The sequence below is a fragment of the Tenebrio molitor genome, chromosome 4, assembly GCF_963966145.1.
Source record: "Tenebrio molitor chromosome 4, icTenMoli1.1, whole genome shotgun sequence".
Taxonomy (NCBI): domain Eukaryota; kingdom Metazoa; phylum Arthropoda; class Insecta; order Coleoptera; family Tenebrionidae; genus Tenebrio; species Tenebrio molitor.
The window spans coordinates 10669911-10730476 of NC_091049.1; the positions used below are offsets into that span (position 1 = coordinate 10669911).

Below are 60566 nucleotides of genomic sequence, written 5' to 3' on the forward strand. Positions count from 1 at the left end.
TTGAATACATTCAAATCTTTAAATATTTTGTATTCACTAATAAAGTTAAAAAGTTAACAGAAGACATAACCACTAGAAATTAATATACAGTGAGCGGCAAAAGTATGGAATACATTTTTTAAAAAGTAAACTTTTTTTTTTCAAAAAAATCTTTGGACAAGTCAATTTTAGTTTATAAAAATACATTTTTTAGTACAAAATAAAATTCCAAGCAGTTATTTGTTTTCGAGTATGACGTCATCGATACTTTTTTTAAGTGGAAACACCTTATTTTTTTTCTTGATTCTGATAGCCCTTTTAATTGTCTAAATGACAGTATAAAAATGTTGTTATCTTACATAAGGAAATTTTTGAGAAAAAAAAAAGTTGGAAAAATAGTTATTTTTATATTAAGTGCGTGAAGAGAGTGTTTTTTGTGCATGAAAAGGTCTTTTACGCCGAGACGAAGGTCGAGGCAGTATAAGCCTTTGAATGCACAAAAACATCTTCACGCACGAAATATAAACAATATTTTTTCTATAATTGATTCAAAAAATTGAAATTAAAAATTCAAATTTTTGAAGGAACTCTGAAGTTTCAATGCAGTGACCATGTTGCTAGGTAACTAATAAAATACAGTGCGTGAAGTGAAACACAGAAATAGTCGTGTGCGTGAAATCGCATTTCACACACTGTTTTGTATGGTTTCTATGGTTTCGATCTTACTAACAATGCAAAAAGAAATACACGTTAGAAAATGACCCACTTCAGGCACCGATAACTATGCGTGAATTCCAATTTTTTGAATCAATAATAGAAAAATAAATTTTATAACGAACAAAAACAAGTCAAAAAATCAATCATTGAATAATATTATTGATTCAATAACATCCATGGAAGAAGTGGAAGTACTGAAAAAAATGATTGCACCAATAGCCCCAACTCTTACGGCTGTACGACAAAAAAATAGCCAAATCAAAATTAAAGCTCGTAAAATTCTGATTCCGCATAATAAAAAGATTGAACCACAAAGACGATTGTTTTCCACCAAAAAGAAGAAACGTTGCACTTCTAGATTAAGGAAACCAAATGCCGAGGAAACAGAAAAGATTGCGATCAGTGCAATCGTCAATAGTCAAAGGAAAATTAGTCAAAAACAAATGTACATGTACATATGTATAAAAAATAGTTTAAATATATTAATTTCTAGTGGTTATGTCTACTGTTAACTTTTTAACTTTCTTATTAGTGAATAAAAAAATATTTAAAGATTTGAATGTGTGTATTCAAATACAGATGTCCCAAAAATAGGGCACTAACGGTGCACTACGGTGTAGAAGAGATTACCGTAAACCTGAGATAAATGTCAAAAAAATTATATTAGAAAATGCGTTGTGGGTTGCATTTTTAACTCCATCGGGCACATTATCACTCGTGAACCACTTGTATTTTCATTTCTGTCAGGTTACTGTAGTGCTAAAATGTAGGTAAATTTTATTATTTAAACTACCTACGTGCAACGATGCCAAATTTATTTACATTTAACCCTCCCCGATTTGAAAATGTTAAGTCTGAAGAATTTTTTCCATATTTTTCTCTTGTACATTTAAACATTCTCGATAAGATTAAGTAGTTAGTGCGTCAATTTTGAGACACGCTGTATCTCTAGTAAATCTTATTGAAACAACACTCGCTGGTAGTATGAGGCTGAACTATCTACTCGTAGTTTGTATTTTAAATAAAACAGTTTTATTTTAAACTTTAATTACATTCGCTTGTACTATGACGGTTTTAAAGTTTACCTACATATTGCTTTTATGAAATGAATTCACTATTAGTCCTATTAGTTATACGCATGTGCCAAACTGGGAATGAAAGTCGCTAGCAGTCTCTATCCGCTTGTATCTTTTCGCATTTCTTTGTTCTTGGCGCAACAGATGTCGCCTCGGATTGTGGTCGGTGAAGATTTCTGTCAGCGGATGATCTTCTATAAACGAGTCTTTTTTACGGATCGACCGCGCTTAACGAACCAAAAAGTGACGTTTTCGTCATTGGATAACAAAAGAACGGGATGATGGGGAAGGACAAGTTAAAAAAAAAAGTTGCAAGCGTCATGTCCGTCCGCCTTCGATTTGTTGAAGCACTGGCGTAACTAAAATTTGTTAATTTTCGTTTATCTAAACTAGCATACACTCCAGACGTTGCAACCCTTTTTTTGTCGAATGTGTATGCTTCCATTTAAGACAGTGTCAAAGGGATTGATAACAACGAACGAAGACAGATCGTTAGTGTATTATTTTAAACGAAAGGAATCGATTGTTGTCAAAAAAAAATTGTATTTAAATTAATGCAGCACAGACCACAAGTCCATTCAAACGTTTCCATAAAGTTTATATTCGGAAGTAATTGCCTTTCGTTTTTTGAAACAATCGATGTTAACACGTGTCATGTTACAAATTAGATTTTCTCGTTCCAAATTTGATGTAATAAAACTCCCAGAAAAAGTTAACACCAAAGGAAATTAAAAAATGTCGTTTAGTTTAATTGACACTCGGTACTTATTGCTTCATTAACCTGTTGGTTTAAATCTGAGCTACAACGACCAGATCGATAGCACAATTGGCTTTGTTTTGCTTGGAAAAAAATCAGTTTGGCCGCATCTGAGGGGCTGATAACAATATTTCGATGTGGAAACTAAGGGGAACCATGATAATGGGGAAGAATGTCGCTGTAAGTCGACCCGAGGGAAAGTCTGGAAATTGTTTCACCGGTCCAAATGTACGATTATTTATTTATAATAACGGACGGAAGATTATTCAGAACGCTGACGCTGTTATCAAATGAAAAAATCTGAGAATACGTAAGTATAGAAAAAAAAAGAGACATTTTACTTTGAACTGTTGTTTTGGGGTTGTTTTCAAACAGGACTCGGTTTATTTTCGGATAAGGAGTTGTTGATTTAAATTACTTCCGAAGCCACAATTTTTGAATTAAATTTATTATACCTAAAAGTCAACGTAATGAAATCGTGTTCAGCAAAATTCACAAACATGGAAGTAAATTTAATTTATTACCATATCATGATATCTTTGCAAAAGGTTATTTAAATTTGAAGCCGTGTATATTTTATTTTTTAAATTTCTAAATTTCTTGAATGAGTTTATTGATCTGTTGGTGGTATTTCATTATTCAGCCAGCCGCTGAGATTTTGTGTTAATAATAATGTGATGATTTACCTTAATGAAACAGGTAATCGATTTCTAATGTTTTGTTTATACCGCTATTATTCTCTTTCGTTGTGAGATTTGACAGTTTGAGAAATAACTCTCGACAATTTGCTTTACATATTCCTTTCTTACGTTTGAGGTACAATGTCCTGCGAGGAAATAAAAGGAATTTAATTAATTCCAAGATAAAGCATTTTATTTGCGACTTATGTGTATCTTATTTTGTTCCGAGAATAGAATGATTTTTCCGGTGAAAAAACAAATTAATTTTGGAGCCTAACAGAAGTACCACTTAAGTTGAAACGGATTGTAAGGATCAGTAGGTATACAGTTATATGCAAAGTAAAAAACAATTTCTGTTACTAAATGAAAATCAAGCTCAAATGTAATAAAACGAGATTAAAAACATCGATTACGTGAGATACTTGTCTGTCAATTATCATAATTTAATCCATTCGCCGGGGGAGTGGTAGCAAAGATAATCAATGAGTGATAAAGAGGAAAATATTCAGACAAAATATTCTAATTTCTATTCAGTCGTAACAAGAGGATCAAGAACATAAAATTAATGGAAGAGATTTTTTTATGAAAACGAAAACAGATTTTGCTTTTGTAATTGTACATACACTAAAATAGGGAACAAGCGTTCAAAAAAAAAACGTATGATTAAGCAGGGCATAGCTTTCTCTTTTTTTAATAACCGCAGGCAAATTACGTGGTACATTTAAAATTAAAACCATCGTATAGCTCTAAGAATTTTTTTGAAAAGAAATATTTCACATCACTGTTTCTTCGCTGTATAAGTGGTGTTTGACAGCTGATGAGGCTGCGACATACGTTAACGGAAACAAAAATAAACATCAAGCCACTAGACCGAATTTTTTTTTTTGAACACTTTACAATGAGTACGCTGGAATCCAGGTGTGTTGTGACATTCGTAAAATTTGTTAAATTTTATTTTCAAATGTGTTTTACGAACTGTCTGGAGCAGTGTTTGCCAAAGTGTGGGTGGCGACCTCCAGAGAGTCTAAAGTATGGAAAATGGCCTAATCAACGTTAAAAGAAATTTCTCCATTTGATAAGAATCTACGAAAAAGAGAGAATCCTTCAGTCCATACTGCGATAACCAACTTTTCAAATCTAGCTTCTATATTTGACACGCACAACGGTAGATCGTTTCCATGATGGACTAGTCTATTTCTATATTTTGTTTTGACTACAAAAATAGTATTGAACTTTAATACCCCAAATGTAAACTCGGGGTGTTTTCTTTTCAACCAAAATCAGTCTAACCTTCCTTCAGCAGAAATTTGATTGGTTTTTTATACTCCCTAGAATGCTTGCTAGTTTCATAGGCTTTTTCGAAAAAGACTTTTAAAGGAATTGCTTGTCGCAAGATGACAATCGTAATAATTTTCCTGTCACCATAATTTATGTAAATAAGTAATCGTATTGCAAATGTGTAGTAAATATCACGTTTTGTTGCCAAGCTGATAAAAATACTATAAAAACTGTTAATTTGTATTAATAAATGTACCTATTTGAAGAAAGTAGATACAAAATAAATTTGTATTTTTTCCAATGATGTGTTTTGCTTTGTAGTTCATGCGGTCGCCTAAAAAATTTAATATGCACCCCAAAAAGTGCCTTTTGTCCTCGCCTGTTTTCAAGTCTCGGCTGCGCCTCGACTAGAAAACCCAGACTCGGACGAAAAAGATGTACTTTTTGCTCTTGATACACAAATAACTATGCATTTCGTGTTCGTTTCCCGAGATACATAACGTGAAAAGTGGTATATGTATAACTAAATATGTAAATTTTTCAGTTTATACACCTAACTTGTCATCTGTCAAAAATAACCTCAAATTTTACAATCAATTCATGTTTTTCAAATGTTTTGCTTAAACGAACACGAAAAACGTTGTGTGCACCTCGGCCAAAAAGTACTCGGCTGCGCCTCTACTAAAAAACCCAGACTCGGACGAAAAAGATGCACTTTTTGGGCCTTGATACATAAATAACTATTAACGTCGGCCGTTAAAGTATTCTCTCAAAATACAGAAATCTGCTATAATTTACATCAATCGATTTTGAAAACGAAAAAGAATTTTGTTAACAACATTGCACCAAAATTCTGATCCTTCTGCACAAGATTACGATGGACACAGAATGCATCTACATCACATGTTTGATTAAAGTGGAGTAAAAACATATATGCAGGGTTATTTACACAAAAGTACGAGCCTAACATGCAACACTGTAGGTATTTGTATTATGCATTTGCTGCATCTACTTCCTGCCTGGGCCATGAATTTCAGTCTCTTAAACTACCGCATGTTGGTCTTAGTACCTTAATATGCCACTCTAATTAAGATCATGTGCATCGTGAAAATGACACTACAGTTCAAGAGTTGAACTTTTTAATTTGCTAAGTTAGTGCAAGGTTGAAAATTAAATTAATCCAATCAACACTGTCTAGTTTTAATTGACACACAGCGATGTACCAATAGTAAACAGGTATGAGATTAACAACAAAAAAAAAGATAATTTTCTATTTAACATTTAATCAGCCGGAAAAATGAGATATTACTGATTTATTTTGTCAAAAACAATACCCAAATTATTTCCTATACACACTGAATAACAACAGTAATAAACTGTACGTTTATCTTTTAGTTATACAGGGTGATTCACGAGCCTAACGAAATGCGTAATGCAGCCAACATTACATTTGCACCGATTATATGGATTTAAAAGTATACAAGGTGTTTTTTAAATGCTAGTACAAAAAAAGACTGGTAATAGGTGAGGATGAGTAGAACTCATACACAAAAAAATAATCTAATAAGTCTTCGTTTTTGAGATAAGAATAAATTAAATTTTGGTTAAAATTGTCAGTACGCTGCTGAATTTAAGGTAATTAAAAACGTAATCAAGGTTGTCAAGCAACAATAATAATTCTGTTGTATTTTTGTGTATAGCATTGTCGGGTTGCTATGGTTTAACTTATGGTTTAACTATTGTTGTGTCTGTGGCGTAGAATGTGCATGGACAGAGTTAGTTTATCCGTACCGTTTTAGATTAGACTCCTTAGAATCTCCATATGACCCATTTTTTTTGTACTAGCATTTAAAAACACCCTGTATACATACTTTGACTTTATAAAACATAGTGGTCAACATGCCCGACATTACAATTGTCGAATTTTATGAAAATCATTATGTGGAATAGTGAATAAAAACACAAACTAAAAAACTATGGGGACATGTATTGTTGGTTGCATCATAAATTTTGTTAAACTCAAACTCAAAGTGTCTTTCTTATTTTTTTCTAGGTTTACTCGTATTAGTGTATTTCTTGAAAAAAACATTTCGTAAATTGACACTTTTTCAAGAATAAAGGAAAAATATGTTTTGTTTTGTATTGAAATGTACCAAATAGGAAGCGTCAAATTACTTACACCACGGTGATGCTCAGATCAAATGGATGTGAATGTTGAAAACGAAAACTGATAAATTAATCAACAACAAAATGTTTGTTTCATCTTCTTTCTTTTTTAAAGTGCAGTGTCGATTGTAACAATTCCGTTTTTGATTTTCTTTCATATAATATCTGAAAATTAAAAGTGTTAATCTCAAAATTTCCGCTGCATGTAATGTGAACAAGGAAAGTAGCAAATTGGGGGGTGTTGAAAATAAATAGGTGCATCTGGGGTTTAGAGTTGGAAATTTACATTTTATGTAGTAAACGTGAACAGGAGATGATTTTTTTTTTAAATAATAAATTGTCACCTGTACTCAGTTTCGGATGAGATTTTTTCATGGAATAATACTTCTGATTATTAATATACGGTGTACATTTATTTTATACTTAATACAGGGTTATTCATGAGAGGGGTATTTCTGAATTTCTTTTTGCCGCAACCCATTATACACATTGCAACAATATCTTGATTTCAAATTTTGAAAATAATTATAACTGAATCCACTACGGCTCTTAGTCCTGTCTCTTTGACGTTAAAGCAAAAAATCTTTTTGACAATTAGAAAAATTTGTTTTTACAATAACGACGAAAAAACTGCTATGATCCTCATTTATGGAGAGCGTGGAAGGAATTCTGTCGCCGCTGCGGATGTTTCCAAGCCGATGGTAGACACTTCTAACACCTTTTACATTAACTTAATTTGTTAATTTATTTGTTGAATTTCGATTAAATGCAGGTTATCTGCCAATCTGACATTTCTCACAAATCTATCCAACTTACTTTGATTTTTAATTTAAAAGAAATAACACATTTGATTTAGTAGTCACTGCCATTGTATTGTTGGTTCCGGCAAAATAAAAATTCAAAAGTACCCCTCTCGTGAATAACCCTGTATAATCCTGTGCCATAATAGCCTAATTTTAACTCTTTTGTTAACAAAATCTCTCTAATTAAATTTTAAAACAACCGTTGTGTTAAATACGAATGTTTACGAATATATCGTATGATCAAGAAATTAGTAATCAAGTCGGCCTTGGACATGAAACCGTACGTCTTCTCCGACTAATATACTTAATTGTGGTATTTAAGTTGTGTCATCTGAATACTTTAATTTGATTAATTTCGTTTGCTAAAAATTTACGTAGAAGCAGCAGCCTTTACAACTTGGTTTTCGACATTAATTGAAATTTTTCGTCAAACTCGTGCCAGGCATTTCGTTGTAACTTGACCCACGGCTGCACTCGTTTTAACAAACGACGTCCTAACCTTACTGTCTCGTATTCCTTTATGCAACAGATGTAGCTACAATTTAATAAAGTAAATTTCATAATTATTATCGGTGCAGTTAAACCACCGATACTACCAAGTATTCTTGACCACACGATAAAGTATGAAATCGGCAACTTGTAATTATTGCATTAAACTCTTTATGTTAAAAATGGAGCGTATATAAAGTACCATTAAGATTTTGATTGGAAAATGTTATTCTTATTAATTGGTAATTTAAGCATAAAAGTTTCACATTCCCAAGTTATTTTTAGGTTCATAATGAACGTTAGAATGCGTTATGATTTCTCGGTAAATAAGTGACTTAACAAGATTTTTTGTGAGCGGTTTAATAAACTTCCTTTATGAATCTTGTATCATTTTTTTCTTTTAATTCACATTTTAGCCACACGTCTTGTTGGTGCCGAATTTTGTTAAATTTAGAAACTGAAATAAAAAAATTATAGTCATTTCTAACATAATAGACATGTTCTTTCTTGATAAATATTCGGTTTTTTGGCCAACGAATCATTGTCGTTTAACAAAAATGTGTTTAATTTGAATTTATTTCAAATGAAAAGTATCGTTGAATCCATAAGTGTTGCAATATTTTCTTCTTTGCTCTTGTCAGGAGGTTAATAAAATTACGAACAATGAATTAAATTAAAATAAAGATGAATATATTGAATAAAATTTAAAACACTACAACACACAAATTATTTTAATAATGAACAATCGATAGAACTCTTATGGCTTATTCTGATAACACTTAGGCCTCTGATTTTAGACTCTTAGTTGGGACTCGTCTCTCGAGCTTACATCCACACCTTTTACTAAAATTCAAACATCCCTCTACCATTCTTTCATCCATTCAGGATTCATTCTTTAGAACGGCCAAACTAGAGCTCCAATCAGGAGTTACTTTCATTACATCATTTTTAACCGATTTCCAATTCAACCGTTGTCTTACTCATACAATTTATTAGACCGTGCATAATCCTAATGCATCGACCGTTGGTCCGATTCTTGCAAATCTCACGTTTGCCACAATTTTACGACAAACGGTCTTCAACGGTCCCAACGAACTTTCCACATTCGTTCCATTTTCACGCAATTTCCAAAATATTATAACAGAAGGTAAAATGCATCCACGTTGTTTTGGCATAAAGCTGTCTGTTGAATTATGTTTTTCTAAGTTTGAGGTTATAAATAGCGTCAATGTCTAATACATTGTTGTCAGTTTTACTAGTTTGCAATAGAAGAATACTCAGACGTTGCGGGAAATTCAGCAACATGTTACGTTCATTTTGGTAGGTTCGCATGTCAGACACTTTAGTGATGGAAATCAAACAGTGTGTCCAACGTAAAAAAAAATAAATCATGACCTCCCATTATGCCAAAACAACGTGAACGGTGTTTTAAGTGTGGTAGGTTACGTTTGACTTCTTAAAATGGCCGTCTGACCCGTTTCATAAACATTAAAATGAGTCTTAATGGTTATTTAATAAGTTTGTCTCTCCAACGCAGCGTTGTTACGTAATAAAAATTTATTTCTGTTTGTTGGGGCAGGGGGATCTGTACGAAATTTCTAAATGATGGAAATTAATTGATTTTCGCGATAATAAATTTTAAATTGACAACGGTCTTCGCCATCAATTTGTGGGCGAAGAGCAGTCGCGCTTTCTAAACATGAACACCCGGTGTATGCCTTCGTCGACTTCTCGTTGCGAGTCTTGTCGGCGTGACGCGAACCTCTTTTCCTCCCGTGTCTTGAAAGGTTAATGTTTCGCTCTGAACTTAAACTCCAAACAAAGAAGAGGTTTGACCCAGTGACTCGCGCTCAGGAGATCTGCATCAATTTTTTTCGTCATTTTTGCCGGTCGTGTGTACGTGTGTGTGTTTCTTCGCCGGCTTTTGTTCGATTCGGAGACGCGGAAGACAAAGGATTTTCGTTCTTCTCTCCTTCGAGGCGGCGTGCGTGGAAACCGAACAGGAAAAAACTACGTGATTTTGAGCCTTACAGTTATTCCCGTTGAACAATACCGCGGCGGGGAACGGGCAGGTGGGGGAGTAAGACGAAGAAGAAAAAAACAATGGTAACACTACCGCGTTCGTAAACGTGCTGAGAACCCGAAGACATCGCCGATGGGTTCCGTCATCGGAGAGCGCTTCCAAGTTCTCAAACCGACTAATTATAGATGATTTAGTTTCGCACTCGTGAGTTTGTTTATTTTTAATTTTTAATTGGATTTTTGGGCGTTGTTTATTTTTTCAGGTGGCCGAAGAGGTAAGCGACGCGTCGAGGACGAGCTCCAATTAAAACTGGGAGGAAGTTCCCAGCCGTTGATGGGCTTGAAATCTTGCTCTCCCGTGATTTTAGGACAGGGTGAGCAAAGTTTCAGGTGTGTCAAAGGACGGGCCTGGCCATGGATCTGCGATTAATTTATCAACGAAGACGTATTGAATATTATATGGGGTTGGCTTCTGCAGGTGATTTTCCACACAGGAAATTTCTCGGGCGGCTCGTTTTTGTTACGAAATTAATAACGACGAAAAGAAATTGAATGAATCAACTTTGATTTTACATTTCAAGATGGAATATTTATGGAATTGTTGATTGGTCGACGGTTTCTGTTGGTACTTCGTCCGCAAATAACTTGAAATTGTTTCTTACTTTTATTTTATTGAACCTCTTTTTTTATTCCAGGAATTCAGTTATTCGTTTATTTTTACCGCAACTCTACAGTTTTTTGTGTTTTTCTGTTCACTTCGCTTTCTACTTAGCTATTTTCTTCAGTTGATGTATTTCTAATGTAAAAAGTTTTAAAAATTGGTTTGTCTCTTAATCTCATTTTCATAGGAAAAATAACGAATACGTTGATGCAAGAATTTGTCAAAGATTAAATTTTGTACTTTGATCTTCATAAAAAAAATATTAGTAATGAAAATAATTACAATAAGTCTTGATGTTTTTTGAAAAAAAAATAGTACTGTTTTACAACTACATAATGTGAACAGATAGATGTAGATATGTAATTTATTATTCTTGTTCATCCACCATAAGAGTAGGTTCTCAAAAAGATTTTCTTACTCAAAATTAATAAATTTTAGATAGGTGCGTCGTCAGGTTCTTGCATTTTTTTTTATTTTGTAAAAAATAAGGGTGAATTCATGCGAATATGTCCCCGCTACAGCGCCGTCGAGTTTTAAGAGATAATTAAAATGGCGCCGGTGTGGCGCCATCGATTGCAACGAACTAGACCAAAATCTTGCGTCGCGGTAACAAGAAAGAATTATTTACTGAACTGGATAAAGACATTTTCGTTAATTGTTAATAATTCCATCGTCCAAAAAACTTTAATTAGATGGTTCACGTTTCGAAATAGACATGGGTGAATATTAAACGGTGGTTATTTTCTTCATTTTTAAATTTTTCCTTGCATGATGTTCCATTATGTTCGCTTTGAGAGTGTTGAAAGAGCGAGGAGCGTATCAACGATTTATTTTATTTCCACCAGTAATTACAGTGTTGTAGTTATTGATGCATTTCTGTATTTTAAATGCAAATTGTTTTTCGAAGGAAGTTGAGCGTGAAAGTTGCGTTAAACTCGGTGATTTTGCTCAGACACGCGAAAAACAAATAACAGTAATCGCAAGATGACTTTTAATCTGTCGTCCGGGTTACCAAGATTGAAATTTCACGGAATCGAGATGGTGTGCACTAATAAGATCCAAGACCTGTTGTACGTTTAGGAGATTTTCGTGTTTCCCTGCACTTGGCGAACTCTCCTTTGAGTAAGTGATCGTAAAACTATTTTTCATATTGTATACAATTCTCGAAATAGAAATTAAAAATAGATTTTTATTGATCGGTGAACAATAATTGCGTATTTGTGCCAAAATTAAAATCGTCAATACCCGCAGCTAACGTTACAATATTAATTGAGTTGGATTGTGAAAGTTTTCAACTTTTTTTGTTGGATTCTACCGATTGATAATATGTAATTACTTTCTTTGCAAAAAATGTCATTGTCAGGGTGTATAATTTCGTTTTTTGTTGTACATTGCGTTAATAAAACATACAACGCTGGTGGAATTGTTTGTTCAATAATTCATTATATTTTGTAGCAATAGAGGATGTTATTATTCTCGGTCAGCGTTCACAGAAATATTTTCTCTTGGAAATTTGGTGCAATTTAAGACATCTCAAATCTAGACAAACTGAAACACAATAAATCATCATGAGTAAGTTTTCTTTATGGAATACGGTTATTTTAATACATAATTTTGTATCATACTAGCTTGATTTTTATTTGCGATTTATCTAACAATTGTGCGAAATATCATAAAACTGTTTTCTCAAATTGCGCTCTAGTTCCCCGAATTGTAACATTCATTGTCACTCCTTTGAATATGAGATAAACTTGATGAGATTGTCATTGTTCATAATTCACAGCTTTTGATTTATACAAATACACACAAACCCACACAAATAGACCGGTTTTATAGAATGTTGCCGGATATACCTCGTTTTGATGCGGATTAGCAACAATTTTGTCAACATTTGTTGTACGTTTCCAAAGAAGTAGGCAACCAACAATACATGCTTGGACAAACCACTTATATAACTGTTAGGCGCCATGTACACAGTAAATGTATGCACATTTAATTAATAATTGTATTAATATTGTTATTTTTGTATTTTTAATTAATTAAGCTGAATTTAAAATATGTACAGAGTGATTCACATAACTTTCCGACCCTAAACCCTAACGAGTTTTAAATGCAGCCAGTAATACGTTATTCAGTAAATTTGATCCCTTTATTTACTATGAAGTTTGTACACCCCTGGCATTATTGACAACCACATGACATTTCTTTTTTGTACAGGGTTATTCAGGAGAGGGTTACTTCTGATTTATTTTTGCCGCAACCAACAATACCAATGGCACAAACTACTGAATCAATATATTATTTCTTTTAAATTAGAAATCAAAGTAAGTTGGATAGATTTGTTCGAAATACTTCGAAGTATCTTTCCACACTCTCCATAAATGAGGATCATGTCAGACTTTTCGTCGTTATTATAAAAATACATTTTTCGAATTGACTTGATTTTTTGCATTAATGTCAAAGAAACAAAACTAAGAGCCATCGTGGATTCGGTTATAATTATTTTCAAAATTTGAGATCAAGAAGTTGTTGCATTATGTATAATGGGTTGCGGCAAAAAGAAATTCAGAAATATGGAATATCTTTTGTTAATTAAAATGTGCTCAAATGACAAAAGATTCGATATGAGTTAGTTTCTTAAACAAAAAAATATATTGTCAATTGGTGACATTTTAAAAATTTGTATAATTCATGTATAATTTCGTGAGGGATGTCCAAATCATACAAAAGTTTAAAACGATTGATGTTTTTGAATCAATTTATCAATGAAAAACGTATTATTGGCTGCATTCAAACTTCGTCAGGGTCGGAAAGTTATGTGAATCAGTCTGTATTTAGTTCCGCAAAACAAATGTCAGACCGAACACAAAGAACCTAAAATGATCAGGGTTATTGGGTTATTTGATTATTTAAGAGAAAAAGCAAGAAATTGATAGATCTTTTGCGCACAAAATTATAATTTTGTGCATTGTATTTTTTTTTTCATTGTTTTGTACACGGTTTTATTTTTTATTGTTCTGTAGGCACCAGTGTGTTTTAGCAAATGATGTTTTCAATAATAACTCTTCAAAGCCTCTAGCTGTGGAAGTTGTTTTAATTTTTGTGTGGACATGTTTACGGTTAGATCTTCATATTTTTGCAACATTTACATCGAGAATAGATCATTATCGCCTGTCTCCAGCCTCGCCGTGTCTGCATCTCCCAGAATCATCGGCAGAGGTCACCGCCGACGTCAGCACGCTTGAACTTTGTTTTTCCTGTGCATTGTACTAGGTGAGCAAAGATTCAGGTGTGTTGACAATCCCCGTCATCACGGCAGCCAATATTAAAAACAAAAACGAGCGAAAGTACTCTAAATATTTACGTTTATTCTTGTTATCACAGTAAAAATATAGGTACACAAATTTACACAAACAAGGACAAGAACCATAATCACACGTTCATGTAAATAAGTTGATATGAGACCAAAACCTCCCTTTACACTCCAAGAACAAAATTTCGGCTACAGGAAAGATGCGACTTGTACTAAGTTAATTTGAAATCAGGTACATCCAAATGAAAAATAAGCGGCGCAACCTTAGGCCCCTAAATGATTGGTCAAAACATATGTACAAGGTCCGTTTTTACCAAACTTCACATTTGTTCTTTGGATTCATTTTAGTTCCAACGTTACACTTGAATACTTCGCCGAACTCCTTCAGGTTGCTGAGGGCTCCGATGACTCGGAATTTAGCGAGCGAGTGTGAATCCTTCTCGATTTGGAGGGCCGTGGCCTCTTTGGTTACGGAAGAGCACCACACCTGGGCGAAAGCGACGAAGAAGAGCTGTTTGTGGTTCAGAGCGAGTCCTGGAAGAGTCTCGGGTTCAGGCTTGTCCTTCATCAGAGACAAGTAGGCGTGGTAAGCGGCTTTAAGACCGCCGTTATCGGCAATGTTCTCGCCCAGAGTCTGGTTACCGTTGATGTTTTTGGAGTTGATCTTGTACTTGTCTGGAAATGAGATTAAGACACCAGGAAATTAAGATTGTTGCAATATTTTCCTCGAACAACAACTTACTGTACTGATCCACAACGCATTTTGTACGATTCTTGAAGAGATCGATGGTCTTGTTCTTCCACCAGTGGTTCAAGTTGCCGTCTTTGTCGAACTCGCGGCCTTGGTCGTCGAAACCGTGGGTAAGTTCGTGGCCCATGACCACCCCCACACCTCCATAGTTAAGACTTGGGGGGAAGGTGGTGTCGTAAAAGGGGCTTTGCAGGATGCCAGCAGGGAATACCATTTGATTTTTGGTTGGTGTATAATACGCGTTCACTGTGGAAGGCGCCATACCTACAAATTTAACAGATACTAAATTAGAGAATTTTCCAAATCTAATTAACAAATTTAATTCGATACTGTAATTCTAAGAAGCACTTCATTTCAAGGAAATTTTTTGCTGATTTCGTACGCACAAAAGAAATCTGCTTAAACTATGTATTTCGGAAATATACTTTGAAGACGAATTATTTTATGACTTTTATGTCATTCATTTGAATGTGGTAACGACGTATTTACCGCACCGGTGTGCGGTATTAAAATGGTATTAAAATGTTTCTACTTTAGTCCTTATCTTGGGTGATTTCAAAGTTGCAATAGTTGCATTTGCTGCAGTCTCGATGTCCAACGAAATATTTTTTTTATCTGCAATAACGAAGAAGAGCTAGAGATAGATAAAAGAATGAATAAAGGAAGAAAGGCAATGGGCTTATTAAACAGAATGGTAAAGTCAAGAGAAATATCTAGAACAGCGAAAATAAGAATACAGGGTGTATCTGAAATACGTGTGTTAATCTTAACCAATGGAAAAAGTCGCCAGTTTATGAAACTTTTGTTTATAACATTTTACAAAATTCGCAAAAGTTCTCCAATATTTTTTGCCCCTCAATTTTTACCAAACGAGTTGTTTTGTGTGATTAACTAATCTCTAATTTTTTGTAACGATGAGAATTTTAATTACCTACATATTTAATTTTTTCTACAACAATGTAATATTTTTTAAAAGGTTCCGTTTCTATCATAACAAAATATTTGTGCCCTGACCCATAGGCATACATTTTGATGGCTAGTTCATTACATATTTTAAATCAATTTGTAACACTTTCGTAAAAATTCAAATAGAAAAACGTTTCATTTAACAAGCTCTGCTACGTGTTAAAATTAACACACATTTTAGATACACTCTGTATACAGGACAGTAGTAAAACTGACGGCGATTTACGGATATGAAACTTGGGTTTTAACACAAAAGAAACAACCAGATAAAACTGGAAGATGAAGATGCCGAGGAAAATATTTAAGGAGACAAAGACCGAAGATGGAGACGAAAAACAAATAAGGAGATAAAAGATCTATACAGATACAGAAAAATGGTGCAACATATCAAAGCACATAGGATGGTTGCTGGAACATATCGGTAGGATTCCAGAGCATAGACAAGCTGATAGAGGGAGAAGGAGGAAAAAAGAAAATAGGAAGACCGAAGAAGAAATGGCTGGAGGCAGTGACAGAATGCTGGGAATAGCCGATAGGACAGATCAAAACTGAGAATAGTTATTTATGTTACAAGTGTTGAAAATGATCCACTACTTTACGAACAGTAATATAGCGCGAGACGCAGTCGAGCGCTGTATGTGAGTGAGTAAAGCAATGGAGTTTTCACAAAAGTTACCATACAATATTTTTTGTGCTGCCTTTTGTAAGAAAATATATTTTTTAATCATTAAAATAATAAATATTACTTAAACAAAATTTATCACTAAATATGTCAAATTCCTTCACATATCAAAAACTTTGCAGACAAAGCGGGTGCAAATTTACTACCTGTAAAATCCGCAGGCCGATATGAAGCAGAATACCAAAAATTCATCAATGTCAATAGATCATTAAACCTTACAGAGCTTGCAGCCTTACCAACCGAAATTTCTACTAATACACTCCCCTAACCAAAAATTAACACATTTTAGCATTTTTTTAATATTTACAAAGCACCTTTTTTTTATAAGATTGGAGACATAATTGTCTTTCAGTAATAATGGATTTGTCACAATTAGCTTATTTTTTCTTGCCTTAGATTTCTCGTTTGTCTTTTGCAGCACTCATTTCCATTGCCGCACGGTAATCGTTAAAGTAAAATATCAATTACAGCAATGGCAGCACAAAAAAATTGTTAAGAAGAACGACAAAGACAATGTGTTGTTACACATTATAGAGTGATAACTCTAACTGGCAGGACTAAGTCATGGGCTTTAATGTCCTGTAGTACTGTTTTTATATTATACAGATGTATCTGAAATACATGAAATAAATAATTTCAACCAGTGAAAGAATTCGACAATTTATGAAACTTTTCTCTATAACATTTTGCAAAATTCGCAAAACTATTCCAAAAATTTTTTCATGCCGCATGATTCAAAATCCGCCGAGAACGTTAATTTCCCGACCTAGTACTTACAAAAGTGACCTTGGTTAAAAATTCGCTAGAGAATGGGCTGGCAGCATTGATTTTTAAATGTCAACAAAGTTTGACATAGAAATTACTTTGGTTGAATTAATTAATAATAATTTTATACTTTTTAAAAATGACTTAAATTTGTCGGCATGAAAAATTTTGTGAATTACACGTCCAGAAAATGTTTTGCCAGTGCTCGTGTTGCTCGCCTCGGCTAGGCGCCTTGGCTACGCAATACCACTCACACTCGCAAAATATCATTTTCTGGACTAGTAATCCAAATAACTATTGCCTCCCAATTTTAACCAAACGAGTTGTTTTGTGTGATTAACTAGGCTCAATTTTTTGTAACCATGAAAATTTTAATTTTAATTTTTTTTTTTCTATAACAATGTGACTTTTTGACAAGGCTCCGTTTCTGTCACAACAGAAAATTTGCGCCCTTACCCACAGGCGGGTATACATTTTGATGACTAATTTATTCCAAATTTTAAATCAATTTGTAATGCTTTTTCGTAAAAATGTTATAGAGAAAAGTTTAATGAATTAGCGAGTTCTTTCTCTAGTTAAAATTAACACACGTATTTCAGATACACCCTGTATAATTTCAGAGATAAAGGAAATGTTAAAAAAATCAAATATGCTATTTGCTAACAATAGGAAACCAGTTGTTTTTACATCATGATGACAAGAAATGGAATTACGTAACTGATCACATATTTCGTTCGATTAATACAGATGTTGATTGATTCAACACATCTGTGATGTACCAAACAGTTTCTATTTGCTGTTTACTGCGAAATATAAATCAAAGTCTACTTATACAGGGTTATTATAAATGATTGTCCCATCGCAGTTGGCGTTGAAAACCCACACAACTTTTGGATGTGTCGCCAGCCTCGCAATGTTCGACTCTACTAAACTCACTGACCTCTATAACATGGACTGCGTGTGCAGTTCTCCCTGCCACAGTAAAAGTGAAGCTACAAAGTCGGCCATCTTTGTAGTCTCACATTGGAAACTTTTAGTTTTACAGTTTTACACCAAAATACTGTTGGCAGCAGATTTAGTGACATCATTCTGTCACTCGTTCTGTTGAGTTCCGTGATTTCTTATTTGTGATTTTATTCGTGGTTTCTGTAAATTTGGTCACAAAAACATGGTTGAGTTATTTTTAAATCGTCTCCATCAACGAGCACGACCACGCCTGTCAACGTCAAACATCAGTGAAAAGCAGGACAGAATTCAGTTAACTAGACAAAAAGTAAGTTACTAAAAATTGAGACTAGCAATATGGCCGACTTTTCTGCTTCAGTTTTGAAACATAGCATCCTCGGTCCATGTTATAAAGGTCAGTGACTAAACTAATAGACCGACTTCCACTACCGCCAGTATCGCCACCTATCGGCGATACTAGTCTCACTCATGTTATGAGGCTTGCGGCACATTCAACTACGTCACCAACGCCAACTGCGATGGGACAATCATTTATAATAACCCTGTATATACGTCGTGTCAAAACCAAATAACCACCAACACTGCATTCTACCCGAAAAATCAACCGGCAACGTTGTGTACTTGATTTGATTGGTGTAGCATCCTAGTAACTAATAAATATTAAAATTGCCGTTAGTACACTTAGTGTAATTTTGTTTTCACCAACTTAATTCAACAGATAGTGGTTATATGATTTTGGCATAGCCTATACAGGGTGATTCTGAAATAAGTTTGGAAAAAAAACGGTAATTGGTGATGAATGATGAGAGAAGAAGCCATTGACAAAAAATTTTTCTTATAAAAGTTTTTTCGTTTTCGAGATACAAATGATTGAAAATTTGGTCAAAATTGCTAGTACGCTGCTGAGTTAAAGGTGATTACCAATTTATCTAGGTAGTTTAGCAACAATAATAATCAAAGGTGCCCGTCAGTCACAAACGCAAGCTTACTCCTCTCGATCATTTCCATAGAAACATTTACAAAGCAGTGTGCTTGCACCTACGACTTTATTATCGAGTTGATGTAACAATGGTTGCTAATGAAGTGAACAAATTCGGACAAAATTTCCCTATTCATAGGCGTTGGAAATACAAGGATAAAGGGTAATTTCCATCCTTTTGATTTCACCTCCAAAAGTCATTTACGCAGAATTATTTTGTGTCAAGGATACTCCACTTTTTTTTTCCAAACTTATTTCAGAATCACCTGTATAAACACAAATTGTTTTCCTTTCACTTTGACAACATTATGACATTATGACATGAGTCAAAAATACTGACGCAATAAGTTGTCGGGCTAAAAGTGACTTACTCCAAGTGGTTTTGTTGACTGGTTCGTTAATCTTCTCCAGATTCTTTTTCAGATTGTAGTAGTTGATGTTGAGGTTATTCGTGAAAAAGGTGTCACTGCGTACGTCGAGCTGTTCGTAGCGTTCATCCAACTGCTTAGCATCGCGGACAAATTCCGGATATCCTTAAATCACAACCTCCGACAACAATTCACATTTGCTAAAAATGTATTTACCGATCATGTCTGAAATAGCGTCGGCTTTGATGATGGCGGCTTTCCTCGTGTCCTCGTCCATCCACTTGAGTTTCGCAAAATTGGCTTTGAAAGCATTGCGCACGTTGTTGATCATCTCTTCGGCTTGATTCTTCGAATCCAAATGAAAAACTTCCCGCACGAAAATCGCACCGATTGCAAAACCTAAAGCACAAGTTAGGAACATTTTACTCTTGAAAAGTGAACGTTACCTAGGACGTTGTTGGTGTCTTGAACGCAGTACCTCCACTGAGGCTCTTCTCCGCTCTCAGAACCCATAAGAGCTTTCCTGAGACCTTTGTAGGCATCTCTGAAAGCTTTGGAGAGACAACCACTGAAAACTCGAACCGTCTGCCACACCAAATAATTATTTAAAGTACTAGAAAGAGTGAGTGTAAAGGACTGGCCAAGTTTATTTGTCTTTCTTACATATTGCCCTCGGGCGTGCTTTGGTACTCTTTGATTAGAGCTGACAGGTTGCCCAAATACTCAGGAGCGTACACTACGATCTTCTCCTTGGAAGTGACCTTCCTGTTGACGATTTTCATGGCGTTTTCAAAAAAGGCACGCCAGTCTAGCTGTAATTGCAATAAGACGGATCAGATCAAGAGATGTAGTTAAAATGACGACTTACAAATTTAGCCCTCTGTCGCAGCTCAGCTATGGTCATCAGATTGTACAAGGACTCTTCGTCTCTTCTCAGTTCATTCGGTGTAGTTATGTTGGCCAACTTCGTCTCGAACTCTATCACAGCTTGCATTTGTTCTTTGGTCGAGTTGTACTCGCCCCCGAGCAGCACCCCCACTTTAGTCATATAGTCAAGATAAGCCTCCAAAACCTTGGAATGTTCGGTTTCGTTCAAGTAGTATTCGCGAGTCGGTAGAGTCAGACCGCTTTGGTCTATCTGGAGGATATATCTGGAAGAGTTTTTGTCATCTTCGCCCACTACGTACGAAAACAGAGCGCCTATGTTGTACTTATTTTGGACCATCTGTACAACGTTTTGGAAGGACCAAGTTTGGTCGTTGAAACCACTGTCGGTGATAGTCCAGCCCCCTAATTTCCTCAAGAGAGTGTGCATCGGCTCAGCCCCTAGGTCTTCTACGGTATCGTTGACATCCAGGCAAGACTCGTAGTACATTTTGGCCTTCTTCTCGGCCTTGGACTTGAGGTTTTCAATCGGTTGTTCGAGGACACGCTTGATTATGAGCTGATTTTGCTGTTCGAGCTTCATGAACGTGCCCCAAGTGCTCTTACCGTCCGGTATGGGGTTGGCCTTCACCCAGCCGTTACAAGAATAAGAATAGAAGTCTTCGCAAGGGTCAACCTCGAGATCCATAGCTTCGAGGATGTTACTGGCTATATGTACACATGATTTGTTTAGGCATGGAAGTTCTTCGCCTGATTGGACGTGGATTATCTAAAAGCAAGATCCTTGTCGTACGGAACTGACAATATGGACAACAATTTTGAATATATTTTTGACTCAAAGATTGAGATGATGTGCGCGTCCTTGCATGTCTTGTACTTACTCTCGATTCATGTATTCGGTGTTCTGCCGAGTGCAAGATGATGGTGAGGACTACGATGACAAAGAAAAGGGTGGCGACTAGAACTAAGAGAGCCTTCTCCAACATGGTTCTCTGTCTCCATATGCTGGTGCTCGCATGGTATCGTATGTGAGTAGCGCTGGTGCTTATACCTTCGGTTAACTGTACACTATTTACACTGTCATCGTCGGTGAAATCTGCGTGTGTGTATCTAGTCATCTGAAAAAATCAAGAAAAACATGTTAACATAATATGTTACATATTATGTCTAATAACATGTTATTAGAAAATGTTTACATTTATGTATTAAAGTATAAATTACAAAACATCTAGTTGTTATTTCGTTGGCACCTGGGCAGTCTAATTTACTGGAAATAATGCGAAGTAAAACACCATTTGTAACAAACAAAAAACTACTATCTTTGGAAAAGTGATCGTAATTGCGTGTTTTGCACAAACGAAGCCATTACGTATATCGACTAATTAAAGAACATTGAAAGCAACCTTGAGGGGTTGCCACCCAAGTCCTAGAAAAACACAGAGAACGTAATGGGTAGAATAATGACAAAAATAACAAATCAACACTCCCTTAGCCATCGGTGTGTAAATGCATCTAATTAGAGACAAACATCAAACAATTTAAATAGATTTAACATCAGTTTTTATGTACAGCCATTCATCATCATTATGATAACAAATTTTGAACAATATATTTTTTTATGAAATTTTGGACAGGGTGGACATTTTAGTGATTTGAGACATTTTTGAAATACATAGTTGATTCAAATATAGCAGCTGCTTTCAAGGAATTGTTTATGAGATTCGTCAAAGATAAATAAAATTCCATTGGTACAATATTGGAAAATTCCTAGTAATCATTTTATCTATTCCACGTAAGTACTTAGTATTTACTGACTATTGTTTACTTGCTAATTCTTGACTTGTTCCCGTTTTTTGTCTGAACAGAAATTTGCTTTCCTACTTCTATTAAATAACAAATTCGTTATGTATGCTTTTACTGTTACGTAATGCTATTCGTTACCCACGACCGTGAGTAATGATTCGTTATAATTTACAATCCCCGCGTTTTAGGATGGCAAGAGCCGGCGCAGCACGATTGGTACTTCGGAACGATTCGGCAAAGAGTCGATGCAGTGGCGTGACAACAAAGAATTAGATCGAAGTTTCTAAGACAACGAAACACAGTAAAAATCCTAAATAAAATAATCACGTTTAAAATTTTTATATTTAATCGATGAACACCTTAAGCTTAAGTGTTCTGTGATGAACACTTCTTGGCGAAATGCCATTATTTTTTGTAAATATTGTATCCGGAGTGCTCGAATAGTTATCATGTTTTTCGACCAGAAGTAATCTATTATTTTTCATTTTTCGAAATCGGATTCCTAAATCCTTGACTATTTTTCTTAATGATGTTAGTTGACCACTCCATCGAAAATGATCACGTAATTTCTGTCTTAAAGATATCACGCTGACCCGACAATGTTCAGTTTTGTGAAAATTGTATATCACATTTCTAAAATCCACTTTTTCAAATTCTTCAAAGTCAGTTACTGGGTTTCGACGAACACGTTTTTTATTCGGACTTTTGAAAAGAGATTGATTTTCATCTTGTAGTGGATTACCTATTTCCTTCTTTTACAATCCTGTCTATAGTTTTCACACTCACACCAGTCGCTGCAGAAACCAAGGCTTTTGTTTCTTTTAAAGCAATATTAGGATTACTTAATTGAAAAGCGTATAGTATAGTATTCAACGAGTTCGTGTGTAAATTGGGCTGGAGGTCCAGTCCAGTGGGGCTTTAAAACTGGACCTCCATTGGCCCAGTCATGCCATAAAGATCCCAATTTACACACGAACGAGTTGATATGACGTTTTTTTGTTCGACGCTACTTTTTCCCATATTAAGTATAATAATGCTTCACAAACCTTGTTATGCACAAAGTTACCAATTAATGCCTTCTAAAATTTATGTAGACAAAAAGATAACTTGTTAATTATTCCTTAAATTGATCATTTTGCTGTTTAACAATGAATCAAAACAATATAAAACGGAGTAAAAATTTAGTGATAATGCGAAGATGAGAAAACCAAACAAAATTTGTGAAAACTTTGTGCGACGACGAATCTCAAATTATTAAGAAGTTTTATGTGATTGGTAAAGTTTCAGTGAGGGAAGACCACCAAAAGAGACGTTAGGATCATCGAGTTTGGAGCTATAGGAGTAACTTAAAGAACAATAAGAAGATTAATATGAAATGAGACGCAGACAATGAATCATTGGGAAAAATGTATTCACTGGTAAAAAGTTACACATTAAGGTGATAAATAGGAACACATGTTTCAAGCTTAGAATAAATTAGATCGATCTGTGTACCGAGTGATCAAAAAGAAAATAAATCAAGAATGCTACCTCATCTCTTGTTTTATCGAAAATTTCGTCTTAGATTGACTCATACGACATATGCATGTATAACGCGTGTTTTTTTTTTAATTTGGGGTCGAAGTTGATGTTGAAAAGTCGATTGTGAACGATTACAAGTCTAATCAGCTGTTTAATCTAACCTCACTTTTTGCGTGTTTTTAACATGCAATTTGAAAAATCAGTGTTTCTAAGACGAGTGGTTCATTCACAATCGACTCTTCGACGCCAACTTCGACACCAAATTTTAAAAACGCCCTGACTTGCTATCCACAGTCGTATTATTCATTGCCTCGAAAAACCAGTTAATAGTTATTTAATAAACTAGTTTGTTAATGAAGGCGATTAATAATCGAAACTGTTTAAAGCACGAACGAGTGTAGCGAGTGAGTGCCTGTAATAGTTGAGATCATTAATCGCCCATTAACAAATGAGTTGATTACAAAAATTTTTCGTTGACTGCAAACTTTTTTTTTTGACAAAATTTCAAATTAAAGCCAAATCAAAACCAATTTCATCTTGTTCGATAAAGATGCGACCTTATAAAATACCTTCATCCTTTTTTTGTCCTCAGGGTAGGCCATTTTTAAATTCTTCAACACTTTCTATTCACTTTTCCACAAAGAATGTCGGAAGACGTCAACTCCATTTACATTCAATTTCACGTAAAAATCACGGTTGTTAAGAAAACCTAGTTACCTTTGAAAAATATGACATGCAAATTATAACCAAAAAGGTTGGCTTTTTAAAAAGTGAATTCGTAATTGTGCAGTTATGGAGCTATAAAATATAGAAAACCCTGCTGCACTACCTCCTGCAGTAAGTGCAAACAATGCATGTTCGAGGTTGTTTATACATCAAAATATCATCAAAACGTCAAAATCATAAGAATCGTTGATTAATGAAAAATAGTGTATTAATGAGGTCCATTAATACACTCTATTTTAGATAAAATAATTCATTAATTTTTAAATTAACAAGCGGTCAACGGAAATAGTTATTTAATAAACTAGTTTGTTAATGAAGGCGATTAATAATCGAAACTGTTTAAAGCACGAACGAGTGTAGCGAGTGAGTGGCTTTAATAGTTGAGATTATTAATCGCCCATTAACAAAAGAGTTGATTACAAAATTTTTTCGTTGACCGCAAACTTTTTTTTTTGGTGACAAATTTTGAAATTAAAGCCAAATCAAAACCAATTTCATCTTTTTCCATAAAGATGAGACCTTATAAATACCTTCATTCTTTTTTTGTCCTCAGGGTAGGCCATTTTTAAATTTTTCAACACTTTCCACTTTTCCACAAAGAGTGTCAGAAGACGTCAACTCCATTCACATTCAATTTCACGTAAAAATCACGATTGCTACGGAAACCTAGTTACCTTTGAAAAATATGACATGCGAATTATAACCAAAAATGTCGGTTTTTGAAAAAGTGAATTTGTAATTGTGCAGTTATGGAGCTATAAAATATAGAAAACCCTGCTGCACTACCTGCTGCAGTGTTGGTAAGTGCAAACAATGCATGTTCGAGGTTGTTTATACATCAAAATTTAATCAAAACGTCAAAATCGCAAAAATCTTTGATTAATGAAAAATAGTGTATTAATGAGGCCCATTAATACACTATAATTTAGACAAAAGAATTCATTAATTTTGAAATTAACAAGCGGTCAACGGAAAAAATAATTAATGCTTTATCTTCAATGGTAGAACAGTAAACGTCTGTTAATTGGACGAAATCGAAAAGTTGTTTTCTAGGTTAACACAGCACATCTTTGAGGTTTCTTTGACATTTTCCGCGAAAAATCTGCTTACCAGTGACGTCGCGTTTAGTAATAAAACTGGTAAATTACCCATTCTTACGAATGTAAAGTGTTGCTCTTGTTTATTTTATAAACTTTCTCCATCATCAGATAATTAGTTATTTAAGATAAAAGTGTAAAAATGTATACTCACATCCTTTAAAACACTCGCTCGTACCTCGCCGTATTTTAATTAAAACCCGTTCGTACAATAAAGGAACTTTTTACGTTTTACTTTTACTTTTACTAAAAAGTAATTGTTTTATTTGACATTTTTAAATTGTGACATTTCCAACAAATTGTATATTTCATTCTGACAGTCTGTGCAATAAAAATTTCACAGTTCACTAAGCGGCAACTTTGACGACGATTTTCAATGCAAAAAGTGCCTGCTTTTTACACGATCGTAGATAAAATAATAAGATGATAATAATTAAATTATAATTCCAACGTCTAAAATTCATGAGGTATGATTTATTAATATTATAAAGTAGCGTTTGAGACCACAAATTGTCTACGCCCATGCATTGAACGCTTATTTGCATAGAATTCCGCAACGACATGGCCGATAATTTGCAACGCATGCTCTGATTTGTTTTCTTTTTGATCAATTGTATAATACGTACTCGTATAAGGACATTCTATGGAGTAATCTAGTATCATATCGCCATAAAAACAATGCCTCTACATTGCCAGTTTTAACAAAATAATGACCCAAACCAGTGACTTTTATAGCCTCTTGATTAAAACCTAATACAGGGATAATGTTGATGTATTTCTTAGGACAGAATAATTACTAAAACTACCTCCTTAAGAAGTTGGATAAGCCTATGTAAAAACGTTGCCATTAGGTCTGAACATTTACTGAGAGTATTTTCTGTACACTGGAACTTGAAAAGTACCACGGCAACGAAAAAAATTAATAAAGTGCAGAATGTGAAATTATTACATCTCACAATCAGATTAACGAACATTTCCTCTAACATCTGAAGATTTAGGAAGAAAAAATTATCCGCAAGGTGGGTGTCGCGTTCGCGCATCAATGAATCAAAAAACTTTTCGAGTACAAAACTGTTAAGGCGATTTGGACTGCTTTAAGAAAGAAACAACTGAGTTTCGGTGTTGATTTGAAAATACTGATGATATTTGAGTGCCCCACTACACTTTTGAAACAAAGTATGTACTAGTTAAAAAATGAAAGTTTGTTAATTTTACGTTACCAAAGGAAGGCAAATCAGTTTTGTGTGTAAATAAAGATTTCGATTTCAATACTTGACATGGCAAGGGGCTGTTGTTAACTAATCATCGTCTAAAGGTCACACTATAGCCACGATGCAACAGTAACCTTTTGGCTCAACTAAAATGAAAATTGTGTGAAAAAGGGATCAACAGTGTATTTTCTATGACAAAAATATCTAAACTGAAATACGATCTGGTCCCACATCAGACTTATTCCCTTAGTTTAGCTCCACGACTTCCATCTATCCCTAAATCTCAAAAAGTTTTCTTGTAGTCCTTAAAAATAAGTTCAAGTGAAGTTATAGGCTATTTTGAAGATTTTGGAGAATCAGATGCCCACGACATCCAGTTAAAATTCAGGGAGACTATATTTAAGAATAAAAGGAAGGATTTCTAAAAGAAATGTACAGTCTTTTTATAATCAGGTTGTGAACTTTTTAAATAACCCTCGTAGAAAAACGACAAGGTGTCGAAGAATAAGTTTAGTTTTATACCCGAAGGTTTTTTATTTAGGGTTGTCACGAAACTTTTAGTAGGGAAACGAAAAATGACTTAGGCCCGGTTTCTGGAAACATTTTATTTGGCCAGTTAGTTAACTCTCCGATAAATACAAAAATCATGTAATGTGATTGGTCACTTTCTAGCGTTTCTATAGCAACGCTTGATTTAACCGGCCGTTAAGTTATCGGACCGTTCCAGAAACCGGGCCTAAGTGATTTGTTTGACTTATTTATCTACGTAGCAGACTACCTAATGAGGGGTCATTCACGGAACTCGATAAGACATTGCAAATTCAAATCCATGACAACTGAACTATCCCTCCGCCACCCGGCGGCACGGCAATTTTGCCGGAGTACATACACTATTACGGATATTACTATCAAGTAATAGTACAGTGCTTATCAACATAATTACCGGCGTCTCGCCTCCGCATTTTGACTTTTTTGTGTTTTATGTTCTATGTCAATGTTAAGGAATTTCCTGACGATATGACATGAGTATAATAATATACCTTTTTGAATTTCAACTACCAATGTGTTCCGTAAATCCAGAATTTTTAAATTTTTAAAAAGAGATTGCGGTACTATTCCTGTTGCTGAAATTATAAATGGTAAAATCCAATTTTTTTCTAAACACCAAAGATTTCTCATAGCAACGGAGAGTTCTAAATATTTATTATTTTTTGTGTTATATGTCTGTGTTATATTATGGGAATTTGGAACAGCTGATATTGTTTGAAACATTGTATTGGGCGTTTCGTTAACGATTTGCAAATTATTAAGTTTAGTGAATCTATCCCTTAGGCCCGGTTGCACCAACGTGAGTTAAATTTAACTACAGATTAAAATATACGAAAACATTGTTACAACAATAGGTAACTAAAGTAACGGAGCATTTTAACCTATAGTTAACTTTAACTGGCGTTGGTGAAACCGACCCTTAGTTAATAAATAATATAAATAATCGATAACGATAAATTAATTTAGGCATAACGTCAGATGATTAATGTAACGCATATGTAAATATAACCAAAAAAAAATGCTCAGTACTTTCTAAAAAACTATTTGACCGACAACCCAACAACGAACTACATAAGTTTAAATATTTGATTGTATTTAACTTTTTATTGTACACAAGTCATGCTTAAAATATCACATCATGTAAATACTGCCTATTAGTTAGTATAATAGCTATTTATTATACAAGTGTCTTATAAGGCAAATAAGTGACGAAAGAAATGTTTAGCCAGGAGAGCTTGCTCGAGTTGGCTAATGTCTCTTGACTTATTTGCTGTTAAGGCACGAGTGTAATACATGGTTTTATCCAACACCTCCTGTAACCGTTCTTCTTCTTTTTGATGTTCAATAAACTGTTCAATTCTCTCTAAACTCATTAATTATAAAAACAGATTAATTATGGGTTCATAAGTCCACTGAATTGTAAAAACAGTTTAATTATGGGTTCATAAGTCCACTAGTGTTTTATGGACCTCATAATATATTCAAAATCGGCATTATTATGGATAAACAAACTAATTTGTTGTCCTGCAGGTTGTAAAATGCATGATCTATAAAATGTGGTACGTAATATACAGAATGTCGCAGAGAATAGTTCGCTTACATTTATTTCTGTCTTTATTTAACATTAGAAAATTGAAATTTTAGGGTGTGAGCTAATGCACAAGGAGAGGTAATTTAGTATAAATATGGGGGAAAAGTGTTTAATAATTATTCCATTAAGGGTCGGTTGCACCAACGCCAGTTAAAGTTAACTGTAGGTTAAAATGCTTCGTTACTTTGGTTACCTATTGTTATAACAATGTTTTCGTATATTTTAATCTGTAGTTAAATTTAACTCACGTCGGTGCAACCGGCCCTAACAATAACAAATAACAAAAAAATTATAAGATTTCTTTCCAAAAAATTTGATAATAAAGTTCTAATTTTAATCGAAGGTAAAATAACAAGACTTAATTTTTTTATCGGATACATTTTTCAATTTTACGAAAACTTTTTGCTTTGACAATTTTACGAGCTTTAGCTCAAAGGTTTAACCTCTGAATAAAAGTGCCCAAATTCAACGAGTAAAATTGTCTAAAGCAAAAATGTTTGATGAAAATAGGGAAATTTATCAGATTTTAAAAATTAGGTCGCGTTATTTTTGGCAAGATTAATTCCAGAATACAAACTTTAACGTTAATTATTTATTTATAATACTTAGGGCCAGTTTCTAGAAAGAGAATTAAATATTTAATTCAAATTAAATTTTAATGCGCGATTAACCCATGAATCCGAAACTTCAATTGGTTCAGTTTGATCACGTGTTCAGTTAATCTGGCATTTGATTAAGATTAACTTAATTTCGCTTCTATAAACTGGCCCCTACAGTTATTAAAAACACAGTTATTAAAAACAATTTGAGAATCTGACAGGAGTAACATGAAATTTTATCCGCTTTTGACAGAAGACAGACTAGGAGGATGATTTATCCGTGATAAACATTTTTGATTGGACGAAAGCAACCGCTCTGATTGTCTGAACACGCACATTTGATGTATGTGGGAATTAATCGATAATAATATAACAAGACCTTGTTTTTTAATCGGATAATTTTTTTTATTTCACAAAAAGTTTGAGTAGATAAATTTAAAAAATTATCCGATCGAAAAAAACAAAGTCGAGTTAATTTGTTGAGATTATTTCCAGAACAAAAAAAACAACAACAAACAACGACAATATGTTATTATTTATCGACGAAGAAGTCATTTTCATTAAATTATAAAATGAACTGTCAAATGTGACAAGAGGAAAGAAAAATTTTAATCACTGACAAGAGGAAGCGAATTTTATCCGAGATAAACAAAAATGATTGATTCAAAAGTCAAATTCTCATTGGACCATTGTTTGTGTTGCAATAGTGATGGAAATAATCAAATTAAATGTTTAAAATAGTCATCAACTCATCAGTTAAGTATTATTTAAATAATAGTATAATCGAATTTCAAATTCATTTTGAACATTGTGAAAATAGGACCAACTTGATAAAAAACCCAAATTTCATATGACCAAAAGTACCCAAAAAATTTTTCTCCGTTATTCTCCTCTATTACTACCGTGCGATCGAAAATTTAAAAAAAAATCGAGACGGCCGTGATTAATGCGCTTCAGTTGGCAACACGTAAAAATTTAATTCAAATGTCATCAGACGTCATTACAATCGTAACTGTCATTATTAATTATGAACTATTAAAATTTGCTATTAAAATATGTTCACTTTAGAGTAAAAAATGTTCATTGTGCAGTGTTACTTCAGAAATGGAGAAAGACCTGAGAACGGCGAATGGTCCTATTCGACATCTCGAGTTTTTGAGGAATTTCAATAAAAGGCACTTACCAACAACTTGCCTTGATTGTTTTGTTTTTCCATACTCTAAAAACAACGTGTTCAAAATTAGCCCTAACACAATTCCCGAATGAATGCAAGTAATTACTAATAACTGCAATTTAATTGATGTCCCGACTTTGCGAAGGTCATTTGAAAACATGAAGCGAAGTCAAACGTTATGGGGCTCACTGTTGAATAAAGACGCGGCAGTTTTAAATCTCATTGTTTCATTGCTCTATGTGAGGAAATTCTTTTACAACCGACAGGTCACACATAATTTACTCCTTTATGAAAATCAAGATTTAACGTTCTCAAAATCATTAACCTAACTTTTAAGACTGACATCTGATACATAGTTGAATTCTTAACGAATTGCCAACTGACATTTTTGGTCACAGCCAACTCTAATTTTTTTTTTTATTCGATCCCACGGTATTACTGTTAATTATTATTTAGGTTCATCTCGAGATTTATGATGATTGAATTATTAAACGAGAATTGGATATTTTATTATTGAATACATTTTATGTAGCTTCAAATGTGTTATATACAGGCTGTCCCAGAACTGCATCGCCAGAGGAAAGAGGGAGTATTTGGGTAAATGTTAATCTAAATTTTAAAGAAAATAAGTTCTATCGCAAACGATAATCGGGAAAAGACATCCTAAACTTGACCAATCAGAATTGAGCCCCATCAATGTAGGATAACCGCAATGTTGCGTTTCGAATTTAGAATTTTGTTGTCTAGCAACCTGTCCGATTTTGTAGTAATACCTGAGGACGAGCTGCTGGGATTGATGAAATTGAAAACTTTATAACTTGGTTATGTGAGCTACAGGAAAATTTATTTTAGTCATCTTGGATTTTTCTTTTGCTGTCGGCACATGCGTGTTTTCTGTGGGGAGACAATTCTGCGACAGACTGTATATGCGTCAATAAATAATGCCACAATAATTATTTTTTATTACTCTTCGTTGAATAGATACTCGCATTTAAATTCTATTTTCGCGAAATAAAATAGTCTCATATCGGAAAGCTTTAAAACGAATTTTAGTACCATTTGACCGTGATAATAAAACCTGAGATTACAGTCGTCGTTAAAGCGTCAAAGAAATATTAATTTAATGGGCGTTTGTAAGTATAGTCATAATTTGATCAAATTATTGCAAATTAATAATTATTTTATGATAAAAGTAAATTCGATTTTTTTCTCGTTTCGAGTTTTTTACCGGTGAAAATAATTGGTGAGCGTCCTTCAAATATTTTTTGGCCTCCTCAACTCTAAATGACATGTTCACACATTTTGAACAGCTACGGTATCTTGATTTTTACAAACCATCTGTCATTTTACCGCACGGAGTGTAAAATACCACGAAAATTTTAAGCTTTCAGGGACCTCCAAAAAAACTGTTAGCTTATCATAAATAAAGTCCATTTATACCAAGACAAGATACCGCTACCATTGATCCGTTCAGTTTTCGAAAATGAACATAATTTAAATGTTTTCTTCTGAAAAATTGTGAATTCTGATGGCGCAATCTTGTGATATAAATCGTAAGCATATCAATTATCGGTATAATAGATAACTTTCTGGTATTTTATTAACCAAATGTCAGTCTTTAACAGGTTTTGCAAAATTATTGGTTACAACAAATTCAAATTTGAGAAAACGCGTTGTCGGCCAAAAAGATTAATACATCGCTCGCGCTGTAAAATGTAGCCTACCGCATTTGTAATGTAAATAACTATTAGTCCAAGCGTCAAAAGAGAATTCTTATTGTTAAAAAAAGCATTCTGCACGTCATATAATCTTCATCACTACAGATGAGGACCTAGTTGGCACCCTCAGAATGATTAAATTAAAATGATACCAACTGTATGCCGTATGGTGTTTACTTTATTAATCTGATAAATATACCTATATATACCTCGATATTGTCAGGAAGTGGTAAAATTATGTTCCGGTTAAGGATATGCATGCAATTTTCAACAAAAGTCCAGTGCAAAAACAAAGAGTTTGCCAACGGGAACTTATATACCTGATATACATAAGTTGGAAAGTGGTATACGAGTACATACCGGGTGTATTATGAAAAACCTTTGGTGCTATAACTTCCTTATTTTTTATCCGATTTTAACAAATGATACGTCAAACAAAATCGTTTTAGAAACACTATAGCCCGACATGCTATGATTTTTTTTAACATTATATTTTTTGACAGACCACAGCTAACTTTGTTTTTTTAAGTTGCACTTTATATTTTTTTATCTTTATTCTGATAGATGTTTATCTTCTGAATACACAAACATTAAAATAAAAAATCAAAAATTTGTTTTTAATAAAAAAAATGCAATTTCCAAAAATCAAGTAACCATAACTTTACTATAGCAAATGTTTGAAATTACCTCCATTCTCTCTAAGGCACATTCGACACTTTCCACTGACGCCCATTGCGGCGTTTAATAAAAATTCTGGTGGTATTTGTTCACATACTGCTACGATTCTTTTTATTAAATCATCTCTGTTATCGGCCGGAGTCAAATAGACATTGTCTTGAATGTCCATAGCTGTCTCAGTCACTTTGCAAAATTAGAATGCACTTTTATTACTGTTTAATGTGACTACATAGGTACTTGATTTAAAAAAAAATACATAATTTTTTAATTTCTTCTTTTTGTTTCCATGCATGAGCATGGTTGTTTACATTTGCATATTTAAAATAAAAATTTCTATAAAACTGAGCAAAAAAAGTTAATATGTAGTGCCATTTGAAAAAAAAAAGTTGACTCTCATTTGTCAAAAACAGAACTCAAGAACAAATATTGGATCAATTCAAATTGTAGCCCATTTAAAACAATTTTGTTTGACATATCATTATTAAAATCGAATAAAAAAATAAGGAAGTTATAGCACCAAAGGTTTTTCATAATACACCCGGTATAACGAAATAGATAAACTTTGCCTATTATATACCTAACTTGACATATTGACACATTGACTATATCTGTTGGTTGGCCCTAGCATAGTTGCCTCAAAGGATACTTCGCAATGCAGGAACCTTTGTAAACGTTGTGCAGCATCTTCGCGATTTCGGGCGTTTCGAAATGAATAAGCGTGATCTTAGCCGCCAACGAGAAGATCGCATTTTAGTTGCAGAAGAAGACATTTCTCACAAAATCCAAGAGCGTTACTTCCAGCAGTCATTTTAATTAACGTGTGGGTTGGGATTGTTGAAAATCACCTCGTAGATCCCTGTGTTTTACCTCCGCCTCATTACGTTCAAAACACCGCTCAGGAAATTCGTAAAAACAGAGGCATTCTGAATCGAGTTCAACTTTCTTGGACACGTCGTACTGAAGATTGCCTTGTAAACGTTAGCAGGCATTTTGGGCAACTTCTTTGATGTTTCATTTTATACTTTTCTCACAATTACAATCCCTTCATTTCGTTGTTTAAGCCTTTGTTGTTTTCTGAATAAGTTGCAGGCAGTATTTTATGATCACCTTTATACGGAGCGGCAACCACAAATTTTACACTCAGTTTTCACGCCTACTTCGACTACAATCATTTAGAATAACCCTGTACTATTACCGTTGATATTCAAAAAAGCAACAGTTTGAAATTAAATGATAAAATGAACTTTAGGAAAGAATCTTATAAAAAAATGCGTCAAGATCTAGATGGAACGATATGTTGTTGATGAATTTTTTCAAGTAATAAAAAAGTAAAATAATCGAGATAAAAAAAATTAACAACATATCATAATCTCTAGCTTCCTTGACTGAATTTTGTCGATCTCAACTATACGAGTCTTCAAACTAATTGTTAAAAAATGTTAGTTTTCCGTATTTTATCATTTAATTTCAAACCACTATAACTTTTGCAAAGTTTAAAATAGATGAATAAATGCAATCGTAGTGCGAATTAACAGGCGCCGTGGTCAAAGGTGAATTTACGCCTCGCGTTGTAAACAAACCGGCATGGCATATTAACGGCCACATCCCACATTGCAGAAACTATTAGTCGTACAGAAATGTTTTGTTGGGAATTAAATAGGTTATAAAATTGGTCTGAACAATTTTTACCGTACGAATAATCCTAAATGTGTCATTGTCAAATATACAGGGTATTTTACGAGTGAGAATGAGCCCAACGTCATTGAAAATGCAACCCACAATACATTTGCAAAGTTAACGTGGATATTTGATTTTTGATTTAAAAAACATAAATCATAGTTAGCTGTGCAGTTTGGTAAATTTTGACATAAACGTCATTCGCTTGGTTAAATGAAATTGTGAAAAAACGAAGAGTTTTTGGGAAAATGTTTATTGTCTGCATAAACACGCAGAATCATTTTTATTACATTCGCCATAAATAAGGATCATGTCTGTTTTCTCATCGTTCGAATACATTTTACTCGTCGTAACTTTTTCCTAAATGTCAGTTGTGACAAATAAAATTATTGGAAACAAAGCCATCATGGATTAATTATTTCATTTTAAAACAATAGGATATTTAAAACATTCACGTTAGCGTTGCAAATGTACTGTGGGTTGCATTTTCAATTCCGCCGGAAAAGTGAAGAGTAATTAAATTTTCCAAAAACTGGTATAATTTCTTCAATACATATTTTTGTTACCTACTTCTTCCTTTCCATACAAACACATGTAAAATAAAAATAACTCATTAACGAATTCCTTTGATTTTTTTAGCACATCAAAACGATAAAGGGAACAACCTCATCAATCTATATCAATTTTGTACTATTTTTAGACAGGACCGTGACCAGTACATCTTCAACACTTTTATAATTTGCCGGAATTATGATAGGAATTTCTGTTGTCAATTATTTACTCCACATCTGTATGTAATTATCTTTGAATACGTTCCATACTTGACACAAAAAAACTTGTGGAACTTGTATTACAGAAGAGATTTCTAAATGACATAAAACATACTGTTAACATATTTGGCTGACAGAACTACATTCAAGTGTCACTTACAATAAAGGTGACTAGTAGGAGATCTTTGACAATGTACTCAAATCTGAGTCATTCTATTTAATGCAAATTTCATTAATCGACATGACAATGTCTCATACATATTATTATTAGTTTTTTTTTTGTCGTTTTGACGTGATTATCATAAACCGCTGATACGGATGATTGCGGGATCAGTTTAGGCATCAAAAAGTGACTTCCTCATATGTCAAAGAATACCGCGTGAGCAACAATTAGTGTTTGAGTTGGCAATAAAACTATCGTGACTTTTTGTGTCCTTGTTGGCTAAATTTATCACAATACCGGGAAGTGACGTGAATTTGATAGATCGACGAAAATTGGGTTATGTGTGATGGGAAGCAACGGTTTATTGAAAAATAAGGAGTTTTTAAAGACAAAGTTAGAGCGAGGAAAAGGTGTTTAATTTAAAGGTGCTGCTCCAAATGACCATAGTCATTTTCTAGGCATAAATTAATCCTTTTTTTATTTATTTCAACTGTCAATGACAATAAAACAAATAGAAATAGGTACAATTCACACTCTTTCAGGTAATAATTATTTGTATATCAAGGCGCGAAATCATTCTTGTCGACAATCTCGAGGATGTTAAAAGATTTCGCGGCCGAGGTATACACAACATTTTTTGTGCAATCGAAAATTTGTAATTGTTACAAACTCAGATGAAAATTTTTCGTAACCTAAGTCAAACATTCATAAATTACTCAGTTAAGATGCCAATTGTTATCAAATAAAGCCCTTGACACTTAACAGATAATAATTGCCATTTTGACCTCGTTTATGGATATTTTCATTGACGAAAAATGTTTACTTGCTGAAAACCTAACTATAAGGATATACAGAGTGATCAACAAAAAAACAAATCAAGAATGGTATCTCATCTTTTGTTTTATTGAAACGTTTCTCTTAGCTTAATCGTACACATACGTATACTTGCTATACACAGTCGTTTTATTGGTTCTCTAGCTCTCGAAAAATCTATTATTAATTAATTAATTAATTATTATTACTAATTAATAGTTTATCTTCAATGGTAAAACTCATTTTACCACTTATTCTGGGATAATTGTTGGTTACAATTACAGGAAATGTCCATAAACTTTACCAAAACATTAATTAACATCAATACCGTTGCTTTAAAACTGACGTTTGCTTGATATTTCACAGAAAAATCTGCTTAGCGGTTTTCAATAAAGCTGGTAAATTACCCATTCTTCCGAATATAAAATGTTGTTCTTGATTATTTTAAAAAAATTTTGTGCGATCTCAATCGACTCTCCAACGCCTACTTCGACGCCAAATTTAAAAAAACACCCTTTACATTGGACGCTTATTTGCATATGATTCCGTTACGACGTGACCGCTAATTTGCAACGCCTACTCTGATTTGTTTTCTTTTTGTCTCTCTTTGTATTAGCTATATTAACATTTCTGAATTATGTTGATATAAAATACCGTGCGATCGAGAAAAAAATCGAGTACCTAAGCCGTAACTTTAATTGGTTGTAAGTTGGTTAAGTTGGCAGTCCTAGTTTAAATATTGCTGTATTTGGCAACCGTAAAGCATCTATTTTAGACGTTAGAGGGCTTAAAAGTGTTTTTTGTTCGACATTGTCAGAATTTGAGAAATTTCTCCTGTGTGAACGGATTTTGATAAATGTTACAACTTGTCAAAACGAAACGTCAAGTTAATTTTAAAGATTTTAAGCGATTTGGGGCCTTTAAGGGGCTCGTCTAACAAAAAAACATTGTATTCAACTCGTTTGTGTGTAAATTGGTGTAACTGGTCCATTCATGCCAAAAAAAATCCAATTTATACACGAACTCGTTAAATAAACTACTATTACCTTCAAGCGGTCGAAAATCGCGCCTTTGTGTATCTCCATAGAGACGGTTAAAGTGTCTTTTTTTTTTGAGCCGAGTAGAAGTGTCCATAGGCGGCTCGACCGAGTCAAATGTAAGGTCATTTGAAGCATTTGTCACGATTTATTTATCAATTAGAACTATCAATTACACGAAATATTTAATAATTAAATTATCCCTATTAAAATAAAGCCTCAAAAAACCGAAATAACAAAATTATTATCCAATATTTAACCGATGCCACTGTGGAATTTCACGAGTCGTCCGTTTTGGGCGTGTCCTTGCTGTCAGATGTAATGTCAAAATCAGCAATCAAGATGGTCGTTCAATGTTAATAAGTAAACATTTTTAAGTTGCAATCGTTTGATACTTTTTGTTATGTTTAGCGAATATCTGAAGTAAAAAGTCCGATGCCATTGAATGAAAACGTGAACGCACCGGGCGACCCTCCAGAATTGATGCAGATCGCGGCAAACTTATTGTAGATCTAATCCGACCACAGTGGCGGGCGAAAAGTGTACCTATGATTTCTACATAATGCTCTGATGGATACATAGGTAAAATTTCCCTAGAGGAAAAATTATAAATTATTATTGTATGTTAGGTGCATAAATACTAGGTGTGATAGAGTTTGTTGATGCGATGAAATGACCAATTTGACAATGGGGGATATCGAAGATTTGGATTCTGTAATTTTAGTAAAAGTTCATCGCGATCAATCACCATTTTGGGAAAGTTTTACTTGGAGATTTGCTGAAAGTACATCGGATAATTTAGGTAGTGTTGAAGATTCTACTAACACATATTATGGAAACTTCAAGTATCAGAAATATTACAAGGGAAGTAGGAATTACTGTTGCTTTAAAATTTGAAAATTGTAATATTAATGTAACTGCAGGAAAAAAAATAGTATATATCATTCAGAGTAGATCTTTTTGTGCTTCGCCCAGTTATCGACCTCGACTGCGTCTCGGTCTTCAATCTCTGGGCTTGGCACAAAAAGACTCATTTCTACTCTTTATGATATAATAATATCGGGTGATTTTAAATGAATGTGACTTTTTGAAGTGAAACTTTTTATGAGAGGGTCTTGAAATTCTGATCGGCAACCTTTTTGTGTGACGAAAAGTGGTGGGGGTAAACACTATTGGGTCGAGTGGGAGCAGTCTTTGTCACACTCACGGCATTTATCGATAATGTCCTCTCTTAAATTACGCATTTCGATATTGTTTAGTGTTATCGTTGTTTATAATTTATTTTCTTCATTAAAATATACAATTTTGTTGTGTTAAAAGTGATTGATGAATAAATACAATGTTTCCCTGTAATACAAAAGTTTCACTTCTATCGCGCGTCTTTACGACACATTCTGTTTTTTTTTCATAGGTTGGTAATATTATTGTTGGTTATTCTGCTTTTTAATGTGATAGTTAACATAAATATAGGCGTCCTCGCCTATTTGACACAATTTATTAAAACATAAAATGTCAAAATGACGTACGTACGTACGCCAATGTGTTGAGTAAGGTATCAAGTTTGCCAAAATGATTTATGAAAAATGTTCCCAACTTAAGAAAAAAAGTCACAGTCATTTAAAATCACCCGGTACTAATTCTTTGACAACAGCAGTACTCAGATTCACTCACAATCTTTTTATTTTCATTCAAAGGAAATAAATCACCAACCTTCCTCGTATCCTGTAATCTTTCTTTGCGTGATTCATGTGTGATCTATGGGATTTAAATACAGCTATCGAGATGCATGGCGACAAAATTTAGTGATTTTGATGATTTTGTACAATTAATAACACTTTTTTTTCACAAACTTTCTTATCCAAATTTACGTATGTTAGGTAATTGAACTTATACTTTCAAATCATTTTTATCTAAATAAAAGTTGACAACGTTCCTTGCTTTATTATAAAGTAAAGAAACTGTTTCACAGAGGTGTGGAAAATTGATGATTATTTAATGGCAGTACATATATTAAAAATAATATTTCCTTGTAATTAATTTTGTACTTAACATTCTTGTCTGCGTTATTCATTAGCACTTTATAGTCTCTTTTCCCTCTGACTTTTTTTGTAATTTAATTTACTTAAGTATATAAATTAAACATGAATTTATGAAAATTTAATAACGTATCCCTTAACATGTAATTTTTCTTAATTAAAGAGCTTTTTAAGTCACATAATACTCATAATTAAAGACTCCGCATGGTAATTAAACAAGTGAATCTTGATGAATGTAGGTGGCATTTAAATTAGGTACTAAATTATTATTACTATCCCACCTCCACCCGGCGGCACGGCAATTTTGCCGGAGTACATACACTATTACGGATATTACTATCAAGTAATAGTGCAGTGCTTATCAACATAATTACCGGCGTCTCGCCTCCGCATTTTGACTTTGTTGTGTATTATGTTCTGTGTCAATGTTAAGGAACTTCCTCACGATGTGACATGAGTATAATAATATACCTTTTTGAATTTCAACTACCAATGTGTTATCTAAATCCAGAATTTTTAAATTTTTAAAAAGAGATTGCGGTACTATTCCCGTTGCTGAAATTACAAGTGGTAAAATCGAAATTTTTTCTAAACACCAAAGATTTCTCATTGCAACGGACAGCTCTAAATATTTATTAATTTTTGTATTATATGTTTGTGTTATATTGTGTGAATTTGGAACAGCTATATCTAAAAGATATGCTTGCTTTTGTTGTTTATTTAAAATAATAATGTCTGGTCTGTTATGCTGAATGTGAATGTCAGTTAAAACTGTGCGATCAAAATATAATTTGTAATTGTCATTTTCTAAACAACTTTCTGGTTTATAAATGTAATGTGGTTGTGTATCCTTTAATAAATTGAATTTAACTGCTAAATTCATGTGTATAATTTTTGCGAATATATCATGACGTTTTTTATATTCGCTTTGAGCCAAAACAGTGCAAGAAGAAATGATGTGTTCAATGGTTTCCCCTTCAGTTCCGCAAATCCTACATTTATCAAAATCACTAACCTAACTTTTAAGACTGTATGACTGACATCTGTTAATTGAAATCTCACGAATTGTCAACTGAAATGTTTGGTCAGCGCCTACTCTAATTTTTTTTTTCGATCTCACGGCACCTTTAACAACAACCTGATTAAGTAATAGGGAAGAAAATCGTGTTGCATATTTAATACCCACATAAATATTCAATAAACATAAATTTCTTTAAAATAAGTGGATTAAAAGTAAAAGCTTCAATGTCAGCTGTCGGTTGTTAATAAAGCCGCATTTAACGTTTTTACGACATTAATTATTAATTTTTGCTAATGTGCATATACCTATTTTATCAAATGCAAATTTTATTGCATATGTGCTAATTCGATCTTCACTATGACTAATAGTGGACAGAATAATCGTCTTCGTGGATGAATATTTGTCGTGTATAGCGAACACTGTTCTGTCTAAAGTCGGTCACCCAACACACATCAAAGGGAACAAATAATCGCCATGAACATGTTCGCGAACATTTGCGGCTTGTTTCTCTGAATGCTTTTCATAATCAGATGATCAGTCAAGTGATTCGTCGTTCGTATATTCATATACCATAAGCCGTTTTGAAAAACGTAAATAAAACTTAAAATTTTTTAAATACTTAATCATGTTTTAGTTTAATATGTTTTTGTAAACACTTAAAATTACACAAAATATTTACTCTCACCGACGTCTTTTCTAATAAAAATATTATAAACAAACATTTTCATTTCCGATGGTGCGTAAATTATGTTTGTCCATGAGTAACAAATATAGATAGTGAAGATAGGGCATTTGATAAATGAGCATTCAGGAACATTCGCGAAAATTACCAACATTCCTCGACACAACATTTGAAGAACGGTTTTAGCTCTAAGTAAATATTTACAAATCTGCTCTTCTGGGTTTGGGTTAAAAGTTGGCGATTATGGTATAACCAACTTTTAAAATCTAGGAAAAACGGGAGCTAACAAACAATTTTTTATCGTCGGCAATATGCTGCAAAGTCTCTAATTTTTCCATATTTAAACTTGATTAAACTTGATTAGGTACTTAGTAGTGTGGAAACAGATACGCGTATACGTAATATACGCGGTAAATAAAGTTTAAACGTATTCAGTAGTAAAAAGTTTACAACCCTTCTTTTTTAGTAAATTTTACACCCTGCAATTTTGTGGCATATTTTTTTCTGTATAGAAATAAATAATTTCGAGAGAACTATTTTTGAGATCTTCTGCGGCCCCTGATGGATCGAGTTTGCCCCCGATTGATGTAGGATTTCTGATATTTTTAATACCTATATTTCTAAAGGGGGGGAGCCCCTAGAGTATCAAAACCTTTGTGATTAGTACATGACTAACGTGGTTTTCGTTTCAGACGAAATTAACGATAATATTGTTCAAATCTTCTTTACTGTTGAAAGTCTCACTTTGGTTAGACATTTTGAGTGAATTAATAACCACAAAATATTAACACTAATGTGAGTGAAACACAGCCAAAAGGTAGTACAGCGTGATCAACAATGACTGAGTCTGTTGGCAATGAAACAATTGAAAATACTGGTGATTTTTGTCTAGTAATTGGCACTGACCACGCACTGACCGGATTTTTTAACTTGAGATGACATTAAAAACATTCTTGGTTATGCAGGTTATGTTTATACTATTACAAAAATTAACCTTCGTTGGTAAATTTTAAATTTGCCAAATTTCATTGTTACCAACAGACTCAGTCATTCTTGATCACTCCGTATATCTGCTTTAAACATTGCAATATAGTAATTTGTTTTTATTTAATAAAATAAATAGAATATTATTCAACGACCCGATAATGATAATTGTGACGTGAGCCGAAGGCGAGTGGCGTAATTCATCCGAGCGAGTAATAGCCATTATCCGCGAGTAGAACACTATACTTTTTCTACGACTATGGAGAGAAAAATAAGTTTCATTATTAGACAAACTGAAACTGACGTTTTAAAATTATTATTTTGCACACTTGATACCATTGCATTAAAATTTGCGGTTAGACTTTATAAACTAGTTGCTTTGATATTTGCAGTGAGGTTTAAAATTATTATTCAACAGGCCGTGAGTAATGAATCCTTTATGAAAACTTTAATAATAATTACACCATTATACAATAGGAGTAGAAAAAAATATTTCTAAGAAAATGTGTTAGTATTAAAAAATAGGAATAAAATTGACGTAGTCAGGAAGTTTGAAGATTAATTGATAAAATTGGTTACTGAAACTCATTAATATCTTGTGTCATTCGATAAACTTCATCAGTAAATTGAATGAGCACTCAAAATAATTAGAAGAGAAAAATTATGTTGTTATAATCAAAAATATGTTATAAGTTACACAAAGCAGCAAAATAAGTAACCAGCTGTAATCAGAAGTATTGGTTTAAGTAAAATATGTATAATTATTTTATTTATTTAGCGCTTTACTTAAATAGAACGAAAGAAGAAAAGTAAACATTGGCAAAGCAAGAGATCGTTCTGTAAGTTTTTTTTAAATATAAATAATGTCTTAATTTTCTTTTTTTAAAATCATTTACAAGTTAAATAATAGACTATGTATGTATTTACCACTGCTAAAAATAAATGTTAAAGTTGCTAATATTACTTTTGTACTTAACTAAAAAGAACTTATGAAGCTGTTTTAAAAATATTTAAGCCTTATACGTGGAAAATACATTGTTACTGTGCACGTGACAGTTAAAAAATTAGAACTGGACTTGGCAACTATGTCATAGTATCGCGCGTTCAAATAAATTCCTGGGCTGAGTAGGCGTTGGAAAAATGGAACCGTTTAGAACAGTGTAAAGTTTGAATTTCCCGCCGTTTGACACGAAAGACATTTGTTTATGTTTAATCGAGACATGATTGAACACGTTTGTTTTCAGCAATGGATGCCCTTAGATATTTGCTTCGAGAATAAGAAATGAAGATCAGTTTGAACATCTTCTATTATCTCAATTCTAAATTTAGATTTTTATAAATTCAAAACAATATTTGACATTAATTCAAAAATTTTATTACATAAAATGTGACCTACTTTTCCACATTAACAAAAATTTATCATCTGCGTTGTCTCTAATGAAATATCTAGATTAAAATCTCATGTTTTACCACTGACAGATTATAGAAATTATAAATCGGCGTGAGCCTTTCTAGTGCCTTTGCAGTTACTGTAGTTTCATGAGGCACTGGTCGATTTTTAAGAGTAGTAGTCATACAAATTTACTATTATAGTATATTATGATACAAGTTTATAAGGAAGCCTTTAAAGCCCGCGCGACGAGTTTAAGAGCACGACGCGTAGCGGAGTGCTTTTAACGTCGCAAGTGCTTTAAAGCCCTTATAAACGTGTATCATACGCTATTTTTTTATTATACCTGCACTAGAATCTGAAAATTATAACAAAAAAAGTTACATTGAAATACCTTTTCCGAAGTAATCTGTGTCATTAATCATTGATATAGAAATGGTCAATTGTTGTTGTTTCGTTGCTATCATAAATTGTGAATAAATGCCTATTTAATTATTTACCATTTTTCAAAATGTAGGTTCTTGTTACCTAAGCAACCCTGAAAGCTTTAGGTATAATAATTTTTTTTTCTTATACAGAGTGATCACAAAAAAATGCCCCAGCTTATATCTTTCTTATTTGACATCCGATTTCAACGAGTAATACATCAAATTAAAGGGTTTAAAAAGTACTATAAACTGAATATAAAATATTGCCCTTAGCAACCCTCCCTTGCAAGAGTCAAGGGTCAACTTTATTTTTTTTAATGACAACATACGATTTTTTTGGTACAGTTAAATTCACTATGTTTTTTTTAGTTCAAAATTATAGCACACCCTGTATATTTAAATGTCATTCTAATTTCTAATTCTAATAAGAATAAGTAGAACTTTATTCGTAACAGGCTATGAATTACTTATGAAGACATTTTTGTAGTCATGGAAACAATATTTATTAAGTAATACAAACAATAAAAATAACAATAATTTTTTTCAACTGATCTGTTCAAATTGAGCACCATTTTGTTCGAGACACTTCGCGTGGCATTCAGAAGGCTTTCAGGTGGCGTTTCTCTGCAAGTAGTAATTTCTATTATTTCCGAAATCTGCTTGCAACATATCCACAATTTCATTATTGTTCATTTTATTTCACAACACGAAATTGGAGAAAAAAAATTAAACAAAAATCACGACAAATAAAGTTTATTTTCAAAATAATTGTTTATTTTTTTGTGTTTCCATGGCTACAAGAATATCTTAAGTAATTCATGGCCTGTTACGAATAAAGTTATACTTATTCCTAATGATTTGTAATTGAATTTTATTTATTTCTTATGTTAGAATAACATTGAAATATACAGGGTGTGCTATATTTTTTAACCCAGAAAAACATAATGAATCTAACTGTACCAAAAAAATTATATGTTGCTATTTAAAAAATTTAAGTTGACCCTTGTTCCTTGTAAGATAGGGTTGCTAAGGGCAACATTTTATATCCAGTTTATAGTACTCTTTGAACCCTTTAATTTGATGTACGGCTTGTTGAAATCGGATTTCAAATAAGAAAGATATAAGCTGGGGCGTTTTTTTGTGATCACTCTGTAGGAAGTTTTTTTCTTTTTGCTGCCAGCGCATATACATATGTACATCTAAAAGTTGTAAAACAAAGCTGGATCTCGACCTCGAGTGAATACGTTTCACACATGGACCTAATAAAATGTGTCCGGAGATCACATAACTTGATGAACGTGCTGTTCCCAGGGAAACGCTGTAAAGCATTTCGTTGTCAAAGGCGCCCTCTGTGTCGCCCACTGCTCACGTGCAACCAGAATACGTCATCGCGAACGTCTGTTACACTCGGAGAGAAAAGTATTGATGAACTATTTAACCATACGCGAACATGTTGTGGGATAACCAAAAGAAATTAGTTTGAAACTTGTTATTTACGATATAAGTGGAATATACAGAGTGTTATGGAAAGTTGTACAGATATTTCAACCACGAGCTACTGGCTTCATGCAAAACTCGGTAAAAATATCTAAAAAATTCTATGTCAAAAAATAAAATGACATTTATTTTTTGAGCTACATTTTTTTAAATTGCTTTTAGTTTTCTACGTTGTCAAACAACCTAGTAGGTAAAATTTCGGCACATTTTAAAAATACACCCTGTATACCATATTTTATAAAACGTACACCAATGCGGTTTCCTTGTTTTAAAGCATATTTGCTATAGGTTACTTCGCATTGGCGTACATTTTATAAAACATGATATACAGGGTGTATTTTTAAAATGTGCCGAAATTTTACCTACGAGGTTGTAGGATAAAAAGCCAAAAGTACTAGAAGGTAACTCTGTCAATGTTGTTTGGTGGACCAATGGTAATCAATAATTGGACTTTATACCGTATGTTTCAAAAAATGTCTGGTCAAGTAGGACATGAAAACCAAAGCATTAAAAACGTATGGCTCAGCTTGTCAAATAATAAGTGATCTGTCAGAAACGTCATTAATCGCCATAATAATTTTGTTCGCAAAATTTTATCTGTGAAAATGGTTTTCACGCCTGAAGAAAAGGTATTCATGATTGAATCTTAATTTCCCAATAGTCACACAGTTAACACATTTCGAGAAAGTGGCAGTGTTCAGCGGAAGCCTGGAGGTGGTGTCGACCTAAGGTTCGTACTGAGAAAAATATTGACACTGTCCAACGTCAAATAGAAGACGAACCCCAGTTATCTACCAGGCAACTGTCGCAACAGACTAAGTTATCAACTTATCAGTGTCAACTGGTCAAAGAATTGTTCGCAAGGATCTTGATGATTTAATAACAGCTGGAAGGTACCGGAACAACATTACTGATGTTTTCATCAATCAACTCCAGCTGACTCAGGGATATTTTCAACAAGACGGAACTACAACACGGGAGACGCTTCGTTATTTTAGGCAATTTTTTGACGATAGGTTGATCAATCGAGATCTCTGGACTGCACTTACGCCGGATCACAGATCACGGATCAGCTGTTTAAATCTAACCTCACTTTTTGCGATGTTTGTGTTTATATTCTGCAGACTGACGAGTGGTGCTTTCACAATCGACTCTTCAACGCCAACTTTTAGGATAAATTTAAATGAACACCCGATATATTTGGCTACTGTATTTTATGCTTAGGTTTGCCCAGAAATCACACCATTGGGAAGAAAGATGTTGAGATGTTACTAAAGTGTGGTCGGTAAAAGATGTGGTAATAAAAAAAGGGATGTGGCTTTAGTTGCACAGAACTACAGGGTCATTATAAATAATTGTCCCATCGCAGTAGGCGTTGGTGACGTAGTTGAATGTGCCGCAAGCCTCATAACATGAGTGAAACTAATATCGCTGATAGGTGGCGCTCCTGGCAGTTGTGAAAAACTGTCTACTATAGTATTTTTTTCCTGGTAGGCGGTTGCGCGTGCCATTTACAGAATCCTGAAACGAAATGCGACCTCCCTATTGGTTACACTCTATTCCACTAACCAATTGGAAGGTCGCATTTCGTTGCAGGATTTCGTAAATGACGCCCACAACCGCCTACCAGGAAAAAATATACTATGTTGCGAGGCTGCGGCACATCCAAAATTTGTGTGGATTTTCATTTTTCAACACCAACTGCGATGGGACAATCATTTAGGTATAATTACCATGTATATACGCCGGAGCCTATTTCACAATGAGGTACGATCTTTGCCATTTGTCATTCTTTTAAGAACCTGATATAGTTAATAGAGAGTGAGAAAAATGTTGCATTCATTGACGTGCACATGTTCTCCAAACATGAACACGTGGTCAAACTTCCGAACACTAAGGGTTCAATGGCATGAATTTACTGGTTCTACGAGCTAAAACCAATTAAAAAACTTATTATAAAGTTTGATTTGCAGAAAGACCTCTTGCTGCATTTTGTTGATCTTTTTTTTTATTAAATGCGCTTCTGATCTGGCGTTAACACTTTCAATATCCATCAGGTAGCGATCTTTAGATCCTAATAACTGGTTGTGCAACATTTTTCTAAACTATAAGAAAACCCACCATGACTCGTTCATTGTGGTCAATCATATCGCTCACCAAATGAATGTTTTGTGGTCACAAGAATCCGGTGCAAGGCGCAAGTTTACTTTAGACTATTTAGTTCTTAACGATTATAAGAAATGTGCAAATTTGCTTTAACAGACGTATTTTATTACTTCTAAGATCTCGATTTTATCCTTTTTTTAATTCAAGAAGAAAAAGGGTCATCAACCACATTTCACATATGTTACTGTCAAGAAGTGAGTATTTGTTGACAAATAGTCCGTCAACGTCAGAGATAATAAATCAGTCACTGGATTGTTCCAAAATCATCCACAGAAACTTCAACAATATCCCAAAAGATTTAAGAACACACTATAATATTGTCGGACACCATTCCAAAACTTATTCAAAGTTCTTCGTAAGACTTCAACAGGATTCCAGGAGGTTCGAAAACACTACAATATTGATATTGTTTCCAGAGTGGTGGAAAACGTTCCAGAAGATCTCACAAATGTTCAAAAAAATCAAAACTATCCAATATTTGAGTGGACAATGTTCTCTTACTAAAAAGTTTCATTTCACCATTTAAATGAAACTAATGTAATTTTAATTTAAATCTATTCATGAGGCGATTCATTGATTTGATTAAGTATGTATAATGTCCATAAATTTCCATTTACCAACCAGAATTACGCGTTCAAATTTTCAGTTCGGGTTTTTTTTTTTTTTCTTTGGGGATTTCATCCACATAACTTGTAGAAAAAGGTGGAAAATTGTACCTGGATCACTTTTAAAGGCGCTTCTTCTTATTCCAACTGAATTCAAACTAATCGAAGCCATTCATAACACTCCTGAGCTGTATTATATATCTATTTGCAATAGCCACCTCTTCAAAGACTAGTGTACTGATATCCATACCTCCAGAATATTTCAACATAATACAAAAAGAAAACAAATCAGAGCAGGCATTGTAAATTATCGGTCATGCCGTAGCGGAATTCTTTGTAAATAAGCGTTCAATGCATCGGCGTAAACAATTTGAGGCCTCAAACGCCAGTTTATAATAAATCATACCTTATGAATTTTAGACGTTGGAATTATAATTGTGCATTTTATTATTATCTGATAATTGAGAAAATATATAAAATAAATAAGAGCAACATTTTACATCCCTAAGAAGAAATAATTTACCAGCTTTATTGCCAAATGCGACGCCACTGGTAAGCAGATTTTGAAATGTCAAAGAAACGTCAACGATGTGCTGTTGTTAACCTAGAAAACAACTTTTCAATTTCGACAAAATTTACAGACATTTACTGTAATTGTAAGCAACAATTACAACAATAAGTAGTAAAATGGATTTTGCCATTGGAGAAAGCATTTTTTTTAGAATGTGCAAGTATAAATCAGCGTTCGATCAAGGTAAGACCAACGTTTCGATAAAACAAAAGGTGAGGTAGCACTCTTGATTTGTTTTCTTTTTGATCACTTTGTATGTACTTCGCATTCTTAAAAGTTTTCCATCATTTCTATTCTATTCAGAGAATTCTAGAAAGTCATATCCACCATCAAAACGGAGCAAATCATTCCAGAAGAGTCCAATAAATCAGGAAAAATTAAAAACAATCCATAAGCCTTCATTTGCAAATTAATTGATATTGTGAGCGATAGAGCAATTTGTTTTTAATTTTTCAATTGGAAAACCCAAAAACGCGTAAATATTTGGGTCTGATCCCTGAACTGTTTATATTTGTTTGTTTATGTACTCAAAGCAGATAAACCTCGTGCTTTGCCAAGTCTGTCATGTTCTCAATATTATATCGGGTGTTCATTAATTTTATCCTCAAAGTGAACGTTGAAGAGTTGATTGTGAACACACCACGGATTAGGTATAAATCACGGATCAGCTGTTTAAATCTAACCTCACGAGGTTGTTTGTTGTTTTTACTCTGCAGACTGACGAATGGTATGTTCACAATCGACTCTTCAACGCCAAGTTTGAGGATAAATTTAAATGAACATCTGATACTTTAAATAATGTATTCAGTGTGTTCAAAATGTTTTCCGAAAAGTACTATTCTGGACACGGAATCTTGGCCAACATTTTTTAGACATTTCTAAAACAAAAAGATGTAAACCGATCATTCATTACTCACTCACATTACTGTCATTAATAAATGACAATTTAAAAATCATTATCGAGTCAAAAGTTGGGTTATATTCAATAAAGGCCAGTTCACACATATTTGTCAGTTAAAAGTCGGTTGTGGCCAAGATTCCGTGTCCGGAATAGCACAGAATGTTTAAAAGCTTTAGGGAATTACCTAAATGAACATAAATGTGTTGCACCGTTTAAAAATTTCGAAAAAATGAAAATGTGTACTCACTTGGGAACTTCCTGTACCAACAGGCACTTGTATTTTAATATTTTTGTTTTCCATCAAGTAAATTGACCCCTTGCCATGCGATGATTGTATTCAATATATATTTATGAATTGCAATTATGTATTTGCGATAGTCGAGGCCGACTGCGAATAAATTGAATGACCACACCGGAAACCTCCGTCTTAATTATTACGTATCCGATAAAAAAAAGATCAAACACAAAAACAATCGACGTCTATTAACCGATGCTCTCTTTCTAGTGACGCAATTAATGTTTGCAATAATAAATGCGGCGATGTAAACAGAATCGTTTCGTCCCCTAATAGAAGCTCATAAAAACTTACGGCTGTATTAAAAGTACACAATGTCACTTGGAAACAAATGAAAAACAAACACCAATTCCAGAGCAAACAGCGCCAGATCCTGGACCACCTCGGTCAAAACACAACTGATGTTAAAATCGTTTAATAAACGCCGCGCTACGTCTCGTTTTAATTTAAGAACACATGTTCTTGTGACGTCAAAACGGGAAATTCGATAGGGGGCGCCCGCGTAAGATTGAGGTTATGTTCTCAGTTCTCGTCGGCTGCGAATCAAACTGTAGATCGGACGTCCGTGATTGCCGTTTTTAATGTTTCGGCGGTGAATAACGCGCACGCATATCCCTTGTCGACAGAATAAATAAAAGAGATAAGATATCAGAGTTTTGTGTTCCGCTCCGAATGCAATTGGTGTTTTTCATAAACAAAGCAGGCCACGTGCGCATGTGAACGCGGCTTAATGGATGATGTTATATTCTGAGAACGGTCTTAATGTTTTCGGTACACAAATTCAAATGCAAATACGACATACCTTGACACTCATTCTGTTCGTCTAGGAATTATCCACGCACAAGCTAACTATTTGGCACTGATACGGTTTTGTTCGCGAATAAACTGGACCGTTCTGGAGGTAAAAACGCTATGTCGACGCCCTGCGTTCAAAATTTGCGACGCCAGACGTCCTTCTAGTGGCCGATTATTGATTGGTGGATTTACACGGTGAGGGTTTACGTAAAGCGAGGCGCGTTCGAGTGACAGCGTGCGACGATTATCGATCGAATTGGCGCATTTCATCAGACTTTTGACAGTTTAATAACCTTGTTATTAATAACTTCGTTACTAACATGCCAACGAAATAATAAACCGATCTGGCACGAACAAGACTCCAGAGGGATTTACCCATGAAAAATTCAAGCGAAAAATAAAAATGAAAATAACTAAAATACCTGTTCCTTATGTATTATTATTGTTAAATGTATTGTTATTTGCTAATCTACTTCTTTATTGTTGTACAGAGATTCGAGTTGAGGGGACATTTCCACATAATCCGCATTTTAAGTGCGAAAGTTAACTAGATATGCGACAATGGGCAAAATTTGCAACGTACGAAGTTCGATGAAAAGAAATGCCCATTAGGGAGAATATCTGACACAAAGATTCGGAACATGTAAACGAAACAAACCAATTAGACGCAAACAGATGTGTAAGTCCATTTAAACATAAAAATGGTGTCTCTAGTGAAATGGTATTCAGGATTAATTTATCATTACGAATATTATTATCAAGGTAATGATAACACGTAAGTATTATAAAAGCTGAATGCAATTAAAATTATCTGAAATCGATCTCCCTTTAATATCGCCCCAGCTCGCGATAAACCCAATGTAACAGGACTTACATTGTTATCTTGTTCCATATTAAAAAATATTCGAACAATATAACAAGAACGGATCGGAATAATACTGCTTTCTGAGTTTTCATTAACATGTTTTTTTTGTTCGACACTGTCAGAATTTGAGAATTTTTTCCTGTGTGAACGGATTTTGGTAAATGTCACAACTTGTTAAAACGAACTAATTTTAAAGATTTTAAGCGATTTGGAGCCTTTAAGGGGCTCGTCGAACAAAAAAACGTTGTATTCAACTCGTTCTTGTGTAAATTGGGCCAAAAAACCCAATTTACAGACGAACTCATTAAATAAACTACTATTATCCACAATTTATGAAGGTATCGGGCGTTTTTTTAAATTTCACCTCGTAGTAGGCGCTGAAGAGTTGATTGTGAAAGGCACCACTGACCAGTATAGTGGTTCACAATCGACTCTTCAACGCCTACTATGAGGTGAAATTTTAAAAAACACCCGATATACAGAATGAACCAGCATAATTTTAACCACGAGCTACTGGCTTCATGTAGAACTCGGAAAAAATATTTAAAAAATTCTGTGTCAAAAAATAAAATGACATTTAATTTTTGATTGTGAGGTTAATTGCTTTTAGTCTTCTACGTTGTCCCACAACCTCGTAGATAAAATTTCTGCACATTTTAAAAATACACCCTTGTATATCATATTTTACAAAATGTACACCAATGCGGTTTCCTTGTTTTAAAGCATATTTCCTAAAGGTTACATTTTATAAAATATGATATACAAAGGTGTATTTTTAAAATGTCGAAATTTTACCTACGAGGTTGTGGGACAACGTAGAAGACTAAAAGCAATTAAAAAAAATGTACCTCAAAAAGTAAATGTCATTTTATTTTTTGACATAGAATTTTTAAAATATTTTTTCCGAGTTCTACACGAAGCATTATCTATGAAAATCTGACATTTTAATTGGCAGTATTGTGATATGCCATTATAAATCTATTTAGGGTTATAATTGAACCGAAAACTGCTGCCAGTTTGCTACATGTTTTCAATAATTGAACGCACTAGAAACAATAATCTAAAATTTTAATTGAAATGAAACACGTACAGGTCACGCATTTTAGGATGGCGAGCGGCTTGGATGCGCAATGAAAGCGCACCAGCCTGCCGTTTGAAAAGTCCCAGTGGCGGAATCTTATCGGTTTATAACTCAGTTTCAAGAAATGTCCAGGAATTATCTAACATCTAACACCGGATAATCATAAAAGCAAGCCTATCATTTGCACCCAGGTAGACAGTTAACTGGAAATGCAAACAGCTCAAAAGAAACTTAGATATTCGATCTGATTCTTTGTTGTTACGCCACTGCAACGAGTCTTATTTACCATACCGTTGCGAAGCACCAATCATAGTGCGCCGGCTCTCGCCATCCTAAAACGCGTGGACTGTATTTGCAGCGGTAGTTCTCGTTTAAGAACATTCCTAATATATTAAATTGGATAAATTATTATTAACTAAATTAATGACGGAAGTGACAACAAGGCCAATATTTAAAAACGACCTGACGCCAATCTAACCAAAAAATATCTTGGCCTATAATGATTTCAGGTGTATTATGGGATTCATAAGACACTAGTCTTTAATGTTCCATATAAAGCACTAGAGAAAAATTAGAAAGAATTTATTTAATCCAATAATATCATGAATACTCAATGCAACAATAAGCATTAGGAGAACTGCGATGATACATTCTAATTGATATTTTAATTCTAATGTAATTACTTTTATCTACAAGCGGTCGAAAATCGCGCCTTTGTGTATTTCTATAGAAACGGTTGAAGTGGAATTTGCTTTGTACGCGGCTCGACCGAATGAAATGTGAGGGTATTTTTGAAGCATTTCTCATGATTTATTTATCAATTACAATTATGTATCAATTATACGAAATATTTAATAATAATTAAATTATCCCTATTAAGAAAAGCCTCTAAAAAAGTGAAATAACAAAATTATTACCCAATATTTTACCGGTTCCACTGTCGTGTAACACGAGTTGTCCCGTGTGGGCGTATCCACGGTGTCAAAATCAAAAATAGCAAGATGGTTCAGTGTTAAAAAGTAAACTGTTGTGGTCGTTTGCTATTCACGTTTTCATAATTTTTGTTATACGGGGTGTCCCAAAATTGACGTACTAACTATTTACATACTTACTACCTTATCGAGGATGTTTAAATGTATATGAAAAAAATACGGAAAAAAATTTTCAGACAAAAAAATCAATCTTAACCCTCCACCACCGGCGCGGCGGCACGGCAATTTTACCATAGTACATACACTATTACGGATATTACTATCAAGTAATAGTGCAGTGCTAATAATCAACATAATTACCGGCGGCGTCTCGCCTCCACATTTTATAATATACCTTTTTGAATTTCAACTACCAATGTGTTACCTAAATCCAGAATTTTTAAATTTTTAAAAAGAGATTGCGGTACTATTCCCGTTGCTGAAATTATAAGTGGTAAAATAGAATTTTTTTCTAAACACCAAAGATTTCTCATAGCAACGGAAAGCTCTAAATATTTATTAATTTTTGTGTTATACATTAGTCTGCTTTATATTATGTGAATTTGGAACAGCTATATCTAAAAGATATGCTTGCTTTTGTTGTTTATTTAAAATAATAATGTCTGGTCTCTTATCCTTAATATGAATGTCGGTTAAAACTGTTCGATCAAAATATAATTTGTAATTTTCATTTTCCAAACAACTTTCTGGTGTATAACTATAATGTGGTTGTGTATTCTTTAATGAATTAAATTCATGTGTATAATTTTAACGAATATATCATGACGTTTTTTATATTCGCTTTGAGCCAAAACGGTGCAAGAAGAAATGATGTGTTCAATTGTTTCCCCTTCAGTTCCGCAAATCCTACATTTATTAATGATCGATTGCAAACCGCATATGTGTTTTTTATAATTTCTTGTATTTATAACAACTTCTTGTATTAAATATAAAACCCTCAGTCTCAGTGCGAATATTTGATTTCTTAAGCAATGCATGAGAAGCCTGAATATTAACTTCTGGTTGTTCTAGTTCTTTAATGTATCTCCCATGTAAAGACTTCTATTTTATATTTGCTATAGTGTCAGGTGTATTTGACTTAACAATATCTGAAATTATTTCATTACTTAAATTTAAAGGTGTGTAACCTTTATCGGCTGAAACCAAAGCATTAAAAAAGGTGTTATCACGAGCTCTATTGAGGAAATAATTTTTTGGTGAAGCAATTTGATTGTGTTGCAGTATTTCAAGATTTGAAAAACCCCTACCACCGTTTTCACGTGGTATATTAAATCTTTCAATAGCAGATTTAGGGTGATGTTTACTAAATTTTGTAAAAAGAACTCTGGTTTTAATGTTTATATTCTGTAAATTAGTTTTGGACCATTTTATAACACTAAAAGAATAGGTTAGTAATGGAATAGCATATGTATTAACTGCTTTAATTAATTATTACCGTTTAATTTTGATTTTAAAAGAGATTTAATTCTTAAATAAGTACGGTCGGTGGACAAATAAAACTGGGACACTTAAAATTTAATCTATGTAAATCAGACCATTGAATTGTCAATATATTTGTCAGTGTCTATATAATATGTCAAACCAAAGTTAACCTATTTGTGATAAAGCCGTAATTAAACGATGCAAATTTGTAAATTTTGACTTATGTGATTGTCATTTTTGTCCCAGTTTTATTTGTCTATCGACTGTACAATTGCTTTTCTAAATTTTCTTTTATAATTGAGTGTTGAATATGATTTGATTGATTAATACCTAAATATTTATAAAATTCTCCTTTATTTAAATTTTATTATTATTACTAACGGTAATAGGTCTTTCAATCTCTGTTACCGTAGTGGATTTAATAGTTATTTATTTAACGAGTTCGTGTGTAAATTGGGCTTTTTTGGTATGAGTGGGCCAGATTAAAACGGGAGTGAAACGAGCGTTTTAAAGGCCCACGAGTGCCAAAAAAAAGCCCAATTTACACGCGAACGAGTTGAATACAACGTTTTTTGTTCGACGAGCCCCTTACAGGCTCTAAATAGCTTAAAATCTTTAAAATTAACTTGACGTTTCGTTTTGACAAGTTGTCACATTTATCAAAATCCGTTCACATCGGAGAAAATTCTCAAATTCTGACAGTATCGAACAAAAATTTTTTTTTCGATTTCCAAAGCTTCTAAATTCTCTAATATTCAGGATTAGATATTGGTATACTTCGTCCAGCGAGAGATTGGGAGATTTTAAATTGTATTAAATTAACCCAACACTACAAAATGGACTAGAATACATTAATTAGAGCATTATTTCAGGTAAAAATGTTACTGCTTGAAGGATATATTTCAAATTTTACGTGCGCTAGGTATTACTTTCTCTACGTAGCTTTTAGTGACTTTTATGTCAACCAATCTCTCGCTGGACAAACTTTAGTGAGTGATCTTGTACTTTGTGATAATACACTCACCGGCAAAAAACACTAATTAGTCAACAACAAATTTATTCCCATTACACCTATTTTGATGTATTTTGACCAGGAGGCGATGATAGCAAACATAACCTTGAGCATTAGCATAGGCTATTTTATTATTCAGGATACTAAAAATTACAAATCGCGATCATTCACCATTTTGGGAAAGTTTTATCTGGAAATTTGTAGAAGTACATCGGATAATTTAGATAGCGTTGCAGACTCTACTTATCGAAATTTCAAGTACCAACAATATTACGACAAGAAAAGTGGGAATTACTAGTCTCTTAAAATTTGAAAACTGCAAATTTGCAAATTGTAATTTTAATGTAACTGCAGGAAAAGAAAAATAAAAAATAAATAAATAAATTCATGTCCGATTTTTTTTTTGTGATCCAGTTGAAGATAAAATAGTGTACATCATTCAGATTAGAAGGTCTTATTGTGCTTCGCCCACTTCACTTAACAATTCTTTTTTGTATAATTCTGAAATATTTTTTGTTAATTAAAATGTGCTCCAATGACGAAAGGATCGATATGGTATTGATATGATGAGTCAGTTTCTTAAATAAAAAAATATAGGTATATTGTCGATTACTGCCATTTTTAAGTTTTTAGAGTTGACACTTTTGTGAGGGATATCCAAACCATACAAAAGTTTTAAATTATTCATGTTTTTGGATCAAGTTATAAATGAAAAACTATATCTAAGTATACCGTTCGATCCAGATCATTCGGGTCCGTCAACGTTACAAAGAGATCAAAAAGAGTAAAACAGTAAATTTCTACTGCATCAAGGACTATGCCTACTGGGACACCACGTCAAAAAAAAACGCACCCTGTTGCTCTACCTCTGTGGTGGTGTGGAAAAGAATAAAAAGTACAAAAAAAAATAAAAGAAATTCTCGATTTATACACGCTGTAACTACAAAACTATTGATCTGACCAAAAAACATAAACAACAAAAAATGTAGAGAATTACATTTTCTATAATAACTTAGATAGAGGTATCTCGCACGGATAATGAAATAATCGCAAAAATGTAATTTTGCACCCCTATTCTCCAATATGGCGGGGCGAGCGGCAACCCCCCCAAGGTCGCAAACTCAACAATATTAATAATATGCCTGATAGAAGATACCTGCCAAGTATAAACTTTTCTGTACCTTTTGCAAGGTAAAACTCCCTATTGATTGGACTATTAGCAGAACTCGTTGAAATTAGCACATACATAGTTAGAAATGTTTAAATTCTATCATCTGAATTTTTTTCAGTTTTCTAACATCGTTTATTTTGAAGATACAAGGTTAATTTGATTTTTTTAAATGGGATGGGGGATATCTTTAAAAATAGTATTTTTTGTGGATTTAGTGATGTAACACATGGATATCTTAGCAGTATTTTAATCTAAACATTATAAAAAGTTATCGAATTAAAAAATTTGGAAAAATGTAAAATTTAGTTAGTCTTGGAAATTTGGTCTTTAGCTATAGTCAGTTCTTTGACGCCTATATTTTGACCAAAAAATAAATAAAAGTTAATAATAAGAGTAAAAATAAGACATTTAACTGAAACAGAATACATTTTAATAAAAAAAAGTTTAAACGCGATGATACATCATTTTTAATGATAAAAAAAATTTCAAAATGGCGGCGATGTGGACATGTGCTGCATTACTGTATTCACAAAAAATACTCTTTTCAAAAATATTAAATTTGACTCCCCATGCCATTTAAAAAAAATTGAGTTAGCCTTGCATCTACAAAATAAATGTTAGAAAAGTGAAAAAAATCTCAGATGATAGAATTTAAGCACATTCCTAATTGTATGCCAAATTTCAACGAGCTCTACTAAATCGTTCTGAAGATATTTAGCTGTATCCATACTTTTCAGCGACCCTGTATTACATTAGGTACATATTTTGTTTAGAATTTGAATTTTACTTATTTATTCTTGTTTTTCTTTAAAATGATAAAAAACAAAAAAGTTAAAGATGATTTTCATTTATTTCCGTGATTCTCTTGTTTTGTTCTGAGGGGCGCACTAAAATGTTGCCTAGGAGCGAATTAATTCTAAAACCTTCACTGGTTAAAAGTGAATACCAACACGAATTCACTTGTAAATTCATAATACTTATGCTTTTGACAAATGGGTGTAAATACTGTAAATTTCATAATAATTTTCCGAGCTGCTTTACAATTATTTTTGCGCGATTGTACTCTATTTGGTTGTTTACCACGTCTGTTTCCAAGGTGGTAAGCTCTGTTTACTCGTTGCTAACGATAAACTCGATGGTAAGTAATTTTTGGTGTTCTAGAACGGTAAGTAAAGTTTATTCAAAATTAATCGATTATTATAATAATTTTTATGTAGACAGAAGTTGAAGACAAGATGTGGGGGCACTTTCTGTAAACTCATAAAGCTCTTGTAGTCGGCTTTCCTTGGCGCTGCAATGAAATAGCATTAGCAAACTTGCCGCGACATTGGCATTGTCAAAATTTTCATACCCCGCATTTTCCTTGTCTTCTTGATTACAAATTGAGATCGTTGGTTTCGAAAATTCTTCATTTATGTAGACGGAAGTTGAAGACAAGATGTTTGCACTTTCTGGAAACTCACACGGCTCTTGTAGTCGGCCTACCTTGCCGCTGCAATGAAACAATTTTAGTAACAGACTTGCTGCGACATTAGAATTGTCAAAATGTTCATACCCCGGATTTTCCTTGTCTTCTGCTTGATTTCATATTGAGTTCGCTGGTTTCGAAAATTCTTGATTTATGTAGACAGAAGTTGAAGACAAGATGTTAGCACTTTCTGGAAACTCACACGGCTCTTGTGGTCCGCATTCCTTGCCGCTGCAAAGAAATAATATTAGCGAACTTGCCGCGACATATAGAATAGCATGAATAGGCAGAATATAGCCTAAGGGAGTCCGTTTCGGCTCAGGGACGCGAGGGTCGCGGGTTCGATTCCGACCCAGGGCGAAAAAAAAAAAAAAAGGCTATATTCTATCTCGTGATTCGGAAGTCACGTTAAGCCATTGGTCCCGGTCTATTGAGTTGGTCATCACTCCCCTCATAGATTTGTAAACCAGTCCTAGACTGTGTAACAACATTTTAGGCAGAATATAGCCTAAGGGAGTCCGTTTCGGCTCAGGGACGCGAGGGTCGCGGGTTCGATTCCGACCCAGGGCGAAATTTAAAATAATAAAAAAAAAAAAGGCTATATTCTGTCTCGTGATTCGGAAGTCACGTTAAGCCATTGGTCCCGGTCTATTGAGTTGGTCACCATGCCCCTCATAGATTTGTAAACCAGTCCTAGACTGTGTAACAATTTTTTTTTTTTTTATTTTTTTTTATCAAAATTTTCATACCACAAATTTTCCTTGTCTTCTTAATTACACGTTGAGATCGTTAGTTACAAAAATTCTTTATTTGTGACGCACCCCACATTCAAAGTTTCTTCTACAATATCCACTTCGTTGTCGGAATCACTAATATCACTCATTTTACTGCTTGTTTTTTAACACAACTGGCGATATTTGCCCACAAAAACTGCAATGGCGGTAGTTGTTTGCAGATTGCCTTAGAAACGCGATACAAAAATCGACATTGTGGCAACACGATGTGAAGGGCGTCGTATCGCATTGCAAGGAATGTTTTGTAATAAATATTCAATCGCGCAAAAAATCTCATAAGCATGACGAACGTTAATGACAATGTACGGATCTCAGACAATATTGGAGTCGTCGCAAGCTCCTCCTCCAAACAATTGTCTTCGATCCGTACATTGTCATTACCGTTCTTTATACTTAATATACTATTGCCGAGCTTGAAAAGTAGTGACATCTTCAATTATACTGCCAAACACTTTAGCATTGGTGATAACAAGGAAACACTTCTGTAAATCAAGATCTTTATAAATAGGCTCGATGGGAAATATTTTCCACAATTTAGACACATTTCCTGGTTGTACTGATTTATTCTATTGCATTTTTATCAAAAACAAAAACCTAATCTTCACAAAAAGAAGCTAATCACGTTGATCGTGATCTTCTCCACAATTTGGTGACTCAAACTAATGCAGTGTTAATAAATCTTAAGCGCTTATATTTTGTTTAAAATTTGATTTCTGTAGCCAACACTCAACAGTACTACAGTAGTAAACTTTCTCTATTAATAGTTATCTCAGATTAATGCGAAAAAAATGTGTTATCTTTAAAATAGAATGCCACAGGATGCCACACATTTTGCAACTTATTGCATAAACAACTATTCCAATTAAACGGAACAACATATTAAACTTTACAATATTATTTCCACAATGCAGACCGGTTATCGTAAAAGCCACAGCACATCCACTGCTCTCTGTAAAATAT

General features: G+C 33.6%; 1 protein-coding gene and 1 long non-coding RNA gene across 4 annotated transcripts; both read right to left on the minus strand.

Moving 5' to 3' along the window:
- Positions 1–13976: 13976 nt before the first annotated feature.
- On the minus strand, positions 13977–50959 carry Nep3 (Neprilysin 3). 3 transcript variants are annotated; one of them, XM_069044066.1, is made up of 9 exons: positions 50809–50959; positions 21185–21421; positions 20287–21072; positions 20082–20230; positions 19865–20031; positions 19635–19817; positions 19422–19583; positions 14684–14956; positions 13977–14616 (listed from the first exon to the last, which is right to left on the minus strand). In XM_069044066.1, exons 1-9 carry the CDS (start codon positions 50818–50820, stop codon positions 14252–14254), a joined length of 2334 nt encoding a protein of 777 aa, XP_068900167.1. In that variant the 5' UTR covers positions 50821–50959; the 3' UTR covers positions 13977–14251. The 3 variants fall into 3 exon arrangements, with proteins under 3 accessions (XP_068900167.1, XP_068900168.1, XP_068900166.1); XM_069044067.1 differs by lacking the exon at positions 50809–50959 and adding an exon at positions 50301–50555; XM_069044065.1 differs by lacking the exon at positions 50809–50959 and adding an exon at positions 49959–50107.
- A 7439-nt stretch (positions 50960–58398) lies between these two features.
- LOC138129919 (uncharacterized) lies at positions 58399–60366 on the minus strand. Its single transcript, XR_011159433.1, has 4 exons — positions 59562–60366; positions 58900–59043; positions 58696–58836; positions 58399–58635 (listed from the first exon to the last, which is right to left on the minus strand). It is a non-coding gene; the product is annotated as an uncharacterized lncRNA (long non-coding RNA).
- Between the last annotated feature and the right edge of the window lie 200 nt (positions 60367–60566).

Coding starts and splice junctions, on each gene's coding strand:
- Nep3 (XM_069044065.1), bottom strand. CDS start 50,012: ATGGAAAACAAAAATATTAAAATACAAGTGCCTGTTGGTACAGGAAGT. Junction 21,073..21,184: donor ACCGAATACATGAATCGAGA/GTAAGTACAAGA, acceptor TCTTGCTTTTAG/ATAATCCACGTCCAATCAGG. Junction 20,032..20,081: donor AGCACGCCCGAGGGCAATAT/GTAAGAAAGACA, acceptor CACTCTTTCTAG/TACTTTAAATAATTATTTGG.